General features: G+C 42.6%; 1 protein-coding gene across 1 annotated transcript; it reads left to right on the top strand.

Moving 5' to 3' along the window:
* Positions 1–21,723: 21,723 nt before the first annotated feature.
* tmem86a (transmembrane protein 86A) lies at positions 21,724–61,083 on the top strand. The gene is made up of 3 exons (XM_023984703.3): positions 21,724–21,889; positions 46,038–46,302; positions 56,041–61,083. Exons 1-3 carry the CDS (start codon positions 21,869–21,871, stop codon positions 56,466–56,468), a joined length of 714 nt encoding a protein of 237 aa, XP_023840471.1. The 5' UTR covers positions 21,724–21,868; the 3' UTR covers positions 56,469–61,083.
* Positions 61,084–70,877: the final 9,794 nt, after the last annotated feature.

Here is a 70,877-nt window from a genome sequence, read left to right as displayed (position 1 = left end):
AATACCAGAGAACTGTATTAAGTTTGCAGAAAATTGGACCGGAAAAGGCGCTCCACCAAACTGGAAGTCTTCCGACTAGCTTGGAAAGACAGTACTGTGTAATATCGAAAGGCCCTCACTGCTGCTCAATCAGCCTACTGTTCCAACCTGATTGAGGAGAATAAAAACATACCAACATTTATTTTTGATATTGTTGCAAAGCTAACTAAAAAGCAGCATTCCCCAAGTGAGGATCGCCTTCTTCAACGAAAAGATCATTAGAAAGCGAATTACGGACTCCTCTTTGAATATGCGTATTTCTCCAAAACTCAGTTATCCTGAGTCTGCACAGAACTGCCAGGACCTAGGATCAATGGAGACAATCAAGTTTTTAAATCCTGTATCTCTCAACACATTCACGAAAATAGTCATGGCCTTCCAGCTGCCTCCTGGACCCCATTCCAACTAAATCACTGAAATAGCTACTTCCTGTGCTTGGCACTCCTATGTTGAACATAATAAAAGGCTCCATATCCTCTGGATGTGTACCAAACTCACTAAAAGTGGCAGTAATATAGCCTCTCCTGAAAAATCCTAACCTTGACCCGAAAAAATTAATAAAAAATATTGGCCTATATCGAATCTCCCATTTCTCTGAWTTTTTTTTGAAAAAGCTATTGCACAGCAACTCACTGGCTTCCTGAAGACAAATAATGTATACGAAACGCTCCTGTCTGGTTTTAGACCCCATCATAGCACTGAGACTGCACTCGTGAAGGTGGTCAATTACCTTTTAATGGCATCAGACCAAGGCTCTGCATCTGTCCTGGTGCTCCTAGACCTTAGTGCCTCTTTTGGCACCATCGATCACCACATTCTTTTGGAGAGATTGGAAACCCTAATTGTTCTACTCGGACATGTTCTTGCCCGGTTTAGATCTTATCTGTCGGAAAGATATCAGTCTGTCTTTACTTTTAAACTCAGACAAAACAGAGATGCTAGTTCTAGGTCCCAAGAATCAAAAGAGTTCTGCTGTTTGATGTGACAACTAATCTTGATGGTTGTGCAGTTGTCTCAAATAAAACTGTGAAGGACCTTGGCATTACTCTGGACCCGAATCTCTCTTTTGAAGAACATTTCAAGAAAATGTATGCTTTCGCCACATAGCAAAAATCATGAACTTTCTGTCCAAAAATTATGCATAAAAGCGGATCCATGCTTTTGTCACTTCTATATTACACTACTGCAATTTTCTACTCTTCGGCTACCTGGATAAACCACTAGATAAACTTCAGTTCGTGCTAAACAAAAAAACACTCCGGTCACAAGACGCAGGTCTCCTTATTGTCCKTAGAATTTCTAAGCAAATAGCTGGAGGTAAGGCTTTCTCTTCATACCCCAGGACAGTTTCCTGGGGTATGAACGGTGTGGTGTGCGCGATGGCTTCGCAGCCTAGTGAGGAGGAGACTGTCGTTATGTCGTGGATACAGGTGTTATGTCGTGGATACAGGAGTTTTAGTTTCCTGGGGTATGAACGGTGTGGTGTGCGCGATGGCTTCGCAGCCTAGTGAGGAGGAGACTGTCGTTATGTCGTGGATACAGGTGTTCCTGAGAATGGAAATAAGGTGGAGGAGGTTACATGGAGCCATGGCCACTAACAGCTGTTTGGCACGGGTTGAACCAGGAGTAGGGRAGGGGTGTCCTTTCTGTGTTATGAGTGAAACTGTGATTCATGTGTTTTCTGTGGGCGACAGGTTAATGCCATTAATGTCTGTGTTGGAATGTCTGTGTGAGAGGTTGGGGGTGGGTCTTACTGTTGGAATGTTTATAATGGGGTACAGGTATTCAAATAAGGAGAAGGCCAAATGTGTGTTGTTGAATTTTCTGTTTGCTCAGGTAAAGTTGACTATTTGGCTAAAAAGGAGGAACAGGGTCAAAGGTGGGGGGATAACAGACCCTTTACTATTATTTAATGGGATGGTCTCTGTGCGCCTTAGGGTGGAATTTGAGTTCTATAAAATGATAAGTGTGGAGATGTTTCGAGGGGGGGGGGGGGCTGTCTGTAAAGCTGGGAAAGATGTTTTGGATATACAGTTGTAGAAGTGGTGAGGTTTTGGTTATTGTGATGTGATGTTTTGTGGGGTACAGGGCAAGGTGAGTATGGTACATGTATGCAGTACAGGATATGTTTTGTTTTTAGGTGGGGGTGGTGAGTCTCTCTCTCTCTAACTGCTACTCTAACTACCCCGATGCATACAAGGCCCTTCCCCGCCCTCCTTTCGGCAAATCTGACCATGACTCAATTTTGCTACTCCTTTCCTATAGGCAGAAACTCAAACAGGATGTACCCATGCTAATGACTATTCAACGCTGATCTGACCAATCGGAATCCACGCTTCAAGACTGTTTTGATCACGCAGACTGTGATATGTTCCGGGGTTAACCAAAAAAATGTGGATAGATGGCGGCATTCGCACAAAACTGAAAGCGCAAACCACCACATTTAACCATGGAAAGGTGACTGGGAATATGGCCAAATACAAACAACGTAGTTATTCCCMCCGCAAGGCAATCAAACAAGCAAAATGTCCACAAAGTGGAGTCGCAAGAAGTATGTGGCAGGGTTTACAGACAGTCACAGACTACAAAAGGAAAACCAGCCATGTCACAGACACCGACGTCTTGCTTTCAGACAAGCTAAACACCTTCTTTACCTGCTTTGAGGATAATACAGTGAGTAAGACATTTAAACGTGTTAACCCTCGCAAGGCTGCCGGCCCAGACGGCATCCCTAGCCGCATCTTCAAAACATGCGCAGACCAGCTGGCTGGTGTGTTTACAGACATATTAAATCTCTCCCTATCCCAGTCTGCTGTCCCCACATGCTTCAAGATGGCCACCATTGTTCTTGTACCCAAGAATGCAAAGGTAACTGATCTAAATGACTATCACCCAGTAGCACTCACTTCTGTCATCATGAAGTGCTTTGAGAGACTAGTCAAGAATCATATCACCTCCACCTTACCTGTCACCCTAGACCCACTTCAATTTACTTACCGCCCCAATAGGTCCACAGATGATGCAATCGCCATCACACTGCACACTGCCCTATCCCATTTGGACAAGAGGAATACCTATGTAAGAATGCTGTTAATTGACTATAGCTCAGCATTCAACACCATAGTATCCTCCAAGATCATCATTAAGCTTTACGCCCTGGGTCTCAACCCCGCCCTGTGCAATTGGGTCCTGGACTTCCTTACGGGCCGCCCCCCCAGGTGGTGAAGGTAGGAAACAACATCTCCACTTCGCAGATCCTCAACACTGGGGCCCCACAAGGGTGCGCGCTCAGCCCCCTCCTGTACCATGCACGACTCCAACTCAACAGTAGTAGGCTTGATTACCAACAATGATGAGACAGCCTATAGGGAGGAGGTGAGGGCCCTCGGAGTGTGGTGTCAGGAAAACAACCTCTCGCTCAATGTCAACAAAACAAAGGAGATGATCGTGGACTTCAGGAAACAGCAGAGRGAGTACCCCCCTATCCACATCGACAGGACAGCAGTGGAGAAGGTGGAAAGTTAAGTTCCTCGGCATACACATCACGGACAAACTGAAATGGTCCACCCACACAGACAGTGTGGTGAAGAAGGCGCAACAGTGCCTCTTCAACCTCAGGAGAATGAAGAAAATTTGGCTTGCAACCTAAAACCCTCACAAAAACGTTTACAGATGCACAATTGAGAGTATCCTGTAAGGGCTGTATCACCGGCAGGTATGGTAGCTACACCGCCCACAACCGCAGGGCTCTGCAGAGGGTGGTGCGGTCTGCACAACGCATCACCGGGGGCAAACTACCTGCCCTCCAGGACACCTACAGCACCAGACGTCACAGGAAGGTCAAAAAGATCACCAAGGACAAAAACCAACCGAGCAACTGCCTGTTCACCCCGCTACCATCCAGAAGACGAGGTCAGTCCAGGTGCATCAAAGCTGGGACCGAGAGACAGAAAAACAGCTTCTATCTCAAGGCCATCAGACTGTTAAACAGCCGTCACTAACACAGAGAGGCTGCTGCCTACATACAGACATGAAATCATTGGCCACTTTAATAAATAGACTTTAGTAATGCCACTTTTATAATGTTTACATATCTTGCAATACTCATCTCATATGCATATAGTGTATTTTATACCATCTATTGAATCTTGCCTATGCTGCTCTGTGTCATGACGTTGGCCTGTGGGTAAGGTTTATGACCCCCCCCCCCTAAATACTTTTCTCCCTTCCCTCTCTTTTGACTCTACAGAGGGACTCTTGAATAGCCTTTCTTAAACAGTGAGACTGGGAACATCAAACAAGTGGAGGGAAAGGAACCATATTTCGGTAATAGAACCAGTTGAAAATATGCGTTGGTACTTAATGAATATGATGTCAGTTTGGTTGTCATCTGAGACATTATGACTGATGACAGGACGACCTAAACTGTATCTGGGAAAGTCTACACATTATAGTTATCAGATTCACATGGAATTGTTGTGCAATTCAAATGTTTAAATATACAATTATTTGTTGGACAACACGGCCTTCCATCTACCATCAACCTATTCAAGCGCAGCTCAGAGTAAATATTTTTTGCATTTTCCTTTTCCAAATGGGCGGTAATTTAGAATGCATAAGATTCTGTATTTACGATAGAGTAGCTGCCTACGGCCTGATAGACACATCGCTTCTCCCTTTGTTCTTCAGTCTTCCCGCTCTTTCACTCAAACCCAACCCCCTTTTTCTTTGTGTAACCAGCTGTCATATCTGTTCCGTCCACTAGGGATGTTTTCCTTTATGACATAATTTGTAATCAAGGTATGATACTTTCTGTGTCTATGTAATTCTGTGTGATTAGTGATTAGTTAGGTATTTAGTAAATAAATAATTAAACCCAATTTTGTATTGCTGATTCAACTTGTTAGCCAGGGTTTGTGAAGATAACCAAGAATTTATAACTTTCAGATGAGACTGAAATAAGGTGACGATTAATATTGACTGCTATTGATGTAAAATATTACTAGGTCTTTAAGAGTTTATTCGGAAGATAACTGCTCTATAAATATTATTTTGTGGTGCCCCGACTTTCTAGTTAATTACATTTACATGATTAGCTCAATCAGGTAATATTAATTACAGAGAAAGGATTTTATAGAATAGCATGTCATATCGCTTAATCCGGCATAGCCAAAGACACGACATCTGTCATTGCTCATCCATATATTTATATATTCTTAATCCATTCCTTACTTAGATTTGTGTGTATTAGGTAGTTGTTGTGGAATTGTAAGATTACTTGTTAGATATTGCTGCGCTGTCGGGAACTAGAAGCACAAGCATTTCGCTACACTCGCAATAACATCTGCTAACCATGTGTATGTGACCAATAAAATGTGATTTGATGACTCCTAGCTTCCCCTTCCCCCCAGTCCACTTGGTTGTGCTGCTGATCCAGTTTCTGCTTTTTTTTTGCCTATGGTTATGATTCTCTACACTATACCTGCTTGTTTTGTCACAAACTGAAATTGGGCAAACTATTAAATTTTTTGCAACCAGGAGATGGCTGAGCGATTTCTGCAAAGTGCATCTTTAATGGTACCAAATTCCGATAATCAACAAATAATGCAATGGTGTAGTGTTTGATGAAGCGCTATCAGACTGACTTGCCCGTCTAATTCCTTGATTATCTTATTGATGATTAGAAAGGTCGGGCTTCAACAATTCCAACAGCTTGCTCGCCAAAAACTGCTTGCGTTCCAAACAAAAATGAATTATGTAGCCTATTATAGCCTAGGCTTCAATCATATCCGTATAAGGCTGTACATAGACATACATACAACCTATGACTGCATTAAGTGGTTTGGTTCTTTGCGTAGCAGCCAAATCTTTGGAGTGACAGTCGCATGGATCTTGGTTGCAGTTCACGGTATTGTGTTCTCTATTTTTGAGTCTCCTAAAATATATGCTCAGTTGGAGTCAATGCATGTCATAGGGATTACCTATGCACATGTAAATAGAATCTATCTATTATGCAAATATTTGGATTAAAGCTGATTTCCCACTCTTAAAGGTCCACAATAATGGCAATGATGACCTTGGGGGTGTAAACTCTGGATATGGAAAGTAGAAGTTCTCCTGAGTAAAATGGACGCCCATTTTACTGCGATACAATGTGCAGGGAATTGTGTAAAGTGAAATATGTACAGTGCATTCGGAAAATCTTCAGATTTCTTGAATTATCCACATTTTGCTACGTTACAGCCTTACTCTAAAATGGATGAAGTCATTTTTTCCCTCATCAATCTACACACAATAGCCCATAACAACAAAGCAAACACAGGTTTATAAATGTTTGCTAATTTATTCAACATTTTTAAATGAAATATTACATTTACGTAAGTATTCAGACCCTTTACTCAGTACTTTGTTGAAGCACCGCCTCGAGTCTTCTAGGGTATGACGTTTTGGGTATGTCAAGCAAAGAGGCACTGAGTTTGAAGGTAGGCCTTGAAGGTCGGCCACAGGTACACCTCCAATTGGCTCAAATGTGAAAAGTGAAATAATCTGCCTGTAAACAATTGTTGGAAAAATTACTTGTGTCATGCACAAAGTAGATGTCCTAACCGACTTGCCAAAACTATAGTTATTAACAAGAAATGTGTGGAGTGGTTGAAAAACAAGTTTTAAATGACTTCAACCTAAGTTTATGTAAACTTCCCACTTCAACTGTACATACATACATACATACTTTTTTCAGAATATACCCTTATTACCCTTATCCAACCCTCCCACCCTTCCCCCAATTAGAGTAAACCAATAAACACTTAGGCTTCTACCTTCAGTTTATATATCTTATACACATTTTACAGACACAAACTATTTTACAATAGTTATATATATWAWTTTTTTTGTCCTTCCTCTATTTTCTGAACCTATATACATTTTACAGACCCCGTATGTTTTACATTGGTTATCTTGATATTAGTCCCACCATTCAGCTCCATTCAACCCATCCCAACTATCCCATCCCATCAATTTTGGATTTCTATTTGCCATATATTTTTCAACTGTGCTGTGATGCTTCACAAAAGCACTGAACCTTTCTATTCTCGTAGCTTCTACAGATTGTAAATTAAAGATAAACATTTTTGCTAAAATAATTATTATATTATTGATTCATTGACTATGGCTTTTCATGGCCATTCCTGGATCTGTGACCAAAAACTAGCTACATTTGGACAGTACCAAAATATATGATCTAATGACTCTGCCTCCTCACAGAAAAATCTGCAGAGCTGGGAAGATTGTATCCCCCATATACATATAATATTCTATTGGTTGCAAGAATTTTGTATAGTAATTTAAATAGAAACATTTGAAGTTTTGAATCCGGCGTTGTTTTGCGTGTCAATTCATAAACCATGTGCCATGGAATGGGTACATCGAACATCTCTTCCAAACTATTTTGCAATTTATATGGCACAGCTGTCAATTTATTGGGCCTCAAATGACATTTTAATTTATCACACTTTTCTTTAACCATTTATGTTCTTTAATGCAGGGCCGACAGACAAGTTCCTTACTTTTTCCCCCTTCTACTTGCCTCTTCCATTTTTGTGGTAATGCTGCAATTAGTTGGTTGTAATTTTGGGTAGAGCAGACATTTCCGTATGCGGGTGTTAGCTGCATGTGTGATATAACTCCACCAGTCCTATTTATGATATCATTCACAAAAATTATACCTTTTTTAAACATTTAATCGAAATTTTTTCATTTTTTTCAGTTAGAATATTTTTATGTTTAACCACAATATTTGTTGTATTATTTGTTCTGTCTTTTAAGGTGGATTAAACTGTAATTGCAACCAACTTTCTAAGGCTTGTTTAAAAAATAACGATATTTTGGAGATTATTTCCTTTTCAAACAACCCAAAAGTGAGCCGTTGTAACCTGAATAAAGGGAAAAAGGCCCTTCTTGAACATGGGGAGAGACATTCCTACTAATTTACTAGAGAACCAGTTTGGATTTAAGTATAACTTTTGTATGACTGATGCCTGTAGCGAGAGGTCTAATGCTTTAATATTGAATCATTTCTGCCCTCCGAATTCATATTCGTTATATAAATAGGCCCTTTTAACTTTGTCTGGCTTGCCATTCCAAATAAAATGTAATATTTTTTTGTTCATATAATTTAAAAAGCAGGTCACTAGGTGTAGGCAAAACCATAAGCAAATAGGTAAACTGTGATATGACTAAAGAGATAATCAGGGTGATTCTTTTCCACAAATAGACAGGTATTTTGCTTTCCACGGTAGCTAGATCTTATATATTTTTGCTAACTTTCTATAAAGATTTATTGGAGTGAGATCATTTCTTTCTTTTGGGATTTGTGTACCGAGTATGTCCACATCCCCGTCAGACCATTTTATTTTCCAACAGTCTTGAAGGAGTTCTCACATATGCTGAGCACTTGTTGGCTGCTTTTCCTTCACTCTGTGGTCCAACTCATCCAATACCATCTCAATTGGGTTGAGGTCGGGGGATTGTGGAGGCCAGGTCATCTGATGCGGCACTAAATTGCTCTCCTTCTTGGTCAAATAGCCCTCACACAGCCTGGAGGTGTGTTGGGTCATTGTCCTGTTGAAAAACAAATGATAGTARCACTAAGCCCAAACAAGATGGGATGGCTTATCGCTGCAGAATGCTGTGGTAGCCATGCTGGTTAAGTGTGCCTTGAATTCTAAATAGATCACCGACTGTGTCACCAGCAAAGCACCCCCACACCATCACACCTCCTCCTCCATGCTTCACGGTGGGGACTACACATATAGAGATAATTTACCCTCACTCCTAGGACAGACAAGATCCTTAGATATGCAACTTTAGAAACTGTTCTTTGTTTTGTAGCCTAAAAATTACATTGCAAAGTAGCCAGAAGGTTGTGGATTCCCCAGACCACTGCAGGAAAGTGCATGTGGTACGTCATTCGTGAGTCAGTGGTGTCATTTCTGGGTAAGAGTATCTGCTGGCACCATGCTTGACTGCCACTTCCCCCTGGTACCTGTTTAGTAACAGTGTTAACGAAAAACGAACACATCAAAGTTGTGTTTGTTTTTCTCTACTTTCGGCCTGTTGTTTTTGTCCACTTTTAGGCCTACTAGAGTTGTGTGGGTTTTACAACCTTGGCTTATGAGTGCTAGCTATATCTGAGTCTGGACTGCGCTGCTCTGGTCACATTCAACTGCCTGGATTCTTCTTCTGATAGCTGGCCTCCTGGTTCCCTGGATTATCGCTTTGGGAATGTATCTATTTTGGATTTCCCTTGCCATACCTCTCTCTGGAATACCTATCGGATTACCCTTGTTGATTCTCCCGCTGCCCGGTGTAGCTTCAGCCTCCCCCTGCTTTTTCGCCATCTAGCTCTACGTCCTCTTGCCTGAAGCACTTCTCTCCCTGGCTTTCACTCTGGTAACCCAGCCTCTACTCTTTTGCCATCGCGTGGGCCCCAGCTGTCAATCTCATTGAGTAAGTCTCCGCTCTCTCTTTGCTTTTGCTCTGCTGGCAAAGGTTGTATTTCAGATGTGTTTTTGACTATGGGTTCTAGTGCCATCTGGTTTAAAGTAGGCTAGTTGGGCTTTGGCTTGCTGCTTTGCCAACCGTGATGGTTTCTGTGTGGATTAATCTGATGTTTTATTGGATCTAAATCACTGTCATGCACCTGCCCACTGGTTCCCCATGTTTGCACTCTGCCCTGGATTAGTATGGTTTCCACCTCCCAGTTTTTTCCCGACAAAATACTACTCCCCCTTGATCTTTGCCTCCTGAATAATAACTATAGGCTCTCCTCTGAAGTACTTATCCCTGCCCGCTCATCATGCATCCTATGTAGACACCGCTACCTGCATTTGGCTCACGGCACAACTGGTCGTCAACTATACTACTGGTAGCAACATTAAGTCTCTCTGCTTTCACTCGCGTCCTGCTCCCAATCCATCCTCTCGTATTGTAAACCATGACGAAAGTGCTCCCTTCAACTATCCATAAACTCACCTCTTAGCTTCACAATACTAACTGATCTTCTCAACACTGGATCAATGAACAACAAAGCATTCCTCCTCCTAACTGAAACTTGGCAACAACCTGGTGATTTATTGTCTTAATTRTTTAAAGTTGTATTTTACCCCCCTTTTTCCATCTTGTCTCATCGCTGCAACTCCCCAATGGGCTTGGGAGAGGCAAAGGTGGAGTCATGCGCCCCCCGAAATATGACCCGTCTAAGCACGCTCCTAATGGTGCACCATCCTATGGGACTCCCGGTCARGGCCAGTTGTGGCACAGCCCGGGAATGAACCCGGGTCTGTAGTAATGCCTTAGACCGCTGCGCCACTTGGGAGGCCCAATTACTTTTCTCTTAACCATGCTACTCCTGTTGGTTATGGTTACCTGTGTCACCCCTGCTCCAGCGGCCGTGTTGGTGGCCTCGTTGTACTGTACAACTCACAAATCATGTAACTGGTGTGAAATGGCTAGGTAGTAAGCGGTGTGCGCTAGTAGCGTTTCAATTGGTGATGTCATTGGCCCCGAGACCTTGAAGTAGTTGTTTTCCTCGCTCGGCAAGGGCCGCGGCTTTTGTGGAGCGATAGGTAACGATGCTTCAAGGGTGACTGTTGTCGATGTGTGCAGAGAGTCTCTGGTTCAAGCCCAGGTTGAGGCGAGGAGAGAGATGGAAGCAATACTGTTCCACCTACAAATCATCTTACTCCATGACCACTATCCTTGTGTACCATCCTCCTGAAGCTAATGAATCATTCCCGTCTGAACTATCTGAACTACTCAGCATTGCAGTCCCACTCTCCCCTCGCTTAAAACTTCTTATGGCTGGGGGGCAGTATTGAGTAGCTTGGATGAATAAGGTGCCTATAGTAAACTGCCTGCTACTCAGGCCCAGAAGCTAAGATATGCATATTATTGGTAGATTTGGATAGAAAACACTGAAGTTTCTAGAACTGTTTGAATGATGTCTGTGATTATAACAGAACTCATATGGCAGGCAAAAACCTGAGAAAAAATCCAACCAGGAAGTGGGAAATCTGAGGTTTGTAGTTTTTCAAGTCATTGCCTATCGAATATACAGTATCTATGGGGTCATATTGCACTTCCTAAGGCTTCCACTAGATGTCAAGAGTCTTTAGAACCTTGTTTCAGGCTTCTACTGTGAAGGGGAGAGAATGAGAGCTGCTTCAACCAGAGTGCCATGAGCTCAGTCTCACGTGCGCCCGTGAGAGTTAGCTGCGTTCCATTGCATTTCGAAAGAATGCAATGGTGCTTCTACACCTGCATTGCTTGCTGTTTGGGGTTTTAGACTGGGTTTCTGTACAGCACTTTGAGATATCAGCTGATGTAAGAAGGGCTATATAAATACATTTGATTTGGTTAAAGACAAAGGAATTCTCCGGTTGAAACATTATTGAAGATTTATGTTAAAAACATCCTATAGATTGATTCTATACATCGTTTGACATGTTCGTACGAACTGTAACGGAACTAAAGCTGTCTCCTTCTCCTCCCCCTCGTTTACCCCTGAGCTCTTTGCCCTGAAGCAAGCTAGCCACCGCCTGGTGTGCCTGAGGAGGAAGTTTGGGCTCACTGTCCACACTGAGGCCTACAAACTCCACCTCTCCACCTACAGAGATGCCCTCAGTGCTGCCAGGTCCACCTACTTCTCCAACATCACCAACAGCTCTAATAGGAACTCCCAGACTCTGTTCTCCACTGTCAGCAAACTACTTCAGCCCCTTGATGACACCTACTCTATRCCCTCCACTGAACTCTGCAATTCCATCCTTCAGTTGTTCAAGGACAAGATCACCATAATAAAGTAATCACTGACTGATCAATCTATCTCAGCCACTCCTCCCCCTTTCAACTGTAACCCCCCTCGAATTTGCCTCCATTGACTCTCCCTATCTCTCAAATCTTATCATGTCATCCAAGACTACAAATTGCTCCCTGGATCCTCTCCCCACTGTTCTTATCAAAGCTTGCCTGCCTGCTCTCTGTCCATATACAGTATCACACACATTCTCAACCTCTCCCACAGAACTGTCCCCTCCAATTACAAAACAGCTCCAGTCACCCCCATCTTAAAAAAGCCAGGACTGGACACCACCATCCTCTATAACTTCTGCCCCATTTCAAACCTCCTCTTCCTTGCCAAGACTCTGGAACGTACTGTTGCATCCCAATTAGATACCCACTTGTTAATCAACAACCTGTTCGAGCCCCTTCAGTCTGGTTTCCGCACCCTCGCCAGTACTGAAACCGCACTCCTTAAAGTTATCAAGGGTCTCCTCACTTCTGCTGATGCTGTCAACATCCTGATTCTCCTTGACCTGAGTGCCGCTTTTGACACAGTAAGCCATCAGATCCTCCTCGTCAGGCATGAGGGTTTGGGTGTACCGCACTGTCCTGGCTACAATCATACCTCWCAAAGCGGATCCACTACATCTGGCTCAATGGCCACACCTCAGACTCAGCGGCAGATATATATATATATATATATATATATATATATTTTATTTAACATTTATTTACCTAGGCAAGTCAAATTCTTATTTTACAATGACGGCCTACCGAGGAACAGTGGGTTAACTGCCTTGTTCAGGGGCAGAACGACTGATTTTTACCTTGTCAGCTCGGGGATTCGATCCAGCAACTGGACCAACGCTCTAACCACTAGGCTACCTGCCGCCCCAAAAGAGTGTCCCCCAGGGCGTGCTGGGTCCCTTACTCTTCATCATCTACATCTTCCACCTTGGTCGGATCCTCCTTCACTTCAACCTTGACTTCCACCGATGACACCCAGATCTACCTCGGCACCAAATGCCTCCTCAACCCACCTCTGATGCGCATTGAATCCTGCCGCTCTGCAATAAAAACATGGATGTAACAAAACATCCTCAAGCTCAACAGTGATAACACGGAACTCCTCCTCATAGGCACCAAATCCACCCTCACCAAAGCTGGCAACCTCACCCTGACCATTGACAACACCACTGTCTGTCCCTCCCTCCATGCACGCAACCGCGGCGTCATCCTGGACTGCACCCTCTCACCACCACTTAAGACATATTGTCAAATCCTCATTCTTCCCTCTCCGGGCCTGCCGTTGAAACCCTCATACATACATTCATCTCCTCCCATCTTGACTACTGCAATACACTACTCACCGACATCAACTCAAGCTCCCTCCATAAACTCCAAATGGTTCAAATCATAAACTCCATTGAACCATAAACTTGAACCACAAACGCCATTGAACCATAAACTCAGAATGGTTCAAGTCCTGGCAGCACATCACACCGTCCTCCGTGAACTCCACTGGCTCCCTGTTTCCCAATGCATTAATTACAAGATCCTCCTACTGATCTACAACGCCCTTCACCACCTTGCCCTCCCTTCCGTCGGAGACCTTCTTGGTTACCGACCGACACGTGCACTTCGTTTCGCCACATCAGGCCACATTGTCATCCCCAGGTCGAAGCTTCAGAGCGTCGGCGACAGGGTCTTCTCCAGGGTTGCTCCTTGGCTCTTGAAGTCCCTCCCTCCAGCCATTCATGACTCGGAGTCATCACTATCTTTCAGTCCCTCCTAAAACCCCTTCTCTTTGATGTGGCCTACCACCACACACACACACACTACAAACCCTTACACTACCCCTTCCCCTGAACCGGGTTCGTATCCAAATTCCAACCCTACCCATATACTGATACATCACACTCTTTCCCTTCTTTATTCATGTTTTTCTTTAGTCTGATGTTTTGTTTGTTTTTCTTTTCTACAAATTGTAAAGTGACTTTGGGTCCTTGAAAAGAGCTATATAAGTCCTATGTATTATTATTATTATTTTTATTTATTTATTATTATTATTATTAAGGGTAGGGGTAAAACGATCTGCATTATAGTAAACTCACTGCATGAATCTATCATCTTATTTGCAGGTCTGAGAGAAAACAAATGTATTTTATAAACGCATTTCATGCAATTCTACGTAATTTTACATGACTGGAGAAAAGCAGAATCTTTTTTAAAACCACAACAGAGCATGACAACGAATGAGAGCATGCTGTTGCACTGGAGATGTTTTGATTTCTACACAGGCCATTGTTCATAAATAGGATAGTCTAAGTTTGGAACAGTGCTGTCTATCAACTGTAAAAATGTAGCGCATCAGAACCAGTTACAACTGTAGTATCTGATCATCAATGAATTCGAGAAAAATACATTTGTTTTTCAACACAGCAGCCACATATCATCAGTTAGACTTATATGCGCTTTTCTTCATTTGGGCGCTCCTGCCAGCCTGTAGCGTGTCACAAATGCTTCACAATATATTTCTTAACATGGCAGGCTATAGCCTTGAAAGATTTATAATTATAAAGACCAAATCATTTATTCCTTCTTAGGCTATCTGGCTTGGCCTGACTGATTTAGAGTTAGTATGTTATTTAATAGCCTGTTGAAATATTGAATGTCAATTGATAGTGACAGAATTACACATTACTTCCCAAACAAAGTAATTGTTTTGTCTCCTCAGCTATACAGTGCCCTCGGAAAGTATTCAGACCCCTTGACTCTTTCCACATGTTGTTACGTTATAGCCTTATTCTAAAATGAATAAAAATGACATCTCAGCAATCTACACACAAAACCCCATAATGACAAAGCGAAAAACCTGTTTTTAGAAATGTTTGCAAATGTTTATAATATATATAATACAAAATACCTTATTTACATAAGTACTCAGACCCTTTGCTATGAGACTAAATTGAGCTCAGGTGCATCCTGTTTCCATTGATCATCCTTGAGATGTTTTTACAACCTGTGGTAAACTCAACTGATTGGAAATGATTTGGAAAGGCATACACCTGTCCATATAAGGTCCCACAGTTGACAGTGCATGTCAGAGCAAAAACCAAGCCAGGAGGTCGAAGGTATTGTCCGTAGAGCTCTGAGACAGGATTGATTGTGTCGAGGTACAGATTTGGGGAAGGGTACCAAAACATTTCTGCAGCATTGAAGGTCCGCAAGAACACAGCGGCCTCCATCATTCTTAAAATGGAAGACGTTTGGAACCACCAAGACTCTTCCTAGACCTGGCCGCCCACCAAACTGAGCAATCGGGGGAGAAGGTAACTAAGAACCCGATGGTCACTGACAGCGCTCTAGAGTTCCTCTGTGGAGATGGTTGTCCTTCTGGAAGGTTCTCCCATCTCTGCAGCACTCGACCAATCAGGCCTTTATGGTAGAGTGACCAGACAGAAGCCACTCCTCAGTAAAAGGCACATGACAGCCCGCTTGGAGTTTTCCAAAAAGCACCTAAAGACTCTCAGACAAGGAGAAACAAGATTCTCTGGTCTGATGAAACCAAGATTGAACTCTTTGGCCTGAATGCCAAGCGTCACATCTGGAGGACACCTGGCACCATCCCTACGGTGAAGCATGGTGGTGGCAGCATCATGCTGTGGGGATGTTTTTCAGCGACTGGTAGACTAGTCAGGATCGAGGGAAAGATGAACGGCGCAAAGTACAGAGAGATCGTTGATGAAAACCTGCTCCAGAGTGCTCATGACCTCAGACTGTGGTGAAGGTTCACCTTCCAACAGGACAACGACCCTAAGCACACAGCCAAAACAAAGCAGGAGTTTCAGGACAAGTCTCTGGATGTCCTTGAGCGGCCCAGCCAGAGCCCGGACTTGAACCCAATCYAACATCTCTGGAGAGACCTGAATATATCTGTGCAGCAACTCTCCCCATCCAACCTGACAGACCTTGAGAGTATCTSCAGAGAATGGGAGAAACTCCCCAAATACAGGTGTGCCTAGCATGTAGCATCATACCAAGGAAGACTTGAGGCTGTAATCGCTGCCAAAGGTGCTTCAACAAAGTACTGAGTAAAGGGTCTGAATACTTATATAAATGTGATATTTTAGGTTTTATTTTGAAATTAGTAACAATTTCTAAAAACCTGTTTTTGCTTTGCCATTATGGGGTATTGTGTGTAGATTGATGAGAGAAAAAAACTATTTAATCAATTTTTGAATGAAGCTGTAATGTAACAAAATGTGAAAAAAAGTCAAAGGTACTGAATACTTTCTGAAGGCACTGTAGAAGGTGTAAACTCAAGCCTCTGAATGTCACTGAGGCACTGTTGCGCCTTCTTCACCACACTGTCTGTGTGGGTGGACTATTTCCGTTTGTCCGTGATGTGTACGCCGAGGAACTTAACTTTCCACCTTCTCCACTGCTGTCCCGTCGATGTGGATAGGGGGGTACTCTCTCTGCTGTTTCCTGAAGTCCACGATCATCTCCTTTGTTTTGTTGACATTGAGTGAGAGGTTGTTTTCCTGACACCACACTCCGAGTGCCTTCACCTCCTCGCTATAGGTTGTCTCGTCGTTGTTGGTGATCAAGCCTACTACTGTTGTGTCGTCTGCAAACTTGATGATTGAGTTGGAGGCGTGCATGGCCACGCAGTCATGGGTGAACAGGGAATACAAGAGGGTGCTGAGCACACACCCATGTGGGGTCCCAGTGTTGAGGATCAGCGAAGTGGAGATGTTGTTTCCTACCTTCACCACCTGGGGTCGGCCCGTCAGGAACTCCAGGACCCAATTGCACAGGGCSGGGTTGAGACCCAGGGCCTCAAGCTTAATGATGAGCTTGGTGTTGAATGCTGAGCTGTAGTCAATGAACAGCATTCTTACATAGATATTCCTCTTGCCCAGATGGGATAGGGCAGTGTGCAGTGTGATGGCGATTGCATCGTCTGTGGACCTATTGGGGCGGTAAGCAAATTGAAGTGGGTCTATGTTGGCAGGTAAGGTGGAGGTGATTGTTGTCATTGATGCACTTTCAGTTTTGCGCGAATGCAACCATCTATCCACGGTTTCTGGTTAGGGTAGGTTTTAATAGTCACAGTGGGTTCAATATCTCCAATGCGCTTCCTTATACACTCACTCAACGAATCAACGTATAAATCAATATTATTCTCTGAGGCTACCCGGTGTCCTTGAGTAGCCTCTCAAAGCACTTCATGATGACAGAAGCTAGTGCTACGGGATGATATTCAATTAGTTCAGTTACCTTTGCCTTCTTGGGTACAGGAACAATGGTGGCCATCTTGAAGCTTGTGGGGACAGCAGACTGGGGTAAGGAGAGATTGAATATGTCCGTAAACACACCAGCCAGCTGGCTTGCGCATGCTCTGAGGACACGGCTAGGGATGTCGTCTGGGCCGGCAGCCTTGCGAGGGTTAACACGTTTAAATGTCTTACTCACGTCGGCCACCGAAAAGGAGAGCGATAGCCCGCAGTACTTGGTAGCGGGCCCACGTCGGTGGCACTGTATTATCCTCAAAGTGAGTAAAGGTGTTTATTTTGTCTGGAAGCAAGACGTCAGTGTCCGAGACGTGGCTGGTTTTCTTTTTGTAGTCCTTGATTGCCTGTAGACCCTGCCACATACATCTCGTGTCTGAGCAGTTGAATTGCGACTCCACTTTGTCCCTATACCGACATTTTGCTTGTTTGATTGCCTTGCAGAGGGAATAACTAAAATGTTTGTATTGGGTGATATTTCCAGTCATCTTTCCATGGTTTAATGCGGTGGTTTGCACTTTCAGTTTTGCGCAAATGCCGCCATCTTTCCACAGTTTCTGGTTAGGGTAGGTTTTAATAGTCACAGTGGGTTCAATATCTCCAATGCACGTCCTTAAACTCACTCACCGAATCAATGTAAAGTCTATATTATTCTCTGAGGCTACCCGGAACATATCCCAGTTTGCGTGATCAAAACAATCTTGAAGCGTGTATTCCGATTGGTCAGACCAGCATTGAATTGTCACGGGTACATCCTGTTTGAGTTTCTGCCTAAAGGACGGGAGGAGCAAAATGGAGTCGTGGTCAGATTTGCCGAAGGCAGGGCGGGGAGGGCATTGTATGCATCGTGGAAATTAGAGTAGCAGTGATCCAGTGTATTGCCCGCACAAGTGCTACAATCAAGATGCTGATAGAATTTAGGGAGCCTTGTTCTCAAATTTGCTTTGTTAAAATCCACAGCTACAATAAATGCAGCCTCAGGATATGGTTTCCAGTTTGCATAGAGTCCAGTGAAGTTTCTTGAGGGCCGTCGTGGTATCGGCTTGAGGGGGGAAATACACAGCTGTGACAATAACCAATGAGAATTATCTTGGGAGATAATATGGTCAGCATTTGATTGTGAGGAATTCTAGYTCAGGACTTGAGTTCCTATATGTTGTTACGATTACACCATGAGTCGTTAATCATGAAGCATACACCCCCACCCTCCTTCTTCCCAGAGAGATGTTATTTCTGTCGGCGCAACGCATTAAGAATCCTGGTGGCTGTACCAACTCCGACAATATATCCCGAGAGAGCCATGTTTCCGTGAAACAGAGTATGTTACAATCCCTGATGTCCCTCTAGAAAGCAACCCTTGCCCTAATTTCGCCTACCTTGTTATCTAGAGACTGGACATTGGCGAGTAATATACTCAGAAGCGGTGAGTGGTGTGCATGCCTCTGAAGTCTGACCAGAAGCCCGCTCCATCTATCTCTTCTGCGGCGACATTGTTTTGGGTCGGCCTCTGGAATCAGATCAAATGCCCTGGGTGGTGGTGCGAACAAAGGATCCGCTTCGGGAAAGTCGTATTCCTGGTCGTAATGTTGGTAAGTTGATGTCGCTCTGATATCCAATAGTTCTTCCAGGCTGTATGTAATAACACTTAAGATTATCTGGGCTAACAATGTAAGAAATAATACATAAAAAAATAAAATACTGCATAGTTTCCTCAGGACTAGTAGCGAGGCGACCCTCTCTGTCGGCGCCATCAAGCTTACATCCAGTCCTCCCTCTCATCATCGCGCTCTCCCTCTAAAACTAAAGAGGACATCAGTAGGCCTAGATCGTGTGCACAGATATTACCTTTTTTTTGGGGGGGGTTGTAACTTTTCCTTGTGCTTCTCCGAGCCTGCTCTTTGTATATCCTAGGTCTATAGCCAATAGTATAGGCTATGGATCATTTGATTGAGACCACACTAGACGCACTTGATATTTTGCGCATCCAGCAGAGAATCAGGTATGAGGGGGAGCATCGGGCACAGATGAGATACAATAATAACTCATTCTGAAACACTGAGCAATATGACATTTAATGGATAAAAAAATTACATGACCCTCCCCTGGACTACATTTTTAAATACTAAACCCTCCCCTGACTGAAATTGAAAAGGCATGACCCTCCCCCATTTTCCTCTGGGTAACAACTGAGTCAATTTCGACCGCTCCCTAGCTAGCTAACTACAACACACAGGTATAGTTACTCTAAGACTAATATGGGCCATCAAGCCAAAGTAATTCCTTTACTATCCACCATCATCATCAAAACATTTATACAGTTTTGCTCATAATGAGAAGCACTGAGGCTAGCTAGGCTAGTTAGCACGTTAGACTAAAGTAACTTTTAGGTATAGCAAACAACACAGTTATCTAAACTTGGCTTGTAGGGGTTCTTGCAAGCCCCGTTATGGCAGAATCGATCCCCAAATTGTACTGTACAGAACAACACTGTCTCAGTTAAAAGAAAGATTATATTGCTAGCTAGCTGCTGACAGCAAAACAACTTACTCGTTTGTCATTTATCCTCCTGAGTCCTGGTCCAGCTGGTCTAGGCTGCCACTGCTGCTTGCTGGTCTCGCAAATAATTTTTCTCGCCATCTCAACTCCTCTTCAGTGTATTCCAGCTCAAATAAATATGGCTTTATGTTCCTATCTAAAAGAACATGAATAAATAAAAAATGTCACCCAGTTCTTCTTGGAAACAGTAATCATCATAAACAGCCATTGTAGCTAATTATTTAGCAGTCTTGGATAGACAGTGAACCTGTAAACTAGTACCACCCCCGTTTTGAAACACCTGTGTTCGAGGGTGGGAACGAGGAAGTATGGCTCTCGTCAGGCTGTAGTCTTTACAAAGCCAGGGAAAATGAGTCAACCTAGATATCCTGCAATATTGTGGCAGATAGGAACATCGTTGAGGCAAGTCCAATGGCTTTATTGAACAAGGACAACCATATCTACRCAAGTGAGCGTGCAATATGCAAAACACAAAGGCCACAATAATTGCTACAAAACATGACTCCATTCCTTCTAAGATCAGACAGGAGGCTCAATCAACCAATGACACCATTGGTTGAACTCTCCCTGTCCAAAAATGTAAAAAGAATACTGCTACACTACATAATTATGTCTGAAACACCCTCTCGTTAATCATAATTATGTAGGCAAACTGGAAAAACACAACACAAATAATGTCTAGCGGTGAAGTTTCCCTTTTATGCTGTTAACAATATTGTCATTGCTATAATATTATTTGTGCTATCAAGCCTTTTAACTTATTTCCTTTTTTGATGTTGTTAAACAAAATTCTAAGTCAGCTAATATTGCTTTATAAAATCTTACGAATTTTGAACATTTCTATTTGTTTCATTTTTACCATTTTCATTACAGGACTTTTATTCTGAAGGGAAAATTCCGAGCGTATAATTTTTACCATATTCATTACAGTACTCTTATTCTGAAGGAAAATTTCCGCGTTTACGACCTTATTATTGCTAGGTCTTGCTTATTCTTGCTGGCTTCTAACAGGTGCCGTGTAGCTAGCTAGCTAGTGTATGACCACCGTCAACAGATTTCAGAACACAATTTCCGTCCAACAGAAAAGTTTGAATTTGTGTAATACGGGATCAATGGTCGGCACCAGGTTGCTATAACATATGATGTAGTTAGCTGATATGTAAATACCTATCCATGCACATAAGATCTAGCATGCGTCAGCAACGTCTGGGCATAGGAACGTGCCCATAACCTGGTAACCAAGTGTGAAGTGGGAATTTACCACCTTAGAGTTAAATAGAGGATGGAGAAAACCCGTTATGGCATGGACATTGAGGGCTTGCACCATTTTAAAGTCAACTGGGTGAGCCTTCCTATGGGTGAAGGAAGGATCTCATAATTRCATCAGGGGTATCAACCAATGAATTATACCCGTGAGCAAACACTGAATAACTGTAGGTGGCAGTAAATCACCAACCAATTGGCTTTATACCTGTTCAAACAACGCACTAGCTGTCACTAGCTATGCACCCTTTCAACTTGTCTGCCAACTCATAGAAATAGTAGAAAAAGAAAATTGACTACTTCAAAATAGAGATGGTCTCAATGGCGCTACAACGGTGGTAAAGTCCCAGTTCCCACTTGGTTACTAACGCAGAAAATACTTTAAAAAATAGTTTGATGCACAGCGCGCGAGACAAAAGGACGAGTGTGTTGTTCATCATTGTCTACAATGGAACAATGTTACCACAATGTAAATGTACAGAGATACAGTGTAACAAAGTGAAATGTGTAATTAGACAAGATGTAAATACAGGCCATCTGCTTCGATAGGTAAACAGCGGTCAAAAGACCTCGTTTTAAAAAGGGGCGTTATATTCTCTTAACCTTGCCTCTTTTTTCGTTCCTGTCTGTTAATTGGTCGGATATTTTAACGACACCCTATCGGTGCGTAAAGAGTATCTCCACCTACAATTATGTTCGGTTTGCCTCCTCCCCTTATGCCAGTCTGCCCCGAAAAGGGACCAAAACAATACGCATCACAAAGAAAGACCACAGCAATTTTAGTGAACTGTACAGTGCGGGAAAACGGCCGCAGCTCAGTGTCGCAATCTCCAGTTGCTTTGCGAATATATACTACAGTGATCGATTGAGAGATGGTTTCGCCAGTGACAGTGGTAAGTTTGGCTATTTGACGTTACACGTAGAAATATGGACATTTAAATCAAAATGAGCCATTAAGAATATATTCCGTTTTTTATCAGTGTTACAGCGTTGTTTTGAAGGGCTAATAAGAGATAAAGGAAGGCTCGTTAGCTCTATAGGGACTGTATGTCTTGCTTGTCAGTGTGACGGGCCTGTCGTGTCAATTTCGTTTTGCCTCCAATGACGAGCATTATAATACCACAGGCACACATAGGACCGAGTTTACCCTAAATAGGCCTACAGTACAGCACGTGAGCATGAAAGCATGTCCGTGTTTATTTCGCGATTGTCACCCACAAAATGTTCGTTATTCATTCTGCCTCTGTAGATGTGCAGAGGTTGATAATGATCCATACAATGAGCTGAGAGAACTCGGCATGTATTTTAGGGTTTCGGTAATACTAGACCAGACAGATGCCCACGCAATTCATTGGCGGTGGTCTATTGATGCTATGCGGTATCTCTTTGACGATGTGATGAACAGTTGTTGTTGTAGCTACCACTAGAAAATCTGCCTTGATTGTAGGGGCAAATCATCATTTTTCTAAGCATAAACTTAAATAGCCTAAATAAGGTCATGAATATTTTTCGACAGACATGCGCGATAGTGTTTTTTTCGTCTCGAATTTTTCTTTGTCTTGGTCCTTTCTAAACTGTTCCAAAACCGAAACCTATCATGTGACTGAACTTTTTGTCTTTTTTCCTGTGCCCTCCAGTGACGGATGCACTGAAGAGCTGTGGCTTTGCTATACCTTTTCACCACTCTACCGAGCCTCTCAACTTTCCTTCTATATCCCTATTTCAGTAAACGTTATAATTACTGTAAATATATTTAAAATAGAGACATAAATATATTCTGTTGACAAGGGCTCGTGTGCCCATACGAAAAAAACGTGACATTTATATATATTTTTTAACTCATATAAAGTGACATACATTTTAAAATATATTGTCATATATTTTAATAACCAATATAAATGTCACAGCTCCATAACAAAAATTATTATATTGATAGGCCTATGTATTTTCATCATGCAAAATGTGTTTGGAACATATTTGTTTTGTTCAATGCATGTATTGCTTTCAAAATGTATTCCAGAATTGTTATTTGTTCTGCACGGCATATATATATATATATTTTTTTTTAAATGTGCTTGTCTTTTTTCCTACTATCACTGGCTTTACTGATACCTACTTTGTCGAGGTGAAAGGTGCCTTCTACGATGGTGATATGCTGTTGTCTCACCTAGCTATTTTAAGAGGAAAGCAATAATGTAAGTCACTCTGGAAATTAGCGTCTGCTCAATCACTAAAATGCAAATGTAACTTAAAAACCATACATAAATCTCACACCTTTTTGATATTTTGTTGTTGTAATACACTATTATTTGGGCTGAGTCCTCCCAAGGATTTCAATTGGGCATTGTTTATGCCTGTTGCCACCAGCAGGAGGTGTGGTAGGGGCGCGAGAACAGCGTTTTGTGTCTCCCCTCAACACTCAAAGGAGAAACTGTGAACGTTAAACATTTCCTCCTGCCTCCTTTTTCATTATTCTGTTAAAACAAGTATGCCTTTTACACAAGCACATTATCTATAGACAATTTTAGTCGAAATCTGAATACCTTTTATGTTGAAATTGTACAGTTGAAATGTGTAAATTGATTGAGTGAAAACTGTTAGCAATCTTGCCTTAGAGATGCCTGGGTTTGCTGCTTAAACAGGCTAGCCCATGGAATAATATAAGACAAAAGGGTGCTAGCTAATATTCTGGTTTAAACTTATTGATTTATAGCTCCTCTAAGGTAATAATGTGGTTTATTTTCTACTCCGTTTATATGGTCTAAGGGCCATCTCCCAACCCGTGTTATATATTACAGAGTAGTATTTTTAGAGTAAAACGGTATACGCTAACGCTAAGCTAACTGCAATCACTAGCCCGTCAAGCATATACTGGTCGCTATTAGTTTAGCGGCTTCCGTTAGCTGGCTCAAGCCTCGTTCACATCCTGTCCGATGTCCACCAGATGCATATGAGTTTTGTTTTGCCGCATGTCTAGCCTACATTTTCCGTATTTGACGCACATGTAATTTTCTTTTCAACTCGCTAAAAGCTAGCTAGTTTGAGTCTGTGTGTGTACTTCCGTTTGTACCACCGCACGGTAAAGCAACACACAATTAGAAAATATTGAACACATGCGGTAAAGAGAATGCACTGCAGCCTAATGCTGCACCCCTAACGTAGTGTTGTGGACTGCTCCATTGAAAATTATGTCATGCATTTCAATGGGTACATCTGTAACAGTATAACTTTAGTACGTCCCCTCGCCCCGACCCGGGCGCGAACCAGGGACCCTCTGCACACATCAACAACAGTCACCCACGAAGCGTCGTTACCCATCGCTCCACAAAAGCCGAGCAAGCCTTGCAGAGCAAGGGGAAACCCTACTTCAAGTCTCAGAGCAAGTGACGTAACCGATTGAAACGCTATTAGCGCGTACCCGCTAACTAGCTAGCCATTTCACATCCGTTACACATCCACAACGGAGGCAAGTGGCAGCAGGGCAAAACAATGGACCTAGGCACTCTGTGCCATACATTCAATAATATAAAATGTCCACATATTAAGATATATACAAAAGAAGCTAATATACACATCTAGCAAATCACTCCACTACCGCAGAGTGTATTTATACTTGGCTAGGAGGCTATCTCAACATTAACCAAGCCTTGCAGGAGTGTTTGAACCTAAGACTGGCAAAAACAGTTTTTATCTCAGCCGGGAGTTTGTTCCACTCTACCACTGCCGTATATAAAAACGTGTTCTGGCCAGTACCGCTCTTGAATCAAGGTGGCTCAAAATCTCTGGCACCGCCTCTCATGGCGTAGGAATGACATTAGTAAGATAGTTCTTTAGATACTGGGGGACTGTAACATACACGATTTTATGGGCCAATCCCAGCTTCAGCTAAATTACCCTTTTATTAACTGATAGCCACTGTAGTTCACTGAACTGAGAAGGGCCGAGCTGAAAAGGTGAACATCTGTTGTTCTGCCCCTGAGCAAGGCAGTTAACCCACTGTTCCCCGGGCGCAGAAGACGTGGATGTCGATTTAAGGCAGCCTCCCAGATTTAAGGCAGCCTCCCACACCTCACTGATTCAGAGGGGTTGGGTTAAATGCGGAAGACACATTTCAGTTGAATACATTCAGTTGGACAACTGACTAGGTATCCCCCTTTCCCAACATGACCCATAGGGCTAAGATTCAGAATGACCCATGACATTTTATTTTGAGATGTCTGTAGCTTGTTCTTGATGAACTTGGGGAGCTACTGTACCAGGTAGTGCACACAGTCAAAATGAGGTTGCACTAACTGTTGCAAGTGTTTCCAAGTTCCCTTTATGTACAAATGTGGCTTTTCTGGCCAGAAATGTCACTTCCTAGTTGACTTTGGCAATCACTTTCTGCCCCATACTCTCCCCTGTGAGGAACCTGTCTAGTTCACAGCCTAAGTATTTAACACAGTTCTTGGCTGTAACCTCTGTGTCACCAACCGCGACTCTAAAGCCTTGTGATCAACCTATACTGATCTTAGATCCAAATAAAATTGAATCTATTTTCCCCAAATTAAGAAACAGCTTGTTGTCTGACAGCCAGTTACTGATACTCGTCAGTTCTGCACTAAGCTGGCGCTCAACTATACTTTGTGAGAGACCAAAAGAGCTGAATCGTCTGCATACAAAAACAGTTGAAAGGAACAAGCTGATTTCATATAATTGATATTGAGCCATCACTAACACAGAGAGGCTGCTGCTTACATACAATGGATCACTAGTCACTTGATTAATGCCACTTTAATAATGATGTTTACATATCTTGCATTACTCATCCCATATGTGTATACTGTATTGTATTTTATACCATCTACTGCATCTTGCCTATGCCGGTCGGTCATTGCTCTTCCATATATTTATATGTACATATTCTTATTCCATCCTTTTCCTTGCATTTGTGTGTATTAGGTAGTTGTTGTGGAATTGTTAGATTGCTTGTTCGATATTGCTGCACTGTCGGAACAAAAAGAACAAGCATTCCACTACACTTTCAATCACATCTGCTAACCGTGCGTATGTGACCAATAACATTTGATATGATTGTTATTGTAGAGAATTAATTCAATAACAATATTCCCCTAACCCCTAAGTTTCATTTAAAAATATCTAATCACTACATGCTATACTGCCATGCTACTCCTACACTCCTCATGTGCAGTATCATTGTATTAGCATTGTTTGTGTGTGGTTATGCCTACTCCCCCACTCCCAGTCTCAGCTGGTGACGGCTTGGGGTGGTGGGCAGATAGAATAGCATTACCTGCTTTAGCATATAAGATGACGAGACGAACAGACTTAAAGTCTTACTGAAGGACCCTGGTAGTGCTTCATTTGGCGTTAAATTCTTGCGATTGAACGTCAATTTTCCTCAAATGGCAGCTGTTTCTTGCGCATTCGGTTTATTCCTCAATTAATGCACCTTGATTGGTGTCTGTGTGGTAGGCCGAGGCTGCATACTTTCCCTGAACAAAAACAACTCGTGTCAAAGAAGGAACCCAATGCTCCCGCTAATCTTGCCATTTATGAATGATCTAGGATCAGCTACCCTTGCCTCATGCTGTCCTAACACCTATAAATTACGGGCCAAGCACCAAAGCTGGCACTGATTGTGAACCTGTTGTTATGCCTTAAGTTACCAGGAGAGAAAGAATGTAGTGTATCACTGCCCTTTTCCCTGCGGCCATTTGCCATACGGGTGAGATCATCCTCTTGTCAAAATGTTATTTGTCTTGACGAGTCGAACGGTTTAAGTGAGTACTCCTTTCAGTGAACCTATTAACTGTGCTATACTAGTCTGTAAGTGTTAAAACAGTAACTTATTGCATGAAGTGTATTACAAGTGTGAAAAGTGTTATTACACATATATATATAAAATATATATAAAATATATATATATAAAATAAAATTGTATTTGTCACATGCGCCGAATACAACAGTTGTTAACCTTAATGAAATGCTTACTTACAAGTCCTTAACCAACAATGCAGTTAAGAAAAAGTTCAGAAAGTATTTACTAAAATAAACTGAAGTATAAAAGAAGAAGAAATAAAAATCTATAATTAAAGAGCAACAATAAAATAACAGTAACAGGGCTGTATACAGTGGGTTCTGGTACAGAGTCATAGTTTAATTGAGGTAATATGTACATGTAGGTAGGGGTGAAGTGACTATGCATAGATAATAAACAGAGACTAGCAGCAGTGTAAAAATGGGGGGGACAATGCAAACAGTCCGGGTAGCCATTTGATTAGCTGTTCATGAGTCTTATGGCTTGGGGGTGGAAGCTGTTTAGAAGCCTCTTGGACCTAGATTTGGCGCTCCGTTACCGCTTGCCGTGCAGTAGCAGAGAGAACAGTCTATGACTAGGGTGGCTGGAGTCTTTGACAATTTTTAGGGCTTTCCTCTGACACCGCTTGGTATAGAGGTCTTGGATGGCAGGAAGCTTGGCCCCAGTGATGTACTGGGCCGTACGCACTACCCTCTGTAGTGCAGAGCAGTTGCCATACCAGGCGTTGATGCAACCAGTCAGGATGCTCTCGATGGTGCAGCTGTAGAACTTTTTCAGGATCTGAGGACCCATGCCAAATCTTTTCAGTCTCCTGAGGGGGAATAGGCGTTGTCATGCCCTCTTCACGACTGTCTTGGTGTGTTTGGACCATGATAGTTCGTTGGTGATGTGGACACCAAGGAACTTGGAAGCTCTCAACCTGCTCCACTACAGCCCTGTCGATGAGAATGGGGGCGTGCTCTGTCCTCCTTTTCCTTTAGTCCACAATCGTCTCCTTTGTCTTGATCACGTTGAGGGAGAGGTTGTTATCCTAGCACCCCACTGCCACGTCTCTGACCTCCTCCCTATAGGTTGTCTCATCGTTGTCGGTGATCAGGCCTACCACTGTTGTGTTGTCTGCAAACTTAATGATGGTGTTGGAGTTGTGCTTGGCCACGCAGCCGTGGGTGAACAGGGAGTACAGGAGGGGACTGAGCAGACACCCCTGAGATGCCCCCGTGTTGAGGATCAGTGTGTCAGATGTGTTGTTACCTACCCTTACCACCTGGGGGCGGCCGTCAGGAAGTCTAGGATCCAGTGGCAGAGGGAGGTGTTTAGTCCCAGTGTCCTTCGCTTAGTAATGAGCTTTGAGGATACTAGGGTGTTGAACGCTTAGCTATAGTCAATGAATAGCATTCTCATTGGGTGTTCCTTTTGTCCAGGTGGGAAAGGGCAGTGTAGAGTGCAATAGAGATTGCATCATCTGTTTGGGCGGTATGCAAATTGGAGTGGGTCTAGGGTTTCTGGGATAATGGTGTTGATGTGAGCCATGACCAGCCTTTCAAAGCACTTCATGGCTACAGACGTGAGAACTACGGGTCGGTAGTCATTTAGGCAGGTTACCTTGGTGTTCATGGGCACAGGCACTATGGTGGTCTGCTTGACACATGTTGGTATTACAGACTCGGTCAGAGACAAGTTGAAAATGTCAGTGAAGACGCATCCCAGTTGGTCAGCGCATGCTCGGAGTACACGTCCTAGTMGCCCTGCGGCCGTGTAAATGTTGACATGTTTAAGGTCTAATTCACATCAGCTACGGAGAGCGTGATCAAACAGTCATCCGGAACAGCTGATGCTCTCATGCATGCTTCAGTGTTGCTTGCCTCGAAGCGAGCATAGAAGTCATTCAGCTCGTCTGGTAGGCTCGTGTCACTGGGCAGCTCGCGGATGTGTTACCCTTTGTAGTCTCTAATTGTTTGCAAGCCCTGCCACACCCGACGAGCGTTGGAGCTGGTGTAGTACGAGTCCTGTATTGACGCTTTGCCTGTTTGATGGTTCGTCTGAAGGCATACCGGGATTTCTTATACGCGTCCGGGTTAGAGTCCTGCTCTTTGAAAGCGGCAACTCTACAATTTAGCTCAGTGTGGATGTTGCCTGTAATCCATGGCTTCTGGTTGGGGTATGTATGTACGGTCACTGTGTGGGCGATGTCCTCGATGCACTTATTGATGAAGCAAGTAGCTGAGGTGGTGTACTCCTCAATACCATCGGAAGAATCCCGGAACATATTCCAGTCTGTGCTAGCAAAACTGTCCTGTAGCTTAGCATCTGCGCCATCTGACCTTCTGTATTGAGCGAGTCACTGGTACTACCTGCTTTAGTTTTTGCTTGTAAACAGGAATCAGGAGGATAGAGTTCTGGTTATTTGCCAAATGAATGGCGAGGCAGAGCTTTGTACGTGTGTCTGTGTGTGGAGCAAAGGTGATCTAGAGGTTTTTTCCCTCTGGTTGCACATGTAACATGCTGGTAGAAATGAGGTAAAACGGATTTAAGTTTCCATGCATTAAAGTCCCCGGCCATGAGCATTTTCTTGTTTGTTTATGGCCTTATACAGCTTGTTGAGTGCTTTCTTAGTGCCAGCATTGGTTCGTGGTGGTAAATAGACTGCTACGAAAAATATAGATGAAAACTCTTGGTAAATAGTGTGGTCTACAGCTTTTCATGAGATACTCTACCGCAGGTGAGCAAGACCTTGAAACTTCCTTAATATTAGATTTTGTGCACCAGCTGTTATTTACAAATGACACAGACCGCCACCCTTTGTCTTACCAGAGGCAGCTGTTCTGTTTTGCCGATGCACCGAAAACCCAGCCAGCTGTATGTTATCCATGTTGTCGTTCAGCCACGACTCGGTGAAACATAAGATATTACAGTTTTTTAATGTCCCGTTGGTAGGATAGTCTTGATCGGAGGTCATCTATTTTATTGGTAGAGGTGGATTACGCACTCTCCGTCGGATCCTTACAAGGCACCCGACCTACGTCCCCAATATCTCTGTCTCTTCTTCATGCGAATGACGGGGATTTGGGCCTTGTCGGGTGTCTGAAGTAAATCCTTTGTGTCCGACTCATTAAAGACAAAATCCAGTACGAGGTGAGTAATCGCTGTACTGATATCCAGAAGCTCTTTTCGGTCATAAGAGACGGGGACAGAAACATTATGTACAAAATAATTGGTAAAACGGCAGCCATCTCCTCCGGCGCCATGCAGTGCCTTCCCTCGCTTTTCTTTGCACCTATGAACAGTGCAATACTAGTCAAGTGTTAATACGGTAACAAGTTATATTATGTGTATTACAAGTATTTAATAGTGTTGTTAGGCTACACAATGCATACAAGTAACTTATTATAATTAAATGCACAGTGTTTTCTTTGGAACCACTGTCAAAGTTTTTGTCTTTTGGTTGCTGAAAGCAGATCATTTTATAGTGTAGTGTTGTCCCCCTGCTCTCATACTAATGTGACCCCTGGGTGTGGACTGTGTTATAGAAAGATCTAATTCAGTATAGGATATCATAATAAACATGGTAGTAATATGACCCACTGGCCGTATTTGTACCTCTGTTGTCCCTTTGCCAAGATGAGTATGATGAAAGAAAGAGAGAGAGAGAGAGTGTGTGTGTGTGTGTGTGTGTGTGTGTCATGTTTCTGATACTCATCACCATAGTGCCAGATGAACCAGAATGCTAAGATGGCATGATGGGACTTTATTACGACTGCTCCAACATGCACGCGGTTGTAGTGTTTCCTAATAATGGATCCGGAGTCAATGCTGATTCCTTTTGGGTCGTGGTGTAAAAGTGGGAAACTGGACCCAGATCAGTTTGTATTGTCTTGCTGAGCTTGAAACATTGCTTTCACATCACAAAAGTATTGTGTTTTCCCAAATGGCGGGTTTCAGCAAGCTTACTCTTAGGTTGAAGTCTGAAGGAAGAGACATTGGTTTTGGTGTTCATTTGGTTGGTCACAAGAACATTTGAAGAGCTTTAGATGGGTCTCCCAGCACAACAAATGTGCCACTACACTTTCATGCGGCATAAAAACTGCATCTCAAATCTGAAGCCTATTCCTGTTTTTCATTAACCGTATGATTCTTCAATGGGAAACGAGCTGGTCTAGATTACCAATAAACCATGCAGTAAGATGCTTTCAATGTTGTATCGGAAAACGGCTTTTGTTTGCATTTCGACCATGAAAGCGGGTGGATGATGGTATGGTGGTTCACCTCATTTCCATCCATGATGAAGAAATACGTTAATTGTGTTTGTCTTATCTACCTTAGTTGAATGTCTGTAAGTCACTCTGGACACAATGCCTTCAGAAAGTATTCATACTCCTTGACTTCAAAATGTTTTTTAAATTTTTTATTTCACCTTTATTTAACCAGGTAGGCCAGTGGAGGACAAGTTCTCATTTACAACTGCGACCTGGCCAAGATAAAGCAAAGCAGTGCGACAAAAGCAACAACACAGAGTTACACATGGGATATACAAACGTATAGTTAATAACACAATAGAAAATCTGTATACAGTGTGTGCAAATTAAGTAAGGTGGTAAGGCAATAAATAGGCCATAGTGGCGAAGTAATTACAATTTAGCAATTAACACTGGAGTGATAGATGTGCAGATGAGGATGTGCGTGTAGAAATTCTGGTGTGCAAAAGAGCAGAAAAAAATTTCAACAAATATGGGGATGAGGTAGGTAGTTGGTTGGATGGGCTATTTACAGATGGGCTGTGTACAGCTGCAGCGATCGGTAAGCTGCTCTAACAGCCGATGCTTGAAGTTAGCGAGGGAGATATAAGTCTCCAACTTCCAGTGATTTTTGCAATTTGTTCCAGTCATTGGCAGCAGAGAACTGGAAGGAAAGGCGGCCAAAGGAGATGTTGGCTTTGGTGATGACCAGTGAAATATACCTGCTGGAGCGCGTGCTACGGGTAGGGTGCGAGTTAAACCTAGGCATTGAATGACGATGAGAGAGGCTGCATCTCTAGAAACGCCAGTTAAACTAGGTGCGGTCGCCGCATGTGTAGGGGGTGGGCAAGGGAGCTAACCGAGGCATGTAGAACAGGACTAGGGGCTCTGTAGTAAAACAAAACAATGAGAGTTACCCTAAACAACAGTATACAAGGCATATTGACATTTGAAGAAGACATAAAGCAATCACAGGTGTTGATTGGGAGGGCTAAGACAACAACGGGTAAACGGCTAAGACAACAACAACGGGTAAATGGCGATGAATGGGCAGAGAGGGGTCAGTTAGCTACGCACAGGGCCTGAGTTTTGAGGCTGGGGCCGACAGATAAACAAAATGAAGTACCGTGTTAATGAAAAGTCCAGCAGGCAACAGCTGTGTAGCCGAGTGATCATAGGGTCCAGTAAGCAGCAATGGACGAAACATGGAGCCGCTCGGCAGTCGTCACTACGCTAGGCGAGCGGGAGACACGGTGCTCAGAGAGTTAGCGGGCCGGGGCTAGTAGCTGGGTCCTCAACGACATCCACGACGCAGAGGCCTGTTGAGGGCACATCGGCCGAAATACGTCAGCAGACCAGTCGTGATGGTTAGGCGGAGCTCCGTGTCGACAAAGTGTCCAGGCCAATTGACAAGAGAGGTATTGTAGTTGGTGTACTTCGTTTGCTAGCCGGAGGAATGGGCCTAGCTCGAGGCTAACTGGTGGTTCCTTCTGGACAGGGGCGTTAGCCACTCGGTAGCAGCTAGCTAGCTGCGATGATCCGGGGTAATGGTCCAGAGCTTGTGGCAGGAATCTGGTTAAGTAGTGGGGGGGGGGAAGTCTGATATGCTCAGGGCTGATATCGCGCTGTGCAGACTGGCAGATGTTATCCAGACTATCCGGGCTAAAGCGGCTGGTGTCTGTGCTAAAGGTAAAGACTGCTAGCAGTGTCTACAATGACTAAATAGCTAGTAGTTTATTTGTCACGTGCGCCGAATACAACAGGTGTAGCAGTGAAATGCTTACTTACAAACCCTTAACCAACAATGCAGTTCAAGAAATAGAGTTAATCAAATATTTACTAAATAAATGAAAGTGTATAAAAAAAAWTAAAAAAGGAACACAATAAAATAACAATTAGAACTCAGTCAGATCAAGAATATGAGGGTTCTGAGCTGATGTTAACCCGTAATTGAGTTCTTTATTGTGTACAAAATATATATTTTTATAAAAAATATAATTCTTTTTATTAGAAACATTTTTGAGTTTTGGACCTCAATGTCCTCATATGTAGTTACGGCCCTGTGCCCAGTATTATTAGTAAGCTTACCCAAAAGGGTTGGATTGGTGAAAGATGAGAAAATAAAATATATGTGTGTGTGAAGCAGAGGCCATGTGGTTGAAGGATTGACCCTCCTGCCCTTTTCATGTTGTGTTTAAGCAATAAATCTCAGAGCAATTGTTTGACGGGTGTTTCCCTTTCAGTTGCTTRACGTTTAAACATAATATCAGCACAATGAGAACATGGGGCACTGTACTGTTATCTACACTATATATACAAAAGTATGTGGACACCCCTTCAAATGAGTGGATTCGGCTATTTCAGCCTCAACCGTTGCTGACCGGTGTATAAAATTGATCACACAGCCATGCAATCTCCATAGAAAACATTGACAGTAGAATGGCCTTTACTGAAGAGCTCTGTGACTTTCAACGTGGCACCGTCATAGGATGCCATCTTTCCAACAAGTCAGTGCGTCAAATTTCTGCCCTACTGGAACTGCCCCGGTCAACTGTAAGTGCTGTTTTTGTGAAGTGGAAACGTCTACGAGCAACAACGGCTCAGCCGCGAAGTGGTAGGCCACACAAGCTCACAGAATGGGACCGGTGAGTGCTGAAGCATGTAGCGCGTAAAAATCGCATGTCCTCGGTTGCAACACTCACTACCGAGTTCCAAACTGCCTCTGGAAGCAACGTCAGCAAAATAACTGTTTGTCGGGAGCTTAATGAAATGGGTTTCCATGGCCGAGCAGCCGCACAGAAGCCTAAGATCACCATGCGCAATGCCAAGCGTCGGCTGGAGTGGTGTAAAGCTCGCCGCCGTTGGACTCTGGAGCAGTGGAGTGATGAATCACGCTTCACCATCTGGCAGTCCGACAGACTAATCTGGGTTTGGCGGATGCCAACAGAATGCTACCTGGCCAAATGCATAGTGCAAACTGTAAAGTTTGGTGGAGGAATAATGCTCTCGGGCTGTTTTTCATGGTTTGTGCTAGGCTCCTTAGTTCCAGTGAAGGTAAATCTTAACACTGACAGCATACAATGACATTCTAGACGATTCTATGCTTTCAACAGTTTGGGAACAGCCCTTTCCTGTTTCAACATGCACAAAGCGAGGTCCATACAGAAATGGTTTGTCGAGATCGGTGTGGAAGAACTTGACTGGCCTGCACAGAACCCTGACCTCAACCCCATCGAACACCTTTGTGATGAATTGGAACACTGTTAAATAAAAGTTAAATAAAAAATAAATATAACATTTGAACGTAGACTGCGAGCCAGGCCTAATCGCACAACATCAGTGCCCGACCTCACTAATGCTCTCGTGGCTGAATGGAAGCAAGTCCCAGCAGCAATGCTCCAACATCTAGTGGAAAGCCTTCCCAGAAGAGTGGAGGCTTTTCTAGCAGCAAAGGGGGCCCCAACTCTATATTAATGCCCATGATTTTGGAATGAGGTGTTCGACGAGCAGGTGTTGACATACTTTTGGTCATGTAGTGTATGTTCGCCTCACCTTTTATTTCTTACGGATATCTTTGCTAGCTGCAGCACAGGCCAGGGGTTGATTAAGCAAGGCTTTGTTGTTTTAGGTTTGTTTTTAACCTCGTAGAGTCGATTGGCGCACCGGTGCGTCAATATAAGTTGCATAAAGAAATCCCCATCAAAATTTGTCAGTTTAAGCTAGAGATATCAGATTTTTAGCATTGTGACATCATTGCTTTCACGTCCACCACGTCCACCACGTACGCCAGTGTTGCACTTCCACATCTGCGGTGACGGGTGGCAGAGCTAGAGCGGTGTTTGTCAGACCATGAGGCATCCCGAAACGTCTGTATCGTTTTATGAATACGATGGTGTTCSCTGTTTTGCTTTACGKCCCCCATAAGTGTCATTGGACTCTTATGAAGGTAACTGATCCCGCTTAAATGTGAGTGAAATATATATACACTGCTCAAAAAAATAAAGGGAACACTTAAACAACACAATGTAACTCCAAGTCAATCACACTTCTGTGAAATCAAACTGTCCACTTAGGAAGCAACACTGATTGACAATAATTTCACATGCTGTTTGTGCAAATGGAATAGACAAACAGGTGGAAATTAATAGGCAATTAGCCAAGACACCCCCAATAAAGGAGTGGTTTTGCAGGTTGGGTGACACACAGACCACTTCTCAGCTCCTATGCTTCCTGGCTGATGTTTTTGGTCACTTTTGAATGCTGGCGGTGCTTCACTCTAGTGGTAGCATGAGACGGATCTACAACCCACACAAAGTGCTCAGGTAGTGCAGCTCATCCAGGATGCACATCAATGCGAGCTGTTGGCAAGAAGGTTTGCTGTGTCTGTCAGCGTAGTGTCCAGAGCATGAGCGCTACCAGGAGACAGGCCAGTACATCAGGAACGTGGAGGAGCCGTAGGAGGGCAACAACCCAGCAGCAGGACCACTACTCCCGCCTTTGTGCAAGGTAGGAGCAGAGAGCACTGCCAGAAGCCCTGCAAAATGACCTCCAGCGGCCACAATGTGCATGTGTCTGCTCAAACGGTCAGAAACAGACTCGGATGAGGGTGGTATAGGGCCCGACGTCCACAGGTGGGGGTTGTGCTTACAGCCCAACACCGTGCAGGACGTTGGGCATTTGCCAGAGAACACCAAGATTGGCAATTCGCCACTGCGCCCTGTCTCTTCACAGATGAAAGCAGTTCACACTGAGCACATGAGCACATGTGACAGACGTGACAGAGTCTGGAGACGCCGTGGAAACGTTCTTGCTGCCTGCAACATCCTCCAGCATGACCGGTTTGGCGGTGGGTCAGTCATGGTGTGGGTGGCATTTCTTTGGGGGCCGCACAGCCCTCCATGTGTCGCCAGAGGTAGCCTGACTGCCATTAGGTACCGAGGTAAGATCCTCAGACCCCTTGTGAGACCATAAGCTGGTGTGGTTGGCCCTAAGTTCCTCCTAATGCAAGACAATGCTAGACCTCATGTGGCTGGAGTGTGTCAGCAGTTCCTGCAAGAGGAAGGCATTGATGCTATGGACTGGCCCGCCGTTCACCAGACCTGAATCCAATTGAGCACATCTGGACATCATGCTTTAGTCCAGGTCTGGAGGAGATCCTCAGGAGACCATCCGCCACCTCATCAGGAGCATGCCAGGCGTTGTAGGGAGGTCATACAGGCACGTGGAGGCCAACACACACTACTGAGCCTAATTTGACTTGTTTTAAGACATTACATCAAAGTTGGATCAGCCTGTAGTGTGTTTCCCACTTTAATTTTTGAGTGTGACTCCAAATCCAGACTCCATGGGTTGATAAATTTGATTTCCATTGATAATTTTTGTGTGATTTTTGTTGTCAGCACATTCAACTATGTAAGAAAAAAAGTATTTAATAAGAATATTTCATTCATTCAGATCGAGGATGTTGTATTTTAGTGTTCCCTTTATTTTTTTGAGCAGTGTATATATGTGCCTTCGGAAAGTTTTCAGACCCCTTGACTTTTCCACATTTTGTTACTTCACAGCCTTATTCCAAAATGTATTAGATTGTTGTTTTTTCTAAATCTACACACAATACCCCATAATGACAAATTAAAAAACAGGTTTTTAGAAAGTTTTGCTAATCTATATGAAATAAAAATAATTTGAAATATCACATTAACATAAGTATTCCGACCCTTTACTCAGTACTTTGTTGAAGCACCTTTGGCAGCGATTACAGCATCGAGTCTGCTGGGTATGACGCTACAAGCTTTGCACAGCTGTATTTGGCGAGTTTCTCCCGTTCTTCTCTGCAGATCCTCTCGAGCTCTGTCAGGTTATGGTGCACAGCTATTTTCAGGTCTCTCCAGAAATGTTTGATTGGATTCAAGTTAGTGCTCTGGCTGAGCCACTCAAGGACATTCAGAGACTTGTCCTGAAGCCACTCCTGCGTTGTCTTGGCTGTGTGTTTAGGGCCGTTGTCCTGTCTGAGGTCCTGAGCGCTCTGGAGCAGGTTTTCATTAAGGATCTCTCTGTACTTTGCTCCGTTCATCTTTCCCTCGATCCTGACTAGTCTCCCAGTCCCTGCCGCTGAAGACATCCCAAAGCACGATGCTGCCACCACCATGCTTCACCGTAGGGATGGTGCCAGGTTTCCTCAGACGTGACGCTTGGCATTGAGGCCAAGGACTTCAATCTTGGTTTCATCAGACCAGATAATCTTGTTTCTCATGGTCTGAGAGTCTCCAAGTGGGCTGCCATGTGCCTTTTACTGAGGAGTGGTTTCAGTGGCCACTCTACCATAAAGGCCTGCTTGGGGGAGTGCTGCAGAGATGGTTGTCCTTCTGGAAGGTTCTCCCATCTCCACAGAGGAACAAAGCCTTAGAGGTTGTGGACAGGTATCTTTTATACTGATAACAAGTTCAAACAGGTGTCATTAATACAGGTAAGGAGTGGAGGACAGAGGAGCTCTTAAAGAAGAAGTTACAGGTCTGTGAGAGCCAGAAATCTTGCTTGTTTGTAGGTGACCAAATACTTATTTTCCACCATAATTTGCAAATAAATTCATAAAAAATCCTACAATGTGATTTTCTGGATTTTTTTTCTTCATTTTTGTCTGTCATAGTTGAAGTGTACCTATGATGAAAATTACAGGCCTCTCTCATCTTTTTAAGTGGGAGAACTTGCACAATTGGTGGCTGACTAAATACTTTTTTGCCCCACTGTATATATATCTTTCCCGATTTTTATTTATTTATTTATTTATTTATTTTTTAATATTTTTTTTTATATCCCAAAACTGACCTTTCGATCTCCCTTATTTTCTACCCCCCCCTCTCTCTCTTTCTATGAGAAGGGTGACAGACTGACTGAAGGTTGGGGGAGAAGTGTGAGAGAGAAGGCACCACTGTTTGGAAGCATCTTCCCCACTTCTGTTTTCAGGTTCCGTGCAAGCACAAGTGGTTTGTGTCCGTCTGACTTTCATGTGGGTCAGAGAGCACGTGAACATCAGGGTTAGCAGCACACAGCACATTTGCTCTCTATTCTTTTACTATCTTTTGGTTCACCTGTCAAAACTGTCCATGACACTAATTCACCTTATTCTCATGCCAATTGATAGAATCCAGAGAGAAAATGCACATCCATTTTTTTTATGAAAGATTTAATTGATCGATGTACAAAAACCTCAGCTGCCAAAACTGCTGACCATTCRGCTTTTTTGCTTTGTCAGGACTAGAGGAAGACCAGAAATGCAATGCAACATAATAAAAGACCCCAAAGTAAAAGGAGAACATTGACATACATTTGACCTGAAATAAGACTACTGTGTTCTGACTTTACAGATAACCCTTCTTCCTCACCCATTCTCCTCCCTCACCCGTCTATCCTTATCCCTGCAGTAAGGCTGTGGCAGTCACAAAATGTTGTCAGTCGGTGATTGTCAAGCAAATAACTGCCGGTCTCACGGTAATTGGGCGTTATAATTAACATAAACACATTTAGCATCTCCTGGCTTCAACACCTACAAGCCACTGATGCAGACCTTTGGGACATCTACATTTTAAAAAGTCTAATAAATCCATGTAATATAGCTTACACCTTCACAATAAATCCATGATTTATTTTAGACCGGTCTAAAGAAACATGTCGTCTATTTCAGAAGAACAGAATAACATACTCTGAGTTGTCCTGATCTGGCTATGCCTTATGGCTGTGGGGTACACTAGTTCGTTTAGCAGACAAGATTTGCTTAGAATTCTGTGGCATTATTTTATATTATTAAGAATACAATTGAACAAAGCTGAATAAAATAGAAAGGGTATTTTCTCCAAACGATTAGAGGGAGTGCGCAAATGTGGCTGTTCTGTGTTGAGCGGTTAACAAAGAAATAGATACTCCTATATGCTTAATTTAGAGTTATTAATGTAACGTTAGTTGTTCTACAAACATTGGGCTATATGTTTAGATTTTTAACCTTTTCATACTTGAGTTCCAAATATCTCTAACGGTCACCCCAGCGTGAGTTGTTTTATGCACGTGATGTCAGAATGCACTCACTGTTCCAAAATGTGATTCTTACGCAACAGGACAGTTAACACACGCTGCCTGCTAATTATCTATAGGCTATGTTTCAACTTGTCAATTTCAAATAATTTTCTAACAAGTATTTTCAAGCAACAGTTTGAATTGAGGTGTGTTCCGCCTCCTCATTAATTCACATAGAAGGAGGCCATTTTAGCGTTGCTGACAATTTAAGTTTGAGGCTTTACTGAGCCGGACAAACTTCTCTCTTCGAGGAGAGCCCACGCACTTCACCAATGTTTGCGCAGATCAAGTATGCAGATATTTGAGCAGTCTTGCACGAATTGGAACATTTTCTGGCTGGCGCTCGCATTGTTTTGTTGTTTTACTTACAAATAATAACTTTGTGCGTTCCTATCAAAGTAAGTTCATTATTTTCTGTATATCGTGTTGTCGTTTCTACTGTAGGCGCATACAGTAATATATGTATGTATGGAGCATAATGTATTTACCGTTTTATTCACATGTTTTCAAGTACTGGTGACAAATAATGCATTCTGATTATTGCATAGATTGTAATGGACACATTTTTGAAGTTTGTACTGAGTATAATGAGCTAATGCTAAGCTATTTGCCAGCTATGTGTATGTGTGGCGCCATGTTTGTTGACATTATACAATGCATTCTGGGTGTCACGTAAACATCTGTCAGACCAAACATCTGTCAGACCTGTGTGTACAAGCTGTACACACTTCATCAGTATCTTATTCACAATTTGACAAGCACTTGATGTTATAATGAGGTGAAGGAATGGTTCACTCATCTTTTGGGTAAACTTCCGGAAGTGAATGAAGGGAAGTGAATGATCGTAGACGACACACCCTCTTCAATATGCATACTATAACAGACCAAACTCATCTTGTCTCATCTTATTATCTTTGGTTGATGCGAAAAACAAACATGGTGGCGTGCACCACCTACCTATCGTCGGATTACTTTCGATTTCTAGAAAGTGTTTTACTCAATTATTTTGATCAATGGTGAGCTCACCCGTGATGTGATTAATTATAAATAGTAATATCTATTAGCTAATTCAAACTGGTCACATTCTGGACATAACTTTGTATGGACTGTGTTTGTGCAAAATGTTTCTGTAAAAAAGCAGTGTGGCCATCTCAAATGCTGATTGTTGCATCAATCAGAACTAGACATTTTAAATAAGCGTTCTAATCACACCGGTTTGAGCGTACACACCGGTTTGAGCGTCAGCTGCAGGGACCACTGTGGAATGTTTGTTGGTACATGTGAAAAGGTTAATACATTGTAAGGCTGCATGATGCAACTCTAATGATGATTTGAAAAAAGTAGCTTGAAAGGCATGAGCTCTGCTTTGTTTTTTTGCTCAGGCTGTACACACTTCATCAGTCTCTCATTCACAATTTGACAAGCAATTGATAATGCCTCGAATTTCTCGGCGGCATCTCCTTTGTGTGGAGATGAAAATCCATGCCTTTTGCGGCCAGTGACCGTTGTGCGTTTGGGCTAAATATAATAATTATAATTCCCTTCTCCCTGAGTGCTGCGTGCTCCGAAGCACCTCTCACTCACATGGCTCTCCATCATGTGACCGGGTCGTTCTCACAGGCTTCCGATGTGTAAATTGAAGATATTGGAAGAACTTTCCACATTTAACTTTTTGTATATTAGGCTATTTCTTCGCATTATAAGCACAGCAATGTGCACACGGCAGTAGGCTATAAGCGCAAATGTTCCATTAGCTCGAAAACACCATTATCAAAAGTGACCGCAAATGCGATTATGCATGTAATGCTTTTATTGTAAATATGCATTTTGATGACCTTAGTTGTAATACAAACCCTATCAAAACATATAGGCCTATGGTCTAGGCTACATGAGGTGTGACACTATGATTAGAAAAAGTTGCAAAAAAGGCATTGTTTCTTGGCTTGCGCTGGGCATCATTCACAAGTGATAATATATAATTCACAAGTGATAGGCTAATATTGTCACCATCAGACTATTATTGATTTAATCTTGCCTTATATATACTAAATAATAGTGTAAAATATGTTATCAAATTAAACTTCCTTTGTCACATGCGCCAAATACAACAAGTGTAGTCTTTACAGTGAAATGCTTACTTACACGCCCTTAACCAACAGTMCAGTTCAAGAAGAGTTAAGAAAATATAATCATAAAAAGTAACACAATAAGAATAACAATAACGAGGCTATATACAGGGGGCACCGGTACCAAGTCAGTGTGCGGGGGTACAGGTTAGTTGAGGTAATTTGTACATGTAGTGACTATGCTGTGAAGTGACTATGCATAGATAATTAACAGCGAGTAGCAGCAGTGTACAAAAGGGAGGAGGGGGGGGGGGGTCAGTGTAAATTGTCCTGTGACGATTTTTGTTAATTGTTCAGCAGTCTTATGGCTTGGGGGTAGAAGCTGTTGAGGAGCTTTTTGGTCCTAGACTTGGCACTCCGGTACCGCTTGCCGTGCGGTAGCAGAGAAAACAGTCTATAACTTGGGTGACTGGAGTCTCTGACAATTTAATGTCTTTCCTCTGACACCGCATATTATATAGGTCCTGGATGGCAGGAAGCTTGGCCCCAGTGATGTACTGGGCCGTTTGCACTACCCTCTGTAGCGCCTTACGGTCAGATGCCGAGCAGTTGCCATACCAGGCGGTGATGCAACCGGTCAGGATGTTCTCGATGGTGCAGCTGTAGAACCTTTTGAGGATCTGGGGACCCATGCCAAATCTTTTCATTCTCCTGAGGGGGGAAAGGTTTTGTCGTGCCCTCTTCACGACTGTCTTGGTATGTTTGGACCATGATAGTTCGTTGGTGATATGGACACCAAGGAACTTGAAACTCTTGAACCGCTCCATTACAGCCCCGTCAATATTAATGGGGGCCTGTTCGGCCTGCCTTTTTCCTGTAGTCTGCAATCAGCTCCTTTGTCTTGCTCACATTGAGGGAAAGGTTGTTGTCCTGGCACCACACTGCCAGTTCTCTGACCTCCTCCCTATAGGCCGTCTCATTGTTGCCGGTGATCAGGCCGATCACTGTTGGGTCGTCGGCACACATAATGATGATGTTGGAGTCGTGTTTGGCCACGCAGTCGTGGGTGAACAGGGAATACAGGAGGGGACTAAGTACACACCCCCGAGGGCCCCAGTGTTAAGGATCAGTGTGGTAGACGTGTTATTGCCTACTCTTACCACCTGGGGGCGGCCTGTCAGGAAGTCCAGGATCCAGTTACAGAGGGAGGTGTTTAGTCCCAGAGTCCTTAGCTTAGTGATGAGCTTCGTGGACACAATGGTGTTGAACGCTTAGCTGTAGTCAGTGAACAGCATTCTCACATAGGTGTTCCTTTTGTCCAGGTGAGAAAGGCCAGTGTGGAGTGCGATTGAGATTGCATCATCTTTGGATCTGTTGGGGCGGTATGCGAATTGGAGTCGGTCTAGGGTATCTGGGAGGATGCTGTTGATGTGAGCCATGACCAGCCTTTCAAAGCACTTCATGACTACCGATGTGAGTGACACGGGGCGTTAATAATTTATGCAGGTTACCTTCGCTTCCTTGGTCACAGGGACTATGGTGGTCTGCTTGAAACATGTAGGTATTGACTCGGTCAGGGAGACGTTGAAAAAGTCAGTGAAGGCACTTGACAGTTGGTCCGCGCATGCTTTGAGTACACGCCCTGGTAATCCGTCTGGCCCAGCGGCTTTGTGAATGCTGACCTGTTTAAAGGTTTTGTTCACATCGGCTACCGAGAGCGTTATCACACTGTCATCCAGATCAGCTGGTGCTCTCGTGCATGCTTCAGTGTTGCTTGCCTCGAAGTGAGCATAAAAGGCATTTAGCTCATCTGGTAAGCTTGCGTCACTGGGCAGCTTGCGTCTGGGTTTTGCTTTGTAGTCTGTAATAGTTTTCAAGTCCTGCCACATCTGACGAGCGTCAGAGCCGGTGTTGTAGGATTCAATCTTAATCCTGTATTGACGCTTTGCTTGTTTGATGGTTCGTCTGAGGGCATAGCGAGATTTCTTATATGCATCCGGATTAGTCTCCCGCTCCTTGAAAGTGGCAGCTCTAGCCTTTAGCTCGATACGGATGTTGCCTGTAATCCATGGCTTCTTGTTGGGATATGTACGTACAGTCACTGTGGGGACGACGTCGTTGATGCAGTTTATTGATGAAGCCAATTACTGAGGTGGTGTGGCGTACTCCTCAGTGCCATTGGATGAATCCCGGAACATATTCCAGTCTGTGCTAGCAAAACAGTCCTGTAGTGTAGCATCCGCGTCATCTGTCCACTTCCGTATTGAGCGAGTCACTGGTACTTCCTGCTTTCGTTTTTGCTTGTAAGCAGAATCAGGAGGATAGAATTATGGTCAGATTTGCCAAATGGAGGGCGGGGGAAAGATGTATTTATCTCTGTGTGTGGAGTAAAGGTGGTCTAGGATTTTTTTTTCTCTGGTTGTACATGTGACTTGCTGGTAATAATTAGGTAAAACTGATTTAAGTTTGCCTGTATTAAAGTCCCCGACCACTTGGAGTGCTGCTTCTGGGTGAGCATTTTCTTCTTTACTTATGGCCTTATAGAGTTGGTTGAGAGTGGTCTTAGTGCCAGCTTTGTTCTGTGGTGGTAAATAGAAGGCTGTGAATAATATAGATGTGAACTCTCTTGGTATATAGTGTGGGCTACAGCTTATCATAAGGTACTCTACCTCAGGTGAGCAATACCTCGAGACTTCTTTAATATTAGACATTGCGCACCAGCTGTTATTGACAAATAGACACACACACCCTCGTCTTACCAGAGGTAGCGTCTCTGTTCTGCCAGTGCATGGAAAATCCCGCTAGCTCAATATTGTCCGTATCGTTGTTCAGCCACATCTTGGTGAAACATAAGATGTTACAATTTTTAATGTCCCGTTGGTAGGATAATCTTAATCGTAGGTCATCAATTTTATTTTCCAATGATTGCACGTTAGCAAGAGGAACGGATGGCAGTGAGAGTTTACTCGCTCGCCTACGGATTCTCAGAAGACTGCCCGATCTGTGGCCCCTTTTTCTGCGTCTTTTCTTCACACAAATGGCGGGGGTCTGGGCCTGCTCCAGTGAAAGCAGGATATCCTTCTCGTCGGACTCGTTAAAGGAAAAAGTTTATTCCAGTCCACGGTGAGTAATCGCTGTTCTGTTTTCCAGAAGTTATTTTCGGTCATAAGAGACGGTAGCAGCAACATTATCTACACAGTAAGTAAAAAAATAAGTTACGCAAAAAAACGAACAAAATAGCACAATAGCACACCCATCAGACTATTCTTGATTTAATCTTGCCTTAGATATACTAAATAATAAATGTGTGAAATTTGTTTTGATTTAGAATGTTCCATTATCATACACCTGTTTTGAAACAGGGGCAGGGTAAAAAATACATGTCATCTATGCACTTAAATAGCGAATGGGAGACACTTTGCCCGTGGTTTATTTTCATGCCAGCCAGGTAGGAAATACTCCTGTTGTAAAGAGAAGTAATGTGCTTAATATTAGTAAAGTTGAGAAATAAATATAGTAGGCCTAGAAAGCTGATGGGATCCCCCTCTTTTTAATAGAGGCCATCACCCTGTTTACTCACGCAACTGCATAGCCTATAGAAATGTTGCGCAACATGAGCTCATGGCCTCATGAAGTGTTTGATTTTCGATAACATTTGCATTGATGTCAGAGTGATTAGAGGGACAGTAGAGTGCTGAATACCAGGCAGTTAGAAAGTTTGGTAGGCTACTAATGACCATCAGCAGCATCAGAGCTTGGAGAAGTCTAATTACCGTGACTACACGGTTACGCGGAATTTGACTGCCTTCATGACTCGTGACTGCAGGTGTTGCGGTTATACGGTCACCGTAACAGCCATACCCTGCAGTTGCCCTCACCCCCTCTTCCCTCACCTCTGCAGTTTAGATTTTGACCCCTGCAAATGTACGACACACTACACCAGATTCACATCAAAGCATGACCACATGACCTTTGACCTGCAGGAAGTGTTTACCAGTTATCAGCGAGCCATAGAATAACATAGAGAGAGAAGAGGGCACTTCAGACAAGGAGGCTATACACACAGTGCAGGCTCTGTTGTAACGTTATACTAGATTGACTACATTGCTGTTGGACTGTGCAAAATCACTGATCTACAAGACCTTCCATACCAAATAACTACTCATTATGTGATAAAGATGAGCAATTATGTGCTTTGCCTTGCTTAAACTGATCCCTTCAAATGTGATGTTTTTGTTCAGGAGTATATTATTCGTTATTATTCAGCCAAAAAATGGCCCTACATTTGTTGTTGATCTTCTCTAGGAATTCAGTTGTTTCGAGGAATTCCTTATTCCCAGTTCCTTGTCGTAGAATGTCATGATGATACTTGTACCTGACTTGCCTTTCTTAATTCCCCCTGAATAACGTTTCATTGAAATTACTCCCAATCATCTGCTTTTGCTAGGATTATGTTGAATTTTGAGTTCAAATCTGTCTTCACAACAACTGATTAACTGATTGATTACTGTGTAACAAACTGTGAACACTCACTCACTCACTCACTCACTCACTCACTCACTCACTCATTGGCTGCATTCCAATACCTTTCTCCAGAAGTGTTCAGTCATTCACTCCCCCTGCATTTAAAAGCATTGGATTGGTGCAGGCATGGCTGGAAAAAGTTTCCACCTTATTCCTTACACCAGTCTATGGGAGAATCTCCCCATTCCTTTTAAATCCATGAGGGGGAGTGTACAGTACAGATGCACACTTCGGGACAAGGGTAGAGAATCAGATATATCCAATCACTCACTCAAGAGGGGCTGCTATAGCTTCTCCTACTCATTCACTTGGGTTTTATGTTGTGTTCCAGGTGAAGAGCGAAGGCCCTAAACTGGTGCCCTTCTTCAAGTCTACCTGTGTCTACTTCGTCCTGTGGCTACCAACCTCAAGCCCTTCTTGGTTCAGCGCCCTCATCAAGTGTCTACCCATCTTCTGCCTGTGGCTCTTCATGCTGGCCCACGGCTTCAGCTTCTTAGGTGCCCACTCCAGTGCCCGCAAGATCCTGGCCGGTCTCATCTTCTCTAGCCTGGGAGATGCCTTTCTCATCTGGCAGGAGGATGGCTACTTTAGCCACGGTGAGTGATACTGGTGGCACTCCTGCCTGACTCGATTTCAGACACCTGCCAGATCTCACAACCCCTGGATAGGTGTTCAACTTACCAGCTAACCACATCATATGATAAAGCAATATGCCCGACTGCCGTCCAGTCGGCACACAACCATTGGTTGATCATGCAAGTAGCCAATAAGCGAACGGCCGCAAGGGGGCCCTGAGCAAAACAAAAAAAACAGACTGCAATTAATCAATATCTGATATACTGACAAAACCCAATTATCCAGCAGCAACCAGGAACAGACTGACCGTACAACATAAGCATGTACAACTGGATATGGACCTACATAGCAGAAACTCACCGGAGGCGAGGGGGAAAGTTCAGAGGGACGGTTGAGACAGCCGAATGGGTATCTGACATTACGACACCCTACTAGTCACACCACGTCATTTCAACGTGGACAATTTGGTCATATTTGGTTGAACAGTTGATCAATGTTATCACTAGGCTTTCAACCATCTTAAAGCACAACCAAATTCCAATGGAAAAACAATGTCAGATTTTTGTTTATTTATACAACTGTGCTTCATCTAATAGCACAACCAAATGGCCTGAATTGCTGTCCTTAACATGCACACTTTCTATGAATACATATAACTTTATAGTAAGTGTAACCCCAAAATGTGGCCACTCATTTTAGGGTTCAATAAATACTGTTATATTAATTTTGTAAAATAACCTTCACTTTATTGAAGTAATATTGAATTGTGTTTTCAACATTTGAAGGAGATGTATCTACTGCTTAGATGGTTCCGTCTGTGCCACTGACTTAGTCGTATTCTTTGATTGATTTATGGTTGAGTTGGAGACGTGAATCCAACATTTCACGTTTTTTTATGTCTGCGTGCAGTTTGAAGGAAGTTGGTAGCTAGTGCATTATAGCGTTAGCATAATGACTGGAAGTCTATAGTATCTGCTAGCATGCAATACCTTGCTATGTACGGATAGTATGCATCCCCTTCCCCTCGAGAATGGTCTACCATATAGCCAGTTATGTAGGGTTAAACGAATCTGTGGCCACCAGACAGATTTTGACAGCAATGCAAAATAAATTACAGATAAATTCAAAATGAGTGGCTGCAATAATGAAAATATCTCAAAAACCAAGAGAGGAATTACTAAAAACTCAACCTAAGAAGAAAAACAACGCAATTGTCTTTTGCACTAAGTACACCAAGTGTTCGGAGAAAATGAAAGCAATCCTGAAAAAGCACTGGCATATTCTGCAATCAGACAAAATAAATCGCACAACTCTTCAAGGAACTCCCACTGGTGGTCTATAAGCGTGGTCGCAATATTGGAGATAGCTTGGTGAAGTCTGACATGCCCACTCAGACACTCTTGACACCTATCCCAAATGGAAACTACAAACGTGGCTCATGCGCACAGTGCAATAGCACTATAAAAACATCCTTCTTCAGACACCCACATACAGGTCGAAAAATACCTGTTAGGGGTATCATCTCATGCAAGACCAAGGGAGTAATCTATCTCATCACCTGTTCATGTGGAAAAGCCTACAAAGGGAGGCTTACCGCATATCCTATCTAAAAACATTGACCCCTAGTGGTCTGAATATTGACTTTGATCTCAGGCCCTTCTTATGAACAATTATTTATTTTATGAACAAGTCTTATAAATGGATATATTCTTTCTAGAGCTTATTAGCGTACACCTAATATGTCCCCCCTGTTGATGATGCTCATTATACATTAAGGTTGAACCAAAAGATTACACGTACCAAATATGAAATGAAATACGAAACAATTAAATATGTGAAATTGAATTAAACAACAATGTATGTACAATATTCAATTATGTTTCTATATGATAACAATAGCCTAATATATTTAATATGCCATAAACATTTTAATTTTATTTTTAAGTTTCACTAATTCATTCGAATTAACTTAATCATTATGACACAACACTATTGTCATTGGTTGCACTAATTGCACTGTTTGCTTACATAACCTTGTTCAAGTATTCATGACATTACCCTGAAGAAGGCACAGTGGTGCCGAATAGTTGGTAAATACCCAATAAATTACTGGGAGTTTTTATATGGAGTGTGTGACTTTCTTTATTTTGATAGTTTTCAGATGGAGACGTCAACACAACATATCAATTACTAAAGGGATACTTCGGGATTTTGGCAATCGTGGATACCATTTTTATGTCTCTGAAGATTGAAGGAAGTTGGTAGCTAGTGCATAATAGCATTAGCATAATGACTGGAAGTTAATAGTATTTGCTAGCATGCAAGCAGATACCATAGAATTCCATTCATTGCGCTAATGCTAGTTAGCATTGGCTTGCAAAACTACCTCCAACTGCCTTCATACTGGACATAGTGGATACCATTTTTATCCCTCAAGTTCATCTGGCTCTGGGGGAAGTAGATAAAGGGCATTATGGCCACATTCCTGAAGTATCTCTTTTAACTTGTAGACATACTAGAATTAAATTTGAAATGAACCGAAGGCTATAAGTATTGTCTCCTTTTAGTTGAATCCTTGGTTAAATTGAAACAATAGCTGTTGATTACTTTTTGCAACTTCTATATACAGTTGAAGTCGGAAGTTACAATACACTTAGGTTGGAGTCAAGAAAGAAAGAAATCAGCCAAGACCTCTGAAAGAAAATTGTAGACCTCCACAAGTCTGGTTCATCCTTGGGAGCAATTTTCAAACGCCTGTAGGTACCACGTTCATCTGTACAAACAATAGTACGCAAGTGTAAACACCATGGGACCACGCAGCCGTCATACTGCTCAGGAAGGAGATGTGTTCTGTATCCTAGAGATGAATGTACTTTGGTGCAAAAAGTGCAAATCAATCCCAGAACAACAGCAAAGGACCTTGCGAAGATGCTGGAGGAAACAGGTACAAAAGTATCTATATCCACATTAAAACGAGTCCTATATCGACATAACCTGAAAGGCCGCTCAGCAAGGAAGAAGCCACTGCTCCAAAACCGCCATAAAAAAGCCAGACTACGGTTTGCAACTGCACATGGGGACAAAGATCGTACTTTTTGGGGAAATGTCCTGTGGTCTGATGAAACAAAAATGAACTGTTTGGCCATAATGACCATTGTTATGTTTGGAGGAAGAAGGGGGAGGCTTGCAAGCCAAAGAACACCATCCCAACCGTGAAGAACGGGGGTGGCAGCATCATGTTGTTGGGGTGCTTTGCTGCAGGAGGGACTGGTGCACTTCACAAAATAGATGGCATCATGAGGCAGAAAAATTATGTGGATATATTGAAGCAACATCTCAAGACATCAGTCAGGAAGTTAAAGCTTGGTCGCAAATGGGTCTTCCAAATGGACAATGACCACAAGCATACTTCCAAAGTTGTGGCAAAATGGCTTAAGGACAACAGAGTCAAGGTATTGGAGTGGCACATCACAAAGCCCTGACATCAATCCCATAGAAAATTTGTGGGCAGAACTGTAAAAGCGTGTGTGAGCAAGGAGTCCTAATAACCTGACTCAGTTACACCAGCTCTGTCAGGAGGAACGGGCCAAAATTCACCCAACTTATTGTGGGAAGCTTGTGGAAGACTACCCAAAACGTTTTACCCAAGTTAAACAATTTAACGGCAATGCTACCAAATACTAATTGAGCGTATGTAAACTTCTGACCCACTGGGAATGTGATGAAAGAAATACAAGCTGAAATAAATCCTTCTCTCTACTATTATTCTGACATTTCACATTCTTAAAATAAAGTGGTGATCCTAWRTGACCTAAGACAGGGYATTMTTACTTGTATTAAATGTCAGGAATTGTGAAAAACTGATCTTAAATGTATTTGGCTAAGGTGTATGTTAACTTCAGACTTCAACTGTAGGTCTAAATAGCATCATTGATGAAATAGGATTACATTGATACAAATGTGGTTAAATTTGCTGTGTTAAACCTACCCATTGGAATAAAAATGGCAATAGTTAAACCATTTAGTTTTAAAGTGGAGATCCCTCAATAATAATTCTTAAGATAGCACATTACCCTCTGGGCACATACCTGTACGTCACCMCAACGTTTAGTTTGAGTTATCAACTTTCTTTAAAAAAAAAATCTCACCAATCTTTACACAACATATCTAGTGTTGGTCCCATGTTTCATGAGCTGAAATGAGAAATTTTCCATACACAAAATTATCCACCCACCTGACGCGTGGCATATCAAGGAGTTTATTAACCCCCTAGAGTCGATTGGCGCACCGATGCGACAATCTAAGTAACATATAAAAACATCCCCACCAAAATCAGTCAGTTTAAGCTAGAGATATCAGTTTTTCTTAATTGGATGCGTCTCAATCCAACACACTTCTGCATCTGTGGTGGAAGGTTGCAGAGCTAGAGTGGTGTTTGTCAAACCATGAGACATCCCGTAATTTGGCCTTCTCACGAAAAACATCCGTAGCGTCCGAACCGTTTGGCCTACAAAAAACTATGACCACTCTCACAAACATGAAGGTTGGTCTCCATTTTGCTCTACGACCACCACAAGTGTTAGGGGACTCGTCCGAAGTTGGTTACTCTCAGTGTGCCAACTTGTGTTTTGTAGCATTCGAAGGATTTGGGTTACAAACTAATGTGAACCCACTGAGGAAAGGGGATATTCTCACGAACACCATGGTGTTCTCCGTTTTGGTCTATGACCCCCCCCACAAGTGTCACTGGACTCATCTGAAGGTAACCGGTACCGGTTAAAAAAATGAATGGAAGTATGGTGGACGTTTTGTGCCTACCCAATAAAGGGGTTCAATACGTGTAAAAAAATAAATAATAATAATATATTTCCTGAGCTTTCTTATACAGTGCATTCGGAAACTATTCAGACCGCTTCACTTTTTCCCATTTTGTTACAATACAGCCTTATTCTAAAATTGATTCCATTCCATCAATCTACACACAATACCCCATAATGACTAAGCAAAAACAGGTTTTTAGAAATGTTTGCTCATTTATTATATCAAATATGACATTAACATAAGTATTCAGACCCTTTACTCAGTACTTTGTTGAAGCACCTTTTGCAGCGATTAAAGGCTGGGCCACTCAAGGACATTCAAAGACTTGTCCTGAAGCCACTCCTGTGTTGTCTTGGCTGTGTGCTTAGGGTTGTTGTCCTGTTGGAAGGTGAACCTTCGCCCCAGTTTGAGGACCTGAGCGCTCTGGAGCAGGTTTTCATCAAGGATCTCTCTGTACTTTGCTGCGTTCATCTTTCCCTCAATCCTGACTAGTCTCCCAGTCCCTGCCCCTGAAAAACATCCCCACATCATGATGCTGTCACCATGCTTCACCGTAGGGATGTTATTGGCCAGGTGATGAGAGGTGCCTGGTTTCCTCCAAATGTGACGCTTGGCATTCAGGCCAAAGAGTTCAATCTTGGTTTAATTAGACCAGAGCATTTTGTTTCTCATGGTCAGAATCCTTTAGGTGCCTTCTGGCAAATTCCAAGCGACTGTCATCTACCTTTTACTGAGGAGTGGCTTCTGTCTAGCCACTCTACCAAGGCCCGATTGGTGGAGTGCAGCAGAGATGGTTTGTCCTTCGGGAAGGTTCTCCCATCTCCACAGAGGAACTCTGGAGCTCTGTCAGAGTGACCATTAGGTTCTTGGTCACCTCCCCGACCAAAGCCCTTCACCCCCAATTGCTCAGTTTGGCCAGGCTGCCAGCCTAAGAAGAGTCTTGGTGTTCCAAACTTCTTCCATTTAAGAATGATGGAGGCTACTGTGTTCTTGGGGACCTTCAATGCTGCAGAAATGTTTTGGTACCTTTCCCCAGATCTGTGCCTTGACACAATCCTGTCTCAGAGCTCTACGGACAATTCCTTCGACCTCATGGCTTGGTTTTTGCTCTGACATGCACTATCAACTGTGAAACCTTTATATAGACAGGTGTGTGCCTTTCCAAATCATGTCCAATCAATTGATCAATGGAAACAGGATGCACTTGAGCTCCATTTCGAGTCTCATAGCAAAGGGTCTGAATACTTAAATAAGATATTTATCTTTTACATTTTTAATTAAGAAATGTACAAAAATGTTTTCGTTTTGTCATTTTGGGATATTGATGAGGTAAAATGTTTTATTTAATCAATTTTAGAATAAGGCTGTAACATAACAAAATGTGGAAATAGTGAAGGGGTCTGAATACTTTCCGAATGCACTGTATCTTCTAGATATAGGACAGACACTTCAAAACCTTATTCCTTATGGGTTTTTTTACTCTCTTTTTTGCCATTTTATGAATGTGTTATTCAATGCGTTTCTATGGGCTATAGTAGTAAAGGCCAAATTCAATATTTTGTCAAATACATTTTATAAAACAAGTTTGGGACATATGAAGGGGCCCTAAAATTAAAAAGCAAATAGCTAAATGATCCATGGTATGACCATCTTAAAACAGTTCCATATGTCAGCTGCGAAGACAGATATTGAAGAGGAGTGGGACAACATTCCACAGGCGACAATCAACAGCCTGATCAACTCTATGTGAAGGAGATATGTCGCACAGCATGAGGCAAATGGCGGTCACACCAGATACTGACTGGTTTGCTGTTCCATGCCCCCACCTTTAAAAAATGAAGGTAGTCCCAGTCATGTGAAATCCATAGTTTAAGGCCTAATGAATGAATTTAAATTGACTGATTTCCTTATATGAACTGTAACTCAGGAAAATCTTTGAAATTGTTGCATGTTGCGTTTATATTTTTGTTCAGTGTACTTTCCAGTGGGAGGTACTGGCCAGCCTATTGTCTTTTCTGATGGTGGATATAACGTACAAATTTAACAAATAGGGTAAAGACCCAGCAAACAGGACCCCAATTGGCCCCATGTAGGTATTCCGTGGGCAAGGTGGGCACAGGCTAGCCCACACTAATCCCACGCCAGCCCAACACAGGCTAGCCCAGTCCAAGCCCAGCTAGGCAGGGGCTCATTTGAATATTTGGCAGTATGTGCAATTTTCATATGTCCCATGCACTTTTTTAAAGTCCCAGTACAGTCAAATGTGTTTTTTCCTGTGTTTTATATATATTTCCACACTATGAGTTTGGAATAATACTGTGAAATTGTGAAAATTATGATAATGCCCTTTTATTGTAACAGCTGTTTGAAAAGACAGCCTGAAATTTCTGCCTGTTTTTGGTGGGAGGAAGTTTTGGCCTTCCATCTACACCTTTCAAACCAAGATGTTTTTCCGCCAACTTTAGCATTCCTCCAACTTTTTGCATGCATTTCTTTCTATGAAAGCTATTGCCGGTGACAAAGCCTCTACATTTCCGCCAACCGACCTCGTCATGATTGTGGTAAAGTTTTGCCTACGGCTTAGTATGAAATGTATCCCATAATGCTGAGGCGGCATTGGCACGCACTACGCTTAAGCTCTTGATGGTTGCTAGGCAGCGCCCATTACCACTATCCTCCTGACAGTTATAAACTTTGCGAGGCATGTCACTTCACCCATATCTTCACATATCCCACCACATGCACTGTTTTCTTAAACACAACTGGATGGATCCATAAAGAATTACTGTGGGAAGAAATATCACCGAATGATGAAAATATTGGAATAAACGAGGCTAATGTAATTGAAAGCTTCAATTTGTTGCTTCCTGAAACTCCCAAAGTCATCTAATTGTTTTAATACATTTGAAGTAATAGCCTAAACGTGTGTGTTCAACTATTTCAGTGCTGTTTCTCGCTGCTTTGAGACAAGCGTGGGGACGCAATCAATGTCAAATTTTTCTTTTCACTGAATCTCCATTTGGATATTGGTTAGGCTACAATTAGGCTGTGGACATGTTAGCTAAGTTGAGGTGAGTGCTGCTCATGATCATCTTGTCAAGTGTCTAATTTATTAGCACTGATCAGAACATTTTGCAAGCATGTTCAGTGCCTTCAGAAAGTTTTCATACCCCTTGATTTATTCCAKATTTTTTTGTGTTATAGCCTGAATTCAAAATTGATTAAATGTATACTTTTTCTCACCCATCTAAACACAATACCCCATGATGACAAAGTAAAAATGTTTGTTGTTGACATTTTTGCAAATATATTGGAAATGAAATACAGACATATCTATTTTACATAGGTATTCACACCCCTGAGTCAATGTATGTTAGAATCACCTTTGGCAGCGATTACAGCTACGAGTCTTTCTGGTTAAGTCGCTAAGAATTTAGCACACCTGGATTAAGTCGCTTAGAATTTAGCACACCTTGGATCTACATTTGCTCATTTATTATTTTTTTTAATTATTCAAGCTCTGTCAGGTTGGTTGTTGATGATCGCTAGATTGCTATTTTCAAGTCTTGCCATAGATTTTCAAGCTGATTTAAGTCAAAACTGTAACAGGAACATTCCATGTCGTCTTGGTAAGCAACACCAGTGTATATTCTGCCTTGTGTTTCAGGTTATTGTCATGCAGAAAGTTGAATTTGTCTCCCAGTGTCTGTTGGAAAGTTTTCCTCTAGGATTTTGATGTGTTTATCTCTATTCTGTTTCATCCTTGCCGATGACAAGCATACCCATAACATAATACAGCCACCATCATGATTGATGTGTTGTATTGGACTTGCCCCAAACATAACGCTTTGTATTCAGGACATAAATGTAATTTCTTTCACATTTTTTGCAGTTTTAATTACAAATGAAATCAAATTTTATTGGTCACATACATATGGTTAGCAGATGTTAATGCGAGTGTAGCGAAATGCTTGTGCTTCTAGTTCCGACCATGCAGGAATATCTAACAAGTAATCTAACAATTTCACAACAACTACCTTATACACACAAGTGTAAAGGAATGAATATGTACATATACATATAGGGATGAGCGATGGCCAAACGGCATAGTAGAGAGTGCAGTAGTCTAATCTAGAAGTGACAAAAGCATGGATTGGCTTTTCTGCATCAAATTTGGATAAAATGTTTCAGATTTTTTGCAATGTTTACTACTTCAATTTAAATTCAAGAATTGAATTAGAATTTATGAAGCATTCTCAATTATATTCTGAATTGAGCCCAAAACCTGGTAGGATTACAGGAAATTGACTTTAAATCTTCAAATTTTCTGTATACTGCAAAGAGGAGGGTCACTAAAATATTTTGCCGTAAGGGGGGGCCCTCCAACCAAATTACGCTTAGGGCCCCCGAAATTCTAGAGCCGACCCTGCCTGCAATGTCGTCGGGCAGGAACTCGACCACTGATGCCTACGGTCCTTTTCAGCAGTTGAAGGTGGCGTCCTCTAGTGGGTTGCATATCAAATGGCACCCTAAGGGTGCCATTTCAGAAGCAGATATAGGGTCTCCTTTCCCTCATGCTACTCTCAGCCATCCAGTTTGTTTAGATCAGCGCAGATGGAGGAGAGGAAGGTACTTTAGACAATTTAGGCATGCCCCATGCTTAATGTCTTCCCTACTTGTGATTTCCCTCCCTCCTGTGTGTACCTGAATGTGTGTTTATATACTATATCAGGCAAATTCTAATCTGGGCCTCAAAGCCTGATCCACATTATTTCCCTCTAATCAAGGACTGATTTATACCTTGGACACCAGGTGGCTGCAATTAATTGTCAGCTATAACAGAAAACCATCAGTACTCTGGAGCTCCAAGCTCAGATTTTATAACAAAAAAGGCAATATAACAGGAAGTTATATATACTATTTTCTGTATCCCACAGGTTTGCTGATGTTTGCCATCTCCCACATCCTCTACTCCTCGGCCTTCGGCATGAAGCCCCTGAACCCGCTTGCCGGCCTGGTGATCGGCGCCATTTCGGCCGTGAGCTACGCCCTGCTCTACCCCTACCTCTCAGGCCCCTTCACCTACCTGGTGGGGGTCTATATCGCCCTGATCGGCTTCATGGGCTGGCGGGCCGTGGCCGGCCTCCAGTTGGCCAATGACCTGTGGACCTGGACCAAGATGTCGGCATGCCTGGGCGCTGTACTCTTCATGGTCTCCGACCTCACTATTGCCGTGAACAAGTTCTGCTTCCCTGTGCCGCACTCACGTGCCATTATCATGGCCACCTACTATGCCGCGCAGATGCTGATCGCGCTCTCCGCCGTCGAGTGCCAGGATGTGGAGACGGCAAGGAAGATGGCATGAAGAGGAGAGAGCGAGGTCGCGTCATGTGATCAAGAAGATGTGAACGGGGCAGCCAATCCCCCTTGTTTTTGTCATGGACATATTCCAGAGACCGTTACCCCCAAACCCCCTGCTTTGGTTGTAGCGTGGCATTCGCACACCCTTGTTACCATGGAAACTAGTGTACTACCACCAGCCTGCCCCATGGCTAGTGGGACAGTCAAAGACCCTAGTTACCATGGAGACAAGTGCACTACTTTTAACCCTCAACTACTGCCCTACAGTTCTCGTAGATACGTCCTAGTTACTAGAGAGTAGTGCACTACAACTCCCCCACCTCACTGCCTAGGATTTTGGTACAGACGACCATACAGATCACCATGTCAAGGTTTGTGTGTGGGTGCGTGTGCGTGCGTATTAGGTTAGAGGATTCATACTATATAACCTACAGATGAGTGTGAATTCTCATGGCCTGCTACAATAATAGCACTTCTTCCTTCTGCCCCCCCAGTCATTGGCTGCCCTCTCCACCCCATTTACAGTATAACGTGGTCCAATATTGCAAATTCAAATGGATGTGTTTTCTGTGGCATAGTGTCTTTGCAACTATTTTATCACCATTATTTAATTTATCTCTGAAAAGGGAGTTGTTAAAGTGAATAAGTTTGCACATCTCGACTTGTTATGGGGGAGGTAGTGTCCCATAACTGCTGTCTGTTCTCATGTATTTAGGTGCTGTTCTCAAAGTCTGGAGCACATCCACCCTCCTTTTCACTTTTGTACTTCTGCTCACCACACTCCTATTAGAATACATCCTCTCTCCTGTGTCTATGAGCCTATGAAAATTGCTGTGAATGTCTACGCACACACAGAGAGAGAGAGAGAGAGAATTTGTGGACTTTTACCTAGCTAGCTGTTGCTAACTCATTTGTCCTGGGATATGAACATTGGGTTGCTATTTTAACTGAAATCCATATGCTCCTTCTATCTGCTGGATCTTTGTAGAATTTTGACCCATTTTGAGTCCCACAAAATCATGTGTTCTCTACTCCGACAATTAATCRGAAGGTCCAAAGGTAAAAGGGAAAGCCTAGTAGGTTTTCTTTGATTAATCTCTCCTCATTCATTCTTCTTCGGATTTTATATGACTGTTGGCAACCGGCGTTAAGGCTCATGACCTCCATCAACTAGGCTGGAGTGTGGACCTGGTTCATCTTTCAATCACTCACGTGGGTTTGTATGCTCCTTCAAACCAAAGAGTAGATGGGAGAGGCATGACTTGCCGCGCCAAATAGAACCAAGTTCTATTTTAGTGCCRGGCTATGCAGATGACGTGCGTGAGCAGTTTCGATGAAATGATTGAATAACGTGTATGTGTACATTTATTTTGCAACAGTCGCGCACGCAACGTGACCGGTTTGGTCAGCATGTGAGAGATATCATTTGAGAGCGCCTGCTCTAGTATTTTACCACAGTCATTACTGATCACTCAAAAGGCTGGTCCCTTCACTGCGGTCTAAGGGGAACATTTTTCTTAGATCTGTGTGCGTATGTGTTTCTCTGTGTGTGTGTGTGTGTGTGTGTACCCTCTGTACCCGAGGCATCTCACAGTGTTCCTCCTTCACTGTTTATGTTACCCTGAACACGCACAAACACACACCACATATACACGCTTCCTTCAGGTCACACTTCATACCCCCAGCTCCTGCTGGTTTGGTTATTAGAAGAAGCTGGTGGTGCCCTTATTGCTGGAACATTTTCAGCTACCAACTGTGTGCCTTTGGCCATATAAAGTGTCACGAAAGGGACATGTTGGCTAAAGCCAGTCCTTGTTTTGTCTGCAGCGCTTGGGCCTTCAGAGAAGAACACTGCCCTAGGACACCCTGGTCCCTAAGTGTCCAAACACAGCCAAAAAAGAGAGAGAAGACTGGCCAATGGTTTCATTAGCACAAGGGAACAATTATACCACTCAATCCCGATTGGTTACATCCCCCGAGATAGATATGCAGCTATGACCCTTATCTGTCATGGTGTTTTTCTCTGTTGCACCAGCTATAGGGCCCATCTTTGCTGAGTTATTGTGCTGTCTGTTTCAAGCATATTGACTGAAAAGATTTCAGTGTGTATTTAAGAAATTTTTTGAAAACAGATACGTTGTTATACTTGTTGCGTGTTGTTTTAGTGTGTGCGTGTGTACAGTATGTGTGTGCGTGCGTGTAGGTGTGTGTCGAGATCCCTTTAGAGCCGTGGCAGAATTGCTGTGATCTATCATTTTGCTTGAACATTGGCTAAATGTACATCACACCGGCGTATTCCTATTTTGTGATATTTTCTCAAAATCCTTTGGCATTTTCTCTTCTTCTCTTCAGTCCACCATCTTCCTATTAATGGATATTGTCTATAGTATTTTCACCTGCTATTACCTTTTCCCTTGCTGTCTTTTTCCTTTCTATGACCCCGTAATCAGGGATGACGGATTAATGCCAGGCCATTTTTATGTATGTAACGTTTTCCCAGCTAGCACATAACGTTCTGAGAACCATATGTTTCTTAGAGCTTGGTGAGAGAGTGATTTGTTGTTTATTTTGCATACAACTTTCTGGGAATGGTTCAGGCTAGTTTCTTGGCTTTGGAACATTCTCAGCACTTTTAAGGAACTTGACAAAAAAATATATATTTTCTTGGTATTTCATTACTTTAACAGAATGTTTCCTAAAAGTTCAAACATGGTTACATTTAATTTAAATTTTGGTAATGTTCTAGGAATGTTCTCCAACTGGTTTGACATTGGGAATGTTCAAAATTGTTCAACTTCGTTAAGAAACAACGTTCTTCGTTGGTAATTTCAGTACTTCAGGCATAACATTTTACTACAGGTTTCCTCCTGGTTCCATTTAAAGTCATGTTCTCAAATTGTTCCGAGAACGTTAAAAAAAACTTTTCATAGAAACCACAAAACTTTTGTAATGTTCAGAGAACGTTCTATGAATGTTATTTAATAACATACAATAACATACATAATAACATACATTCTCAGCATCACCAAAATTCTCTCTCTCAATCTTGTTAAGTGTGTTCAGGTGCGTTGCCTGCGCCCACTAATTGGCCACACCTGGTCTTTAATGAGCGTTTGTTTCAATTGAAATGGGGTCTGTTTGAATAAACTAAAATGAACAGATTTGTAAGCGTAAAACAATATGGCATGCTAGCTCCATCCTGGTGGTGTGGTGGACTAATTTCATGGATAGATTATAGGTTCGAATCTCACTGATGCCGTGTCACAATGAATTTTTATTTATTTCCATGTGTCCTATCTGTGCAAGTAACCCACTTGTCAACTAACACAAAATCAACAAAACAATTCACAATGTCATTGGATTTAGGTTAAAAGTTTGGTGGGGAAAAAAACGAAATTCCCTTCTGTTGACTTTTTGAAAATCCAATTGGTTTCCCACGTTGATTCAACATCGTCACGTAGACATTTTTTTTTAAATGACTTGGAAACGTCATTGATTCAACAAGTTTCTGCCCAGTAGGAAAAGTTACAMTCAGTGAACGTTTTAAGGAAGTTATTAAAAAAACTTGAAATAACCTATAATTTCCATTCTCAGAGCGTTAAAGAAACCTCCCAGGAATACTTTCAAGGAACCAGAGTAAAACATTCCCAGAACCTAATGAAACCTAAAAATATACCTTCCCAGAACAGGTTCACTTCTGTTCTCGTAATGTTTACCTGTCAGAAGACTTAATTCCCACAACCAATGTGAAACCAAAAACATACTTTACCACAACTTCCAAGGAACCAAATGTGCTAGCTGGGGTCTCTGCTCAAACAGAAACCTTGTGTGTTTATTAATAAAGGCACGTGGTATAGCTTATGAGTGTGTAGGCTCTATTTCTTTTATACCGACTTTTTTCAGCCCTGCATCCCACTAAAGGATGTGCGTTTCGGTTACACTTTTCTATAGAGAGTGGTTGTTGTATAGCGCCCATAGAGTCTAATGTAGCATGAAGAAGGATGCTAAAAATGGATGTGTTCTATTGGTATGGAAGACATCTATCTATTGGCTGTTGTTGTTTATTGATATCTATTCAGCTACAGTATATGAAACTAACTGACAGTTTACTGGAATAAGTAGAGGAACTACTTAAAGATGCATACAAACAGTATATTGTAACATATAGTTATTTGACCTTTTAATAGTTTGAATTGGGATGTGTATAGGGAGTACTTGAATACTTGTGGATACACAGAGTATCCAAATATATCGTACTGTTCTGTCCCACTGGGCACCAACTAGTTGAATCAACGTTGTGTCCACAACATTTCCACAAAGAAATGCAATGTTTTTCTTTTGATGATGTAGAATCAATGTAGAAGATTAATTGGACTTGCAAAAACTCACTAACGTACAGGAATTTTGGATTTTTTTGTCAACCAACTTTTAACCTAAATAAAAATGACAGTCTAAGCTGCAGAAGGGATTACTGAGAGATCAAGATTCTAAATGAGGGGAGGCATGAGCTCCCCTTAATGCAACAAAAGCCAAACTTTAATTAAACCATTCTCCTATTTGTTTCAAATGCAATTTTGTACTGTTACAGTTGTACATTTTTAAATAAAAGCTTAAACGAACACCCACCTCATCTCCGTCATTGTTTAAACCAGTGACAGTTACTTCAGGTTCTTTCAGCCGCATTCATACTACTCCGCCTGTCTGCCGCTCTCGCTGTCTGTCTTGAGCTTTCGCTAGCAAACTTGCAACATTGTATCGACCCGAAAATGTCGTGTTATAATTCCCACTCTGATCAGGACCCAAGTCGGACTATGTAACTCTTTGGATTTTGGGAGTATTTTTGAAGTTGGATTTATTTGAGTGGCAAATGTATGATAGCAGCAAGGCAAACTATTTTTATTTTATTTATTTCACCTTTATTTAACCAGGTAGGCAAATTGAGAACACGTTCTCATTTACAATTGCGACCTGGCCAAGATAAAGCAAAGCAGTTCGACACATACAACAACACATAGTTACACATGGAGTAAAACAAACATACAGTCAATAATACAGTGAAAAATAAGTCTATATACAATGTGAGCAAGTGAGGTGAGATAACGGAGGAAGGCAAAACCATAAATATAATATAAATAAATAAAAATATAAAAAGGCCATGGTGGCGAAGTAAATACAATATAGCAAGTAAAAATTAAATAAAAAAAACACTGGAATGGTTGGTTGCAGTGAAGAAAAGTGTAAAGTAGAGATAGAAATAATGGGTGCAAAGGAGCAAAATAAATAAATAAACAGTAGGTAAAGAGGTAGTTGTTTAGGCTAAATTATAAGATGGGCTATGTACAGTGCAGTAATCCATGAGCTGCTCTGACAGCTGGTGCTTAAAGCTATGAGGGAGATAAGTTGCCAGTTTCAGAGATTTTGTAGTTCGCCAGTCATTGGCAGCAGAAACTTGAAGGAGATGCGGCCAAAGGAAGAATTGGTTTGGGTGACCAGAGAGATATACCTGCTGGAGCGCATGCTACAGGTAGGTGCTGCTATGGTGACCAGCAGCTGAGATAAGGGGGGACTTTACCTAGCAGGGTCTTGTAGATCCTGGAGCCAGTGGGTTTGGCGACGAGTATGAAGCGAGCCAGCCAACGAGAGTGTACAGGTCGCAGGGTAGTATATGGGCTTTGGTGACAAAACGATGGCACTGTGATAGACTGCATCCAATTTATTGAGTAGGTTTTGGAGGCTATTTTGTAATATACATCACCGAAGTCTAGGATTGTAGGATGGTCAGTTTTACAAGGTATGTTTGGCAGCATGAGTGAAGGATGCTTTGTGCGAATAGGAAGCCAGTTCTAGATTAACTTTGGATTGGAGATGTTTGATGTGAGTCTGGAAGGAGAGTTTACGTTAACCAGACACCTAGGTAATTGTAGTTGTCCACATATTCTAAGTCAGAGCCGTCCAGAGTATGATGTTGACAGGCGGGCAGGTGCAGGCAGCGATCGGTTGAAGAGCATGCATTTATTACTTGTTTTAAGAGCAATTGGAGGCCACCAAGGAGAGCTGTACGGCATTGAAGCTCGCCTGGAGGGTTGTTACACAGTTCAAAGAAGGCCAAAATATACAGAATAGTGTCGTCTGCTAGAGTGAATCAGAGAATCACCAGCAGCAAGAGCGACATCATTATTATACAGAGAAGAGAGTCGGTCCAAGAATTGAACCCTGTGGCACCCCCATAGAGACTGCCAGAGGCCCGGACAACAGACCCTCCATTTGACACACTGAACTCGATCAGAAAGTAGTTGGTACCAGGCGAGGCAATCATTAGAGAACCAAGGCTGTCGAGTCTGCCATGAGATGGTGATTGACAGAGTCAAAAGCCTTGGCCAGGTCAATGAATACGGCTGCACAGTACTGTTTCCTATCGATGCGCGTTAAATATCGTTTATACCTTGAGCGTGGCTAGGTCACCCATGACCAGCTCTGAAACCAATTTCATAGCGGAGAAGTATGGTGGGATTCGAAATGGTCGGTAATCTGTTTGTTGACTTCGAAGACCTTAGAAAGCAAGGTAGATAGATATAGGTCTGAGCTGTTAGGTCAAGAGTGTCCCCCCCCTTTGAAGAGGGATAACCGCAGCTGCTTTCCAATCTTTGGGAATCTCAGACGACACGAAGAGAGGTTGAAAAGGCTAGTAATAGGTGCACAATTTCAGCAGATAGTTTAGAAAGAAGTCCAGATTATCTAGCCCGGCTATTGTAAGGTCCAATTTTGCAGCTCTTTCAGAACATCAGCTGACTGTATTTGGAGAAAAAGAAATGGGGAAGGCTTGGGCGAGTAGCAGAGGGAGGGCATGCTGTTCCGGTAGGGTAGCCAGGTGGAAGCATGCCAGCCGTAGAAAATGCTTATTGAAATTCTCAATTATAGTGATTGTCGTGGTACAGTGTTTCTCTTCAGTCAGTTGAAGCTGGGAGGAGGTGTTCTTATTCTCCATGGACTTTACCATGTCCCAAAACTTTTTTGAATTTGGTTGCAGGAAGCAAATTTCTGCCTGAAAAAGCTAGCCTTGGCTTTTCTAACTGCTGTGTATATTGTTTCTAGCTTCCCTGAAAGTTGCATATCACGGGCAGTTCGAGCTAATGCAGAACGCCATAGGATGTTTTTCTGTTGTTAAGGCAGTCAGGTCAGGAAAACCAAGCTATATCTGTTCCTGGTTCTAAATTTCTTGAATGGCATGCTTATTCAGATGGGAGAAGCATTTAAAAAAAAATATCCAGCATTCCTCTACTGATGGGATGAGATCAATTATCCTTCCAGGATACCTCGGCCAGGTCGATTAGAAAGGCCTGCTCGCTGAAGTGTTTTCAGGAGCGTTTACAGTGATTGATGGAGTGTTTGACCCTGCTGGTGTAACATTCCCGTTATCGCTAGCACCGAGCTCTGAAGATAGATGGGGGCAATCATTCACATATGTGTCCAGAACAGGCTGGGGCAAGTTGGTCTATAGCAGCGGCAATTGAGAACGTTTTTAGAGGTGATTTTTAAAAGTAGAAGTTCAAATTGTTTGGGAACAGACCTGGATAGTTAAAACAAACTCTGGCAGGCAATCTTGCAGTAGATTGCAACACGCCCCCTTGGCCCTCTATTCTTGTCTGGAAAATCTTGAGTGTGATGAAAAATGTCAGATTTTTGTGGTCTTTCTAAGCCAGGATTCAGGACACGGCTAAAACATCCGTTGGCCAGAGTGTGCTAAAGCACGTGAACAAAACAAACTTAGGAGGCAGGCTTCTAATGTTAACATCATGAAACCAAGGCTATTACGTGTGACAAATCATCAAGAGAGCGCCTGGGGAATAGGAGTGGAGCTAGTACTGCAGGCCTGGTTACCTCTACATCACCAAGGAACAGAGAGATAGTAAGTACGGCTAGAAAGCATGAGAATTCGTCTTAGAACGTCTAGAACAGAGAGTAAACAGACTTTCTGGGCATAATAATAGCTTCAAGAATAATGTACAGACAAAGTATGGTAGATGTGAGATACATGGAGGTAAACCTAGTATTGAGTATGATGAGAGAGATATTTCTCTGAAACATCATGAAACCAGTGATGTCACGATATGTGTGGTGGAACTGAAAGGTTGATATGGTATAGTGACAGGGTAGAGCTTTACAGTGAAATAAGCAGTAAACACTAACCAGAACAGCAATAACAAGCATATTTACATTAAGGAGAGGCATGCTAATCGAGTGATCAATAAGGGTCCAGTGTAGGTGGTTGCGTCACGGCGATCCAGACAGCTGGCCGGTAGATGGCTATCGGTAGCAAATAGCATAGGATGGAGTCTATTTTTTTAGACACCTCGTCGTTTCCGTCGGTAGATTATGGGTTCCGTGAGGAAGGATCAATCCAATTGCAAAATAGATATAGTGACCCAAGAAAAAAATTGCCGATATACTTATTCAGATAGCAGCCATAAGACAGCTAACGATTAGCGGGCCCCAGATATTCAGTAACGTCGCACGTAGTGCCAGTTGATACTCCCTCGGGCAGATAACGTCGCAGTCAGTCGTGAAGGCCCGGTGGGGCTCCGTATCCGGCACAAAAAAAACAAAAAAACGGGTCCGGATAGGTGACTGTAGCCCAGGAATGGCTGATGGAACTCCTCAGCTGGCTAGCTCCGGAATAATTTAAGTTTGCTCCGGGATCGACGTAAGCCAATAGWCACACGGTTTGCAGCTAGCTAGCTGCGAAATCAAGGTGCAAATGTCCAGAGCCTGCGGCTGAAATCCGGTGATGAAGTAGAAAAAAATCCGGTGATGTGGTAGAGAAAAAGCAGTCCTATATGCTCTGGGTTGATATCGCGCTTGCAGACTGGCAGGTATTGGCCCGAGCTGAAGCTGGCTGGTGTCCGAGTTAAGGGTGAAGACCGCAAACTATGGGTGAAGACCGCAAAAGGCAAACTATAAACAAACCTAAATCCCAGATTAGCTTTGCATCCTAAATGGCACCCTGTTCCCTATTTAGTGCACTACTTTTGCACATTGGATTCTGAACAAAAAATAGTGCACTATATAGGGGATAGGGTACCATTTGCCAGTTGGGACACAACCCTGGGTGAAACGAATCATGGGTATTGATGCCAATTAAGAATATGTCGCAGTTTGGGTTGGTAGGTATCTAAAAGGATAACCCGTATGTATCTCCTTGGATCTCTTTTATGGACTAGTAACCAAAGAGCTGTGGAACCACATCTTTGGAGTTCTAAGTCTATCTGGAAAACCTCTCTTTGTACAATCAGCCCTTTGTTGTAGTGCACTACACAGGATGCGTCTGGAATTTTATTGCACCATATTAGGGAATATGGTGCATTTCAGATGCGGCCATGGTGGCCACACACAATAAGTATTCTATGGGATTTCCACTTCAAAACAATCATGAGATGAGGGACAACGAGATGATTTTGCAGGACATTCGCGGGACAGTAGCCTACATGAATAAAAACATTTGGCAGCCACACAATGTAAATGACACCATAATTTCTCAAAGTTTGTACCGATTAGATGTAGCCTGTTGAATATCATTCGAGAATATGCATGAAATGTATCCTCCAATTGCAACGACTGCCAATGCCCACACATTATCTCAAGAACATTTTATATGTTCAATACCCTCAAACACCAAGTAAGGCATACCTAATTTTCACAATAGGCCATGGCATCATCACTGTCAATCGTTGAACAATAATTCTTTAACGTTTTACCAGTGAAATGTCCCAAATGCGTCTGCATGCCAATCGTTTGATCTCAAWCATTCGCGAGCAAATTAGAGCAGATAGAATATAACCTTCCTGCCTGTATTGTTTCAATCAATGCACATTCTGCCTAGTGGCGTGCTGTTGAGTTTTTGACTTCAGCCAACCATCCTAAAATAAGAAATGAGGTGGTGTTTTTTTTATGTAACAGTAACGTTATACTCTGCTATAATTTGGTAATCTTATGTAGAATACTAATGAATCATTATGTGATCTTCCAAGARATTGATTCAGCTTTAATCTAACTTTARTAATTGAGCACCATTGTGAGAAGTGGAGGAGCGATGCGCTGCATCCCTGCAGTCCGCTGCACCGAATGAGCAATTAAAGCGCACCTATCCTACTCTGTTGCCTCATGCTAAATTTAGTGATGCAGAAACGAGAGACAACACGTGTGMCCGTTTTATGAAAATCGGTGGGTATTTGGCCAAGGACATATCTGGTTGGTCTCAGGGAATGCAAAACAGGATTGAGTGAAGTAGCAGCAAATATGTGGCCGACCGGCTCGAATTCGGTCTTTTGTAGCAAAAATTTGACTTGTGTTTTTTACATTGGATAAAAGTAGAGACTCAGAGCTAGAAAATGCTATATCATACACTACAGTTGAGGAACAATGGGAAAGTAATTCTGCTTTGAAAGTTGATAAACTTATAACGTCACTTTTGAGTAAATGGCCCTTGAATTATTTGGTGAACCTACTGGAGAGCTCTTCTTTGTCTACCCCATTCAGCATCGTTCACATCCTCTTAAGCCTTAGCCCCACCCATCTCTTTAAYGATTCACATGTGAGGCCATGTACTAAACAACCAAAGTTTCCAGACTAAAGGCTGGTTTATACTACGTCTATTGACAGTTCTCGCAGTGACATCATGAACATTATATTGTTGTCCGACATCAAACTTGTCGWTGTCGTTATGAAATAGTATAAACACAAGCATTAGAGCCAATAACAGAAAACAGGTTACGGTTGTGAGTGTGAWGAAATAAWAGCAGGGCATTCTACCGGAGAAATTTAGAACATGGACTCTGTATCGTTGGCCTAACGTTATATCCTAATTTAACTTTGGTGCAGGTCATGTTCTTCACATTACCGTCTCTAGTAAACCCATACTATATCAAATACAAGCGTATTTGTCACAWGCACAGGATACAGAAGGTGTAGTAAAATGGTTACTTGCATAGTGGAGTCTTTTGTTTAAACATGTAGCTAGCTAGCTAAACATTTAACCATAAGACCAACTAATAATGTCACTACCCTGCATGAATCTGCAGGTAGCTAACCAACCAGGTTCAATGTTAGCTAGCTAGCTAACATTAGACTATAACTAGCAATGCAAATGGCTCTGCGATACGGATAATATTACTACACAGATCATGCATGTAACGTTAGCTAGCTAACAGTACGCTTTAACTTGAAATGAAAATGACTTTCTTACTATTTGAAAAGTATAATATCTGAAAATGTAGCTAGCTAGACTATCCTACCTGTATACATGGATGGACGCTACTCCATCTCTGTCAGACTTCTGTGTGTTCTTTTTTCGACTGCCTCTACATATTTGGAATCAAACGGCAGAATTTTCTCCATCTCCTTAGCTATCATACTCTAATTCCTCCGGGCATTCCACTGATTTCAGAACTCGGTCCTCCAGAAAGTGGAGAGCAACACTTTTGCAGTTCTATTACGTGATATTTTTCAAAAAAGCAGCGTTAGAAAGGATTACCTACACATACTGATAAGCTCATGTTATAGACAGAAGTGTGCTATGTGGCAGTCCAATCCGAACTCATCACTTGGCATGTCCAGCCCATCCATTATCTCAGCCAATCATGGCTAGCGGGAAGGCATATGAAAGTTCACATGTTCCAGAAGGCCTTTCTGCCAAAAAAAGGATTTTGATTTATTTTTTTAAGGGATCACATCAGTGATTGAGTGTACGAGGGGTTCAGAGGCTTGACTTCAGTGCAGGATATGGGTTAATGCAATGCAAGACAGGCTCCTCATGGATGGATGGTATTGGAAAATAGCTCAAATCTTCCACTGAGGACAGGGCAGGATTTGACAGGGAAGACAAAAAACATAAACACAATACACTACACAGTTAAACAAAATAGCTAAGAATGAGTTAGTCCAAGCAAGGAGTAACATTGATGTGTAATAATGTGATTGTGTTTGTGTGTGTGATTGACTCTACATACAGTAATGAGAGAAAATTGATAGGGGTACTCGCAGTGATTGGAGAGGAAACATTCTATGTGCCAGTGGATGAGCGTGCACATGAAACGTGGCTTCAGTTTATGTCAGGAGAGAGTTGACAATGGTAGTGGAGTGGTCATCACTTCTTAAATCAGGGAACAGGAGGGGACTTACCTGCAATTACAAATAGCAGATGCATTCCGTTACAGCTGCGCCATCGTAGGTTTGGGCAACGAGTTTCTCCATGAAGTTAATTTCTAGACATCTCAGAATTCACAAAGTCAAACATAGACTGCTTATCTCGCCAACTTGACACAAAGTATCCCAAGAAACGTTCCTGAATAAACCCCTGATCATCCACATACCTGACGATAACTGACAACTGCAAGCAGACTGGTGCCACCATAGGTCCCAGAGCGGTGGGGCAATTTTTACCCCCTGGGGCCTGGAGTTTTTTCCTTATCTGTTAACCTAACCAGGAAAACTCTGGACCCTATAAGGTATGACAGTGATGAATCACTTGTAAAATGGTTTTATATGGGCTATGATGGGACCAGTTTTCCTAATCAGGTCACGTGGTTTTAAAAAACTCCTGAAAAAGGCCCTAGGGGGGGATGAAAACCCTGTCAAACTGCAGCTACCTTATAATGGTTCATATTAATTATATTTAGACTAGATTCAGAGGGGGATTTCCTCTACCCAGACACAGCGACAACAGAACTCACAGGGCTGAGCTTGCTTTATGCATGTTTGCTTTATGCATGTTCTCATCATGCAGGCCTATGCAAGTGTAGGCCTAATAAAACATTATCTCACATTTGTCATCACTATTATGTTGATTTGATTTAATTCCAGTTAATCATTTTGAACTGAATATATACAGTGGGGAGAACAAGTATTTGATACACTGCCGATTTTGCAGGTTTTCCTACTTACAAAGCATGTAGAGGTCTGTAATTTTTATCATAGGTAAACTTCAACTGTGAGAGACGGAATCTAAAACAAAAATCCAGAAAATCACATTGTATGATTTTTAAGTAAGAGAGATAAATCGGCAGTGTATCAAATACTTGTTCTCCACTGTATATCAGTATAAATATACAGTGGGGAGAACAAGTATTTGATACACTGCCGATTTTGAGGTTTCCTACTTACAAAGCATGTAGGGTCTGTAATTTTTCATAGGTAACTTAACTGTGAGAGACGGAATCTAAAACAAAAATTCAGAAAAAATCACATTGTATGATTTTTAAGTAATTCTTGCATTTTATGCTGACATAAGTATTTGATCACCTACCAACTCAGTAAGAATTCCGGCTCTCACAGACCTGTTAGTTTTTCTTTTAAGAAGCCCTCCTGTTCTCCACCTCATTACCTGTATTAACTGCACCTGTTTTGAACTGTTACCTTATAAAAGACACCTGTCCACACCTCAATCAAACAGACTCCAATCTCTCTCCACAATGGCCAAGACCAGAGAGCTGTGTAAGGACATCAGGATAAAATGTAGACCTGCACAAGGCTGGGATGGGCTACAGGACAATAGGCAAGCAAGCTTGGTGAGAAGGCAACAACTGTTGGCGCAATTATTAGAAAATGGAAGAGGTTCAAGATGACGGTCAATCACCTCGGCTGGGGCTCCATGCAAGAATTCACCTCGTGGGGCTCAATGATCAAAGGAAGGTGAGGGATCAGCCCAGAACTACACGGCAGGACCTGGTCAATGACTGAAGAGAGCTGGGACCACGTCTCAAAGAAAACCATTAGTAAACACTTACGCCTGTCATGGATAAATCCTGCAGCGCACCGTAAGGTCCCCCTGCTCAAGCCAGCGCATGTCCAGGCCCGTCTGAAGTTTGCCAATGACCATCTGGATGATCCAGGAGGAATTGGGAGAAGGTTCATGTGGTCTGATGAGACAAAATAGTACTTTTTTGGTCTAAACTCCACTCGCGTGTTTGGAGGAAGAAAAGGTTGAGTACAACCCCAAGAACCCATCCCAACCGTGAAGCATGGAGGTGGAAACATACTTCTTGGGGTGCTTTTTCTGCAAAGGAACAGGACGACTGCACCGTATTGAGGGGAGGATGGATGGGGCCATGTATCGCGAGATTTTGGCAACAAACCTCCTTCCCTCATAAGAGCATTGAAGATGGGTCGTGGCTGGGTCTTCCAGCATGACAACGACCCGAAACACACAGCCAGGGCAAACTAAGGAGTGGCTCCGTAGAAGCATCTCAAGTCCTGGAGTTGTCTAGCCAGTCTCCAGAGCCTGAACCCAATAGAAAATCTTTTGGAGGAGCTGAAACTCCGTATTGCCCCAGCGCAGCCCCGAAACTGAAGGATTCTGGAGAAGGTCTGTATGGGGAGGGGGCAAAATCCCTGCTGCAGTGGGTTTGGCACTGGTCCAATC

Source organism: Salvelinus sp. IW2-2015, linkage group LG4q.1:29 (assembly GCF_002910315.2).
Source record: "Salvelinus sp. IW2-2015 linkage group LG4q.1:29, ASM291031v2, whole genome shotgun sequence".
Classification (NCBI taxonomy): domain Eukaryota; kingdom Metazoa; phylum Chordata; class Actinopteri; order Salmoniformes; family Salmonidae; genus Salvelinus; species Salvelinus sp. IW2-2015.
This window is presented reverse-complemented; position numbering and strand designations above follow the sequence as displayed.

Bases quoted from the DNA above. Each gene is read 5' to 3' on its own strand.
- tmem86a (XM_023984703.3), top strand. From the start codon at position 21,869: ATGGTTTCGCCAGTGACAGTG. The intron at 21,890-46,037 runs GTAAGTTTGGCT...GTTGTGTTCCAG, and splicing joins TGGTTTCGCCAGTGACAGTG to GTGAAGAGCGAAGGCCCTAA. The intron at 46,303-56,040 runs GTGAGTGATACT...TGTATCCCACAG, and splicing joins GGATGGCTACTTTAGCCACG to GTTTGCTGATGTTTGCCATC.